General features: G+C 38.2%; 1 protein-coding gene across 7 annotated transcripts; it reads right to left on the bottom strand.

Annotated features, from left to right (window-relative positions):
• On the bottom strand, nt 11,448-50,862 carry SFSWAP (splicing factor SWAP homolog). Of its 7 annotated transcripts, none has more exons than XM_021412344.1 (19): nt 50,462-50,862; nt 47,897-48,066; nt 47,213-47,350; nt 43,905-43,990; nt 40,197-40,422; nt 39,627-39,742; nt 38,841-38,976; nt 37,612-37,849; nt 37,148-37,279; nt 36,726-36,819; nt 34,280-34,454; nt 33,143-33,376; nt 31,840-32,030; nt 21,842-22,116; nt 16,166-16,321; nt 14,741-14,866; nt 13,272-13,442; nt 12,431-12,503; nt 11,448-11,863 (listed from the first exon to the last, which is right to left on the bottom strand). In XM_021412344.1, the coding sequence occupies exons 1-19, from the start codon at nt 50,722-50,724 to the stop codon at nt 11,798-11,800; spliced, it is 3,066 nt and encodes a 1,021-aa protein (XP_021268019.1). In that variant the 5' UTR covers nt 50,725-50,862; the 3' UTR covers nt 11,448-11,797. The 7 variants fall into 7 exon arrangements, with proteins under 7 accessions (XP_021268019.1, XP_021268020.1, XP_021268018.1 ...); XM_021412345.1 differs by having other exon boundaries at nt 16,179-16,321; nt 37,609-37,849; XM_021412343.1 differs by having other exon boundaries at nt 37,609-37,849.

A 72,089-nucleotide genomic window follows, 5' to 3' on the forward strand; every position in this document is an offset into this window, starting at 1 on the left:
TGGGGGAGGAAAGAGGAAAAAAGTATATTTTATGATCTGAAACTCTCCACAGTGCTTCCCCAGCTCCCTTCCCCTCCTGTGCAGAACTTGTCGGTGTGCTGAGGTGAGAGGACATGCCCCAGCAGCACAAAGGTTATGTTTCACCTGTCCCCAAGGTCCTTGTCCTCAGCTACAGCCAGGTCCCCATCTCTACTGTTCTGCAAAGACAGAACAGAAAATGCTCCCATCTAAGTCACTTTAATGTAACGATTTTTCAGCAACCTTATGCAAATTAGGGTTTCCTCGGGTACACTTAGCTAATTATGTGGGATTTAAAACTGGAAACATGACACATTGTTCAGCAGCTAGCATCCTGCCCAGTTGGTAATTCCTCTTGAAAAGAAGGATTTAAATAATGAAGAACCATTTGATGTGTCTTTGTGGGTGTGGAAAGAAAGGAAAAACCCACTTCAGATCATGGAAACTTGCTTTGTAGAGAAGCTTCAAACATTAGTTCAGTGATGGCTGTGGCAACATCTAGCTGCTGGCCAGGGCCAACCCACCACGGTCCTTTGGAGCTGTGACCATGGGATAAGAGGCCCTATTACCTACGTGCCTATTTACAAAGAGGAACTGAGCCAAAAGGCTGCTTTGCTGCAAGTTAGTGAAGGAATTTGTTGGGGTTGAATCTAGGAACTAAATGCAGATTTCCTGTATCCTCCCTGGTTCTGCAGCAGCAAGACCACCACTAGGAGCACTTGGGTCTAACTGGCAGCTGATGAGCGCAGAGATGCCGGGAAGGCAGCACAATGGCACCCACCAGCTGTAAATTCAGCTCAGAAGCACTGGCTTCTGATACAACACACATGCAGTCATTTGTTAGAAACTATATTGACAGTAAGAGTTGCATGAATGCCAGTAAATCTGTCATTAGCAGTGTAAATTAGCATGATTTTTTTAAAAACCATCAGAAAAAAGTAATCTATATTTAGCAGAGGAAAGAATATAATTGTTTAAAGGAACCTCTTTGTTCTTCTGTGCTGTGTACAAAACAATAACAGAACGTGAAAAGGGCACGGGGAAAACAGCTGTAATGAAAATTTCTTTGAACGTAACACTCCTCCTGCAGTGGTGGAGGGTACTGGGCGTAAGACAGATGAGGGTTGGGTAGGGAATAAAGCACACTGCCAGTTTTCCACAAAAGGCACTGATTCCCAGGATCGATCCCAAGGGCTTGGGCTGCACTGCCCGCTTTGCAGCCTCATGGCACAGTCAGATGCGATGCCCTGTGGGGGCAAAGATGCCAAAGATTTCAGGGCTGGGTGCCCACCTTGGAAAGCTGCTCTCAGTGCGTTAGTATACAAATTCACCAGCAGCTCTAGAAATATTTGCACAGGGTAGCGGAAAGGAGTGGGTGGATTTCTCCATTAAGTCACTCGCCTGTAATTTCTTGTGGAAAATTGTGTATTGCTTCAATTCTACCAAGACACATTGAAAGAAAACGCGAAGGTCACCAAAGCAGTTATTAATATTGCACATGTGTGCAGATGACGGCGACAGCAGGTTGTCACTCACCGAGAGCTGCCAGGGTCCTGCGCACACACAGGCTGCTGCAAGCGTTGGCACTGGGCGTGAGGGTTTTGTCTGGGGGGAGAGAGAAAAACAAAGCTTTGCTTTGGATCTGATAAATGGGTCTCTCCAGAGTGCTCTGGGAAGATCTGCAAGGGAAAAAAAAAAAAGACAGTCCTGCACGTACATGAATTATGTATCAGCAGCATTTGTAGGGCTGGGGCTTTGTCGTGAGACAATAACTTTCAGAAGAATAGGAAGAGAGAGGCAGTATGTTTTTGAAGATTGTAACAATGGTAATAATTTATTATGAAGATGGTCATAAATGCCCGTGTTTCCTTGTTCATATCTGTTCACACTTCGACTGCTCAGTTTTCCCTGTTCTTCTGCCCAATCTCACTGCTCCCATAGTCTCTCCCCTGTCCCTACATCCCCATCCATGCTCCCCTAGCTGTCCTGTTGAAAATTCTTCCCTCCTCTCAGCCTCTTTCTGAGTTTACTCTGATGCTCCAAGGCATTTTGGTAAGTGTAGGATTTTCCCTTCAGGGAGGTGGCAGGACTGGCATATTGAACTGACATATTCCTTGCTCAACAGCTGTTTCAAGCACGGTGCTGTTTCCTGGTCTTACCCTCCAGATCTTAGGGCTAGTACTTCCCAAGTCTGGCTTTCTGGAAGCTAATGGGCTCCTACAACTTCAATGTCTGCAAAAGCAGACTGTCACTTCTCTCTCTGGTGCACTGCAGCTGAGGACTCTATGCCGACAGCAGTTAACAATGGAACAAAGTGCCAGGTTTCAGTGAGCTCCACTCATCAGGTTCCTACCAAGAAGGTGGAGACCCCGTCACACAATCCATCTGCTGCTGTTGCCACTCTGCCTTGCAGGAGAAACCACTGGAAAAGCTATTGTGATGCGTGATAATAGTCAATGAGTAGCTCAGAGTGGAAAGAAAACTGGATGCTAAAAACCCAGCACACTGATCATCAAATTCATTGCCGGTTTAGGAGAGCACAGATTGAATAGAATAAACGAATCGTGCCAGCTGCAAAACTTCTGGCAGATGGAGCAGGAAAAAAGCAGCCCGGGATGCTGAGAATGATCTTCACCTCTTCTGAGGGAGGTATTTCTACAGTGACTATATTTAAGTGATGAAAAAAATCTTGTGCAAAGATGATCTTGCTTCTTTCTCAGTGTTTCTTTGAAATAATTATTTCAAACACAGCAGCTCTTGAGAAGATCAATGGCTAGCATTATAAAAATATCTCAGCACAGACAGATCGCTGCAGAAGAAAGAATTATTACCAAGGTTCAACTTTACATTTCTGGTATTAAATAGAGAATATTTACAGCCCAGAAAACTACACGTTTCAAGATCTGAGATGTCATTTTTAGCTATGCATTAATCTTTCAGGTTCACATCAACCACCATCATCCGTTAAGTCAACAGTTATCTTTCCTACCTACCTCCGAGATGCCCTGAATGAATCCATCAGTCACATAAGTCTTCAGTTCTGCTGCTGCTGGAAAGAAGAAAAAGCGCACACAGCAGAAGCCAGGCAAGAGAAGTTTCTTCATAACCCACCACTGAGCCTGATTTTTAAAAATGGGTACAAAACATCCTTTACTTACATGAAGATATTAAAGATGTAAATCAAAGAAAATTACTATACCAGATTATGTGCATTTGCTATGAGATTCTAAGATGCAAGTATTTAATCTATTTAAAATTAATTCCAAAGTCAATTTCTAATGCTGTTGTGGAGCTGAAACTGCAGCTGGTGGAAGAGGACGCAGTTAAAGAAGTTAGAGGTCCCATAGAGCACCTCTGGTACTCAGAAACCTCAGTCCATCTCCACGCAATTGGAAATGAATTTCACATCGAGGATGGGCGCACCCAGGATGTCAGAGCATCACATCTATAGAACAAGAGTGCATGCATCTCCCTATAGTTACTGCCTGCACTACAGCGTGCTCTCCAGAAGATTTTAGCCTTGTTGCATGGTACGTACAACAAATATACAAGGCTCATAGTTTTGAGCAGCAGTTTCCAACCACGCGCTACAACAGCAGCATCACCTCTGCACTCCCTGCTGGGCTCAGCCTGAGCTTTTCCTTCTTGTCACCTCAGGGCTATGCTGAAAGGTCTCTGAATCTGCACAGCGCCCTTCAATCCAGGTTATGTGTTGCTGAGCAAAGCAAACAGTGCAGTGATCTTGACTCTTCTGATATTGAATTGAGCCCTGAAAGACTGATGCAATCAATGAGATCACATAAGTAGACAGTGGGACAGATGGGATCAGAGCACACTCCCACCGACCCGATGCTCTGCCCACACCCAGTCCTGCCTTACTTTTAGACAGTTCCAATTTTCAGCTTCATTTTCTCTCTCAGATCTCCTGCTTGGCATGTTATTAGGATGCTGTGAGGAATAATGCTCCAACCTCCCGTTTCGGGAACGCGTAAGCTGAGAGGACGGTGACAGGTGAGAGGCACAATTCACAAATAGCTATTAATTATCAAAGCCTTCTAATAATATTTATCATAATAAATTAACAGGTAGAAAGCTCAATGCAATTAACAGGAGAGCCCACAGCCTGATGCTGTGCAGTTGGCCCAATTTTAATTAGTCCAATGGCAACACGTTTGTAGGAATCTTGACAACTAAAGGCAGCAGGTAATAACATTCACAGTGCTCAGCTAAATTGCGTACACATAGAAATCGTAATAAACTAAAAATGAAGCTATAACGCAACCTCTCAAGAACACTTCCTGCAGATATCCTTAACCCTGTTATGCCCAAAGGCACAAGGCCTCATAAACAAATCTCACACAAATTGCTCTGGTTCCCATGCGACAGCAGAGGTTTTCCCCTCCCTTTGGTGAGGACGAACATTTTATCAGCACTACTCCAAAGGAACGAGCCGACTGCTTTCTGTGCTGGCAGCAGCTACCTCCCCACTTCCCACTCAGTGTAGCATTCCATCAGTTTCAGACGCACCAATAACAAAGAGCGTTTTGCAGTGAGGAATTAAGTCTGTTACGATTTACGTTGACAGGGAGAATGGGATGGGACTGGCACTGTGCTAGAAATTAGCCACTTTAATATATTTCTTCTCTCCCTTTTGAGTTTTCATGGATGCCTGTAAGCACTGTGAGGGCTCACCCTCCCGACACTCCAATTAAAAGAAAAGTTAGATTTGGAGAGTTGGTGTTTTAGTACAAGCACTTGTAAACAGCATTTTTCCTCGCAATTTCATTACATCAACAGTTGGCAGAATAAAATCCATTTTATCTGATTTGTTGTTCATTGGCCTGACTTCCTCTCCATTTGCAGACTGCTGACTTTTTGGAAAGGAACATTTTTACATTGCAGCAACAGTGTCTCATTTTCTTCATAAAGGCAGGTTTTCTGATAGCTGCAGTTACAGCCACACAGTTGAATCAGGCTCTTAGGTATTTCAAGATTTAACTCTTATCCCTTCCTCCCCTCTTAAACGTATTAAAGTCTCCCAAACCTTTTGGTTATCAGCAATGGTTTCTAAAATGCTCCTACAAGTTCTACTGGTCACGTAAGAGCTTAGTGCTGTGGGAGCCAGCAGGAGAGATCCCACACAGAGCAGCACAGCCATGCATGCTTCCCTTCCTCCCAGCACTGTGGCACCCAGAGGCCCAGCCACCACCAGCTATTTTTAAGTTATTTTCATACCACTTGGGCTGTTAAAAAGGGAATAATTCCCTCTTTTCATGCTGTTGTCTGAAGCCATGCCTAATAAACCCACACACGTGACTCAAATTACAGCTGCCCACCAGCAAGCAGCCACCTCTTTCCATAATGCGGCGTAAGTCGACGTGCTGCTCATCTGGAATGCTTTTCAGAGAGCTCAGCTATGCGCTGAGAGCTAAAATACCCCCCTAAGAATGTGGGGAAAAGCAAGAGATCAGCATGCCATTTTTATTTACTGGCAGACCATTTGCAGCTCAGGCCTGTGTGGTATGAACAATGGGAGGATTTGGAAGGCTTTTTACAAGCAGTCAGTTCTGCAAAGATTGTGCATTTCCAGGGAGGTTCTACAAAACCTCCACTGCTAATTTCTGTATGGGCAATGGAAATGATATTGAAAGCTTTTTCTAACAGAGCAAGGTTTCAGTTGAACTCAAACTATTTCATATGGATAGAAAAAGTAACTGTATAAGAACAGGTAATAGAAAGCTGTTTCTTAAGGTAATACTTCCTTTATAGAAGACGGTTGAGAAGCTGCTTTTGTGCTGCTGACAATGCTACAATGAAATCAGTGACTCTTCAGTGACTTAAAAGAAATTGCAGCTGGATTGTACTTTGTTGTATCTTTTATTAAGGTGTAAAACTCATTACTAGTGAGGGGATAAAAGAGGTAAAACTTTGGTCTTGAAAATTACAGTGTTAAGATGATGAGAGGCCTCAGAAAAATGGGGCTTGAACGGGCTGTGAAGTTCAGAGTTGGAATAGGATTAAGGTGTTTCTCAGAAACACAGAAATGTGGCATACCACTGCTGCTTTAGGGTCACCAACACATTTGGCCTGGTGTCCAGGGAAACGTTATTCCTTCTGGCACGAGACAGGCACTTTCAGGAAGCCCAGGATGGAGCTGATCCAAGTGAGTCACTAGGCAAATGGAAAACACGTTTATAAGCACGCGAGAACTGGATGCTTTCAACCAGGTTTGTAAAAAAGCGGAGACCAACTCCCAGTCATACTCCTAACTTTCTTAAATCATAACTTCTACTCTGGCCTTGGAGGACTGTCAAAAAGAAGCAGCAAGTTCAGTGATTATGAAGGCCAGTAGCTCAACCATTCTGTACAGCAAGCAGCTGACTGCACACTGCCTGCTACCTTACCCCTCAGGTTATTTGGCATTGGACTTAATATCCAAGAAATTGTCACTGTCACAACAGAACACCACGTTCTCAAAAATCTATCACAATGCCATCAAAATCATTAGGTTGTCAGAATCGAGCGAATGTCTCTTTGCCAGTTAAAAATCACCAGACAAATGCCATCAGATTTGCCAGCACTGCTCACTCTTTTTACAGTATTGTCTTAAATTCAACACAGAGTATCAATCCTTGTCCATTTTGCATCCTTATCTATGATGCCTGAAAATAGAAATAGCTTTAGGATAGGATAAAATATGTGTTTAATTTTTGTCAAGTGTGATACCACTGAAGTCATTAGCCAATATTGGTTCCAACAGGAGATTACGAACAGCAGGACTCGAACGTGCTCCTTTCGCAGGATTAATAGATATATGTCTCATGACGCCTTTGTGTGCAGTGACAGCTTGAGGCTGTCAATTTCTACCATTTCCTGATTAAAAGCCATCAGATAAGCTTACATCTATTCAAGAAGCATGAACAGAGGATGCAACTGAGGACAAATAGTTATATGATGAATGAAGGCTTAAAACATAGGAAGTTTCTGGCAATGAGGGTTCACAGAACATTTTAACTGGATCACATTCTAAGAAGCTGCCAATGTCCAGCTATTAGATCTCTCAGATTACTTTTTAAAAATGATAATATGCTACGTATCTGCTTTGAAGGGAAGGGAGTTCAATAAAAGCTACTTTAGTATACTGGCTTTTTTTCAGCCACTGAGACAATTTCTATTGCCTATTGTAGTAAGACAGGGATCACTCACCTTTGGAGTTAATATACCTCTGTAAAGCTATTACAGGGACACACAGGACAGCTTCCCTTGAAATACACAGGCTGGAGGGCAAGACAGTCATTTCAATCCTGATTAAGATAGCCAGTCTTTGACGGTTAGAAGAGAATCACAGAACAGCCGAGGTTGGAAGAGATATCTGGAAATCGTTTCACCTCAGCCCTCGGCTCAAAGCAGTGTGAGCTGGAGCAGAGTGCTCACAACCATGTGCAGTTGGGTTCTAACCATTTGCATGGATGAAGACAATGACAGCAGCCAGAGAATTAGGCTAGAGAAGAGAGCCAGGGCAACAGGGCCCACTGCCTTGCACAGGCATGGCTGGGAAGATGGATGTACTCACAGCCTGCGTTGCAGGAACTGAAGACACAGGGCTTAGCTGAAACGCAGCCTCTGCTCAGAGGATGTGGGTGAGTGGCCCAAGCTGAGCCATTAAGGTCTATTACTACATTCAGGGCCCTGACAGAGGGAACGCAAATGAGCTAGAAATATACTCCCACTGATAAACTGCAGCACTACTCACAGGGACAGTATGAACCCAAACAGATAAGGGACCTGCACAAAAGAATAATGATCATCTATTCTCTCTTTGCAATGGCAATTCTGAGGAAACCATTAACTTACAAACTTAAAGGCCTTCACTATTCATGATTCAACAGAGTAAACTGGTGGCTTCTTATTATGCAAATACATGAAATGTTTTGTCCTGGGAATATAAAACAAAACAGTAGATTAGAGCATCTATAAAGAACCTTTATTCCTCTGTATGTCATTATTAAATCAGACTTGCACGTCACATATCTTTGCTACCATAACAATCCAAGGGAATAAAGAGGCTTCCTTCCAGTGATTCTGCACCTCTTAGTAGCTGCCTGTTCACTGTGTTGATAACCCACTTGGAGAAGGTTTCTAGGTGAAGATAAGTTGCTACAGGTTTCTAACCCCTCTTGCAACACAGGCAGCTTGCTGAAAATGGACTGTAATGCCACTGTAGCAACAGGCTTCCCCCACTTCCCAACCTTTCATTAAATGCAACATCTTATGATTTTGATAAAAGCCAGTAAATCATTGTACTTGGTGATTTATAATCATTACACAATGCACAAGGTAGGGCACTCAAAGACCCGTGGACAATGCACTTCTGATTGTTTCAATAGCTTAATGCTGAAATATCTTTTATACTCACTCAACTCAGGCTAGAAAAATACTCATCTTTTCACCAGTCATCCTTGGAAAATGAATTAAACTATTAAAGCTTCAGAAAGGAGGAATAGCCATTACTTTCTCCCTCCTGGTAAAGCCAAACCCCCTGACCTGTTTCTTAATCGGAGTTAAAGGTTAGTTTTCTTCAAGCTTTGGCATGTATCTGTAAGAAGAAAAAAAAAAAAAGCTGTTATACAAATGAGGGCTTAAGAGACATTCCTACAGTCACCAAGGCTACCACATCCTAATAAATAAAGCTGCAAAGACATCCTTAGATTGCATTTTAACAAGAAAACCTGAAGCTGGCTTTTTAAGGATGAAATATGAGCATATACAAGACTTCTCTCTGGAAGAACATATTCTTAGAATATATTTTACAAAACGTTGGACAAGAAAAAGCTTGTCTCCTCAAATTGTGCCAGTTTCAGTAAAGAAATGTATCACACCTGCCACTCATTCTGTGTTGCCTGGGGAAGTCGGCATCTGTCCTTCTCCAGTCTTGCATACTGGGATGTTCCTTATCACGCAACAATATTTATAACACTGTCAAGTACCATCAAGAAATCATCACATTTTCTGTTCAGAGATCAATGGGTTTAGTAATCAGTCTAAAAATAAGACTGTCAGCATCCATCTACATGTGTGGCCATTTTGTCTGTACCAGGAAAAAAAAAAAAACAAGACACAGTATGTCTCCAGAGGAGAGCATGGCAGTGATCCAACAATGGCAGATTATCATCGCTTTTAAATTGGTCTGGCAGAGCTTTTTGTCATGTTTGTCATGCTAACTGATCAGGATTAATGGTTGCTATGAGATTATCATCTTCATTCAAATTAAAGGTGTTAAATTAATACCACAGAAGTTTCAAATTCACCGGGAAGTAAAAGTGGATTTGTTATAAACAGCCAGGAATTTGCTTTAAAATGACAGAAAATCCAGTAGGGTATTTCTCCACCTACCCTCACCTCCTGTGTAATCCAGAGCAGGGAATATTAAGGTGAAATCAAAGACATGCTTTACATCAAGAATTATCAGGAATCCTCTGATAGTACAAACAGAATAACAAATGAAATACCACACCAGCTGGCCATCAGAAAGACCAAAACCTATTTAGCAGGTAGGCAGTTTCCAACAAACTGCTCCAATAACGTCTTTCCCCTTACATGTAATACAACTACACTTCCAGTGCTGCGAGCACGTCCAAAACCAAAACGAGATATTCAAACCATGCTCACAGTGAAATCACAACAGAAAAAACAAATGCTGAAGTTATAACTTTTAAGAGCTGCACCTTCAGAGAATTTCCAATGAATTTTCATATAGTCAAATTCATGGAATGAAAACAAGGATGTTAGAATAGTGTAATGCTGCATTGAACGCTTTCAAAACATGAGGCAAAATTAAAATTAGTAAAGAAGATGATGCTTTACTAACCTCAATCCACAGGTCCACTTCTTTGCTTCTTGCAATTAACTTCTCCCATCCCTACGCAGTAGCTAAGTATATGGTAAACTCAATTTATTTAAGTAGAAATTTAATTAAAGGGGACCTTGCAATGCATTTGCTTCACAGAAGATAACAGATATTGCCTTAAATCCAGGAAAACTTGAATTCTAATGTTATAATTTGTTGTCTCATTAAAAACATTGGGAGTATGGTCTCAGTTGTCTGTAATGCATGAAGGTTAACAAGTGAGAAAGTACACATTCCAAAATTATTGGTGGTGTCAAACAAAATGTTACAATATGAAGAGTTACAAGTGACAATTGATGTGAAATCATGATCAATGCCAAGACACTGCAGGTATATCTCAACAGCTGTCAGCTTCTTGGTAGAGCCAAACAGTTCAAAGCCAGACCATTAACTCAATTTGATAGAAGCTGCACTTCAAGTGTAAGCAAGGTCTCTCTACTTGAAGGAAAATAAATTTAAAAAGTTATACCCTAAGATCCCCAAATAATTGACTTTCTTGTTTTATAATTAACAGGTTACCCAACAGCTGACCAAAGAGCCAATGAGAAAGCTGTTTAACTCATTCAAAATAGAGCATCTTTAGTAACAGGCATTACACATGTACCCTTAAACTATAAGGAACTAGTGAAAACTAGAACGGAAGTCACAGTAACTACAATCTGATTACAGATTAGAGAGCTTTTCAGGGGGTAATTAAACTCTGATTTCAGTCTCCACGGAACAAGGTAATTGCAAATAAGACCTCCTTTTAGATACACAAACTATTAGAGCACCTCACAGTGCAAACAGGCCTGGGGAAGGATTCACACATGCCTTTTGTGTTAACAAAACTCAGCACACTTGCAGCTGATCTATTCATACAAGCAAACAGAATGGTATGTCATCCAAATGTACACTGGAAGCATTTTTACCAAATGTCACTATATGCTTGTTAACCTGGACAGTATGTTTATCACAGACAATGATGAAGTTCTAGTACTTTTCCTGCCTCACTGAAAATACTAACCTAACCATGGTTCCCTTAGATTCATGGGACCTGACTTAGAACAAAACTAATCATTCTGCCTGCCTCAATGGAAACCCCAATCACAGCAATAACCATTTATGGTCAAAGCAGTTATCTTGTTTCTTAAACCGTTCTTCTCAATATCTATTACCATCATCAAAAGCAGATGGCTAGGAACTGAATGGACCTTTCAGTTTAAACAGCAGAGCCAACAGTATGTGTATAAAGACCCCTGGTGCCTTACAACTGATAAGAAATGGGCACCTCAAGTGAAGACTCATAGACCACTCTAAATAATAGATAGTAGATTATGTCCCCATGTTCAGAAACCATCCACTACTAACATCCAAAGAAACAAACATTCTTAGATTATCCTGTGCTTGAAGGCAGATGAAAATTATTTTTTATCCTAAGGAAGCTAGACAGTTATCTCAAAAAGCAGAAAGATTTAAAGAAAATAAATCTGTAACAGAAGTCAACCTCAAACAGTTAAGGACTCTACAAAAACTCTGGAGCTAATGAAAGATGTTTTGTTCTTTATTATTGTGTAATACTTTCATCACAGAAACGTAGTATTTACAAATATACACATACAGACTGCTGATCATAAAATGTTACTGAAGAATTAGTCAAAAAATCAATTTACAAAAACCAAAAACTTCCCAAAGATATTCTGCCTGAAAAAATTTAATGAAATTTCAAGGAGACAGTTCTGTACAGAAAGATAGGTTTTAGCTCCTCAAGTTCTGGTAATATTAGAGAAGAGAGTTGCGAACCAAGTGAGCTAAGCTCAGCTGTACATTTGAGATGAGGCAGTTTTAATGTTGTTCTTTTACATAATTTCTTGACGGTCAGTTCAACAGGTCTCAGGAGGCACTAGTTTGTATGTTTTTGGAAGCTGCAAGCATTGCTCTCACTTTGGCCATAAGATCCTGTTGAACACAAGAAAAGAAATGATCAGACTTGCTTGGGCTTTGAACAAAGCTAAAGCATGTGATCGAAAAAAACTGCAGGACAGAGCTCCGATCACATAAAATACTGAAATTCATGATCATCAGGTATTAACAGTCTCCAGGCTAAAGAACTGAAATAATTTCAAGAATGTTCCCATCACAGCAACTGTTTTCCTAAATTTGTTTTCACTACAATGCTACAAAGTGCTCTGCTTAAGTAATTCGAACAACAAAACACAGAAACCATCTCAACTGAAATGGAAAGAAACTTTATCTTCCTCAAAACTGTAATAAATAGATAAAGCTACTAACCAATCAAGGTGAAGAAAGAGCATGAGAGCTCATTAAGATGAAAGTGCTAACAATTCTTTAACAGAGAACTTTCTGTAAAGCTGAGCTAAAAATTTACATAGCAGCGTTATTTTCCTATCTGGCAGTGAAAGAAACATTAAGACTATTGTGAACCCAACAGCAATTCTCAAAGTATTACGACTTTCCTATGATGGACACACATAATTAAGCAACACGCTTTAAATTTATTTGTACCTGAGTGATTTTACTCTGCACTGAAGACACGATCGCTGAAGAGATTTGGCCATCTTTTTCCTGAGAAACTCCCCTGCGAAGTATAATCAGAATTAGAATTCTATAGCATATTTTTTCAAAATGCATTTCACTCACCATCACAATTAGGAGCATCACTGCACAAGTATCTCACGCATTAGTCAAAAATTCTGCCATTCAACCAGAAAGCAGGGTAAGTCATGGTCAGAAGAATAACTCCTGCACAACTGATTAAAAGAAATCTGAACAGGCTAGGGATTATCAACAGGACCACAGAGCACTCTAAAGAAATAACCTAACTGTGAAGCTCTCAGAAACACTGAAATTCAAACCGCTCTATTAAAATTTTCCTCTGAAGAGTTATCCTGTTTAGTGAGAATTATTAACTCAGAATTACACTGTGGAATATTCCACACAACTGTTATTGTAGGAGTATGTCAAGATGTATACTTGAACAAGAAGCAGAACCTTCTGTTTACCGCACTTAAATGATCCTATTTCATCTCGAATGTAACATGAAAACTTCTTTAACAGATTAAACAGAAAATCCCTGTACAAATTTAAAGTAGCAAGTGTAGCATAGAAAGCATTGCATGTTTTCCAGGTTTTGAAATCTGATCCTGGATTACATGAAAACTCCAGCAGACAATAGTGTCATCATTAGACTGATGTACACAGCGTTGCTCTCCCAGTGTCTTCTACTTTTAGTAAGCATTCACACATATTTGCACACAGAGCTTCTTCCCATCCAAGTTATGTCTAAAGACACATTCATAGTCAAGAGTCGTCAGCACAACAGTATTACTGTAAGAAAGCGTATTACCTGGAGCGTTCCTGGCTAGATTCCCTGCTCTCCACAGGAGAGACACTATTTGAATGCACAGAATTTTTGTGTGTGGATGGTTTGCCTGGTGACACAGCTGGTGAAGGAGACCTAGCTCTGGACTTAGTACGTGATCTAGATCGCCTCTTCTTCTTCTTTTCATGGGGACTTCTGTGAGGAGAAAACATTCCATTGAAGGGTATCTACAGCAGCATTAAACTAGCTCAGTGGAAGGCACTTTTCACACTTTAGAGGATTATGTCGTCCTCTTCCATGGAGTAGATGCACTGAGCAAGCATTACAGTTGTACCTCAGTACCATACTTCTAACTCCAATATTGCACTTCCCTGGCTGTATCAGCAGCTCTTTTTAACCAATTGTGATAAGCAATTGCTAGTACCTGAAGAGCCCATGTGGAACGCTACTTCTCAGGTACAGGGGAATTATGGACAGTATTTGATATCCTAAAGGATAACAATGAGAAGTCTTTAATTGAAAATCTGCAGAATAACTTTGCTAGAGGTAAGTTCCTTTCCAAACAACATCAGATACCTGGAATATAATGAGGAACAGAAGAATTTATATTTCCCTATATTTTCTTAGCCCATAGATGAACAAACCATGGAAATATAGATAAGAAAAAGATCTAAAACGCAAATCCACAGTTTGTTTGCTTGCTTTTTAAAATTATCTCAAGTTGATGAATATGAAAAACAGAATCAGTTCAATTACACCGATGAAGTTCTCATTCATACATACTACAAATCAATTAATTGAAGGCTGTCAAAAGATGGAAAACTATCTTATGAAACAATACAAATATTTTAAAAATCATACAGGGGAAAGTGATCAGTTTCCTACTCCACAAGAGACAGAAAAACAGCTCAAAGACTAAATCTTCATGGATGAGGAGAAAAATTCTGTATGCTCTGTTCAGTAAACTTAAGGTGCTGTGTTTTGTATACACATTAGCTGTACATATAAATGAATAAGAAAATTTCACTTGTTTGCATGTTGAATTTAGAGACAAAACATTTCAAGCCTTTTGTTGTACATTTGTTGAATGTAAAGCACACTGTCTTCTAAACTGGATTCTCCCCTTATTTGTGCAGATACGAGTGGCCACTCAACTCTCAAATACCAGTAGGAATAACATATTACATGACCTCTGTGTGGAGCCAAAGATGACTTGAAACTCCAAATAAATCTCAACTTTCACAGCCAGTAGACAGTGTATTAATGCTTGCTAATTTGGTTGTACATTTAGTGTTCAAACATAATCAAGATCAGGCAAAGAGGAACTAGTGTTTGGTTTTTGTTTTTCCTCCACAGATCTATTTGTCCATTAAAACAGAGCCCCATAGCAAAAACACTTGAGTTTTACGTAGGGACTCTACAATACTTCAGGCAACATTTAAAGTATCTTGTGATACCTGAACATAACTTTCACTTGGACTGGACGTACTTACTTGGATCGTGCACGTTTCCTACTATTTCCAGGACTATTACTAATGCGATAAGCTGTTGGAACACTCCTTTCCTCTCTCCGCCTTTCAGGTGTGTGAGCTCTCCTCCTAGGTGACCTTGATCGTGACCTAAGCAGGAAAAAAATATCCAAAAGTTTGCTTTTTGTTACTTATGTTTTTTGTACTGTTATTTTTATTTCAGTGGAATTGTGCTGTCACCAAAAGCAAAGGTATCACCATTCATATTTCTATTTTATACCAACATGGGGTATTTATTCTCCAAGACTTGTCAGCTGCCTAAGAATTTCTTACCCACCCCACACATTTAGGATGTAGTTATCCACTGCTTTTCAATCTCAACAGTGGGCAAAAAGAACAATTTTTTTTCCAGTATTGTGCGCTAACATCAATGTTTGTATTAGTAGGTGGGAATGTTTCTCTTCAGTGCAGACACCTATGGGGCAACAGAGTTTACTAATGCTGGTACACAGAAGTCCAATTTGGCTTGAAGCCTAGAACTGTCAGGCCTGACCTTGTCTCCTCAGATTAATGGTATGTTTTCAGAACTGCTGCATCATAGAGATAAATGCAAGTTTTTGTTTTCAGTGGATCTCCAACACTGACAAGTCCAGGAAATTTTATCCCCGCTGCTGCAGAATAAACCTAACATAGCCAATATTTTCACCTGTGCAAGTGGCCAACTACCCATGACTGGCATTGTTTGGCACTAGCACTTTAACTTAAAGTATTTTTCCTAGAAAAAGACCAAGATGAAAATAAAGAAAGCATGCCCAGTTAAGATCAGAGATCAACTTAACAGCGTAATTTTTTTTTCTATGATCTGTAATTAAGTGGATATGAAAAAAAGTGAGTTTTTGTTTTTATAACCAAATAAATTGAATGACTAAAGTCTAAAGGATGGAAGGGAGAAGGAGATAAGGTTGAGAAAGGGACAAGATAAGGTTCCAGCTTGAAAAAAAGAAAGAAAAAGCACCACATCCAAGATCTACCCCAAATTCTTTGTAGTTGCGGTTAATTTTGTTCCCACCTAACCTATATACTTCTAATAATTTGTTTGCTTTTGAGCTTTTCTTATCTATTTACTATAGGTACATCATTCCATGAATACCAAGCATTCATTTTCTTTCATTCTCTTGCGGTGACCAAAAGAGAAGCAATTTGTGAAATCACTGATCTTCTGAAGACTTAAGACTGTATATTTAGCATATATACACAGGTTCCCGAGCCATTTCTCTTATTCCTACAACAGAACCGATCAATTGAAAATGAATAAATAATCACAATGGCAGTTAAGTGTTGCAAATTAACTGCTTAGTCCCTTAGAAATCTGATCTTTACCAGGCCTTTCAGAAGGATTAAAAAAGGAAAAAAAACCAACAGATCATAAAGTTTGGGTCAGTCAGACACCTTGACATTTTACCAGGATTTCCCTCAAAAGAGCGCCAGCAGTCAAATCTTTTCGTTGTCGAAGCTGCCTGATAACTTTCCCGCTCTGTTGCTGCTGCCATTGATGAGCTGCTCAGACTCGGTTCCATGCTCAGTGTCCCTGTGGATGCTGTGAGTCTGTGATACGGAGGCACACACTTCACATTCAGAATAAAATGTGCTAGTTTTGGTATTACCTAGAATCCTGAAAAGGCTCAGTCCCTTAACCAAAAGCTGAACCTTAGTGAAACATGCCTATATGGACCAGCCTAAAAAAAGTCCAAACAATCAGAAAGAAAAATGCATTAGCTTCATTTTTATGAATTGGATGCGATGGTTTTGGTTTTACAACATTCTTCCAATCGCTAAACCTTAAGAACTTTGGCCATTAGTTTCAAGCAATTAAAAACAGCTTAACAGCGTTACTGTGATATAACAATTATTACTTTCATTACACTATTATTTCAAGACACTCCGTTCCTTTAAAGTCAATAGAACTTGTGTTAAGAAGCATCTCACAAGTTCAAAGGATTACAAAGCTTGGCATGTCTCATTACAACGTAAGAATTAAAACTAAGTGAACTGATACTGCCTCAACAGTAAGAGAATTGGTTTGGAACAAAGAGCAGTTACTCCCAAGTCGCACTTTTCTGCAACTGAGGCAAAAAGTCAGTCTCTCTCTCACACATACAGTATAAAGACAGTATAAAGAAATAGGATCAATATTTGACAGAGGTTTAGATTTCCATCTCTACTCTAGTTCAAAATAAACTTTAAATTTCAACTAACCAAATTACTACATCACTCAATATGTAAAGAACATTTATCTATCTCCTCCTTTCATATAAACCACACTCACACATAGAAATACATCATTAACTTAGACACATGCTATAGAGATCTACTGATAGAAAACAGATGTGGACAAACAGTCATTCCTTATGCTTACTGTCCAGTTGCGAAATCAAACTTTCCAGATAAAACAGCATACTTAAAACTTCAGCAACTGACAATTCACACTATCAGACAGAATTCACATTAACTTTTTATGGTGCCTTTCAATTTGATTAGAAGAAGGATACCACGGAGCATTTACTACAGATAACCAGAAGGTACCAAAAACTGTTTGCCAATAAAGATTTAATAGGTATGCCTCATTTTGGCTATTAATTACTTATTTGTAAAAACTATTTATCTATTTGGAACTAACATCTCCAAAGTAAGCCAACTAAAATACCTTACAGTCGTACATGGTTTACTCTTTCCATGACTTTTGTTTAATTAAAGCCGTACCATCCCAGGAGCTTTATGGGACTAACTTTGATATCAAATTTTGGTCTGGAAAATAACATACATTTATATAGACAAATTGCTGTAGTGTATCACATGACAATAAAAGCAATATATCTGGGTTTCTTACACAGCTACAATCTTTTCAACTCGTTTCTGTAAAACAGGTTTGGTTGTGCTACCCGGAAAAATGAATATCCAAGACATGCTTCCAATCAACTTGATGCTATTTGAACCCATTCTGACAACCTTAATACTACTGAAGATGCATTAGGAAACTTTTAAAAAACTAAAATCATACAAAAATTGTATCTTACCATCAAAGATTATTTTAAAATGAAGCACAGTCTTTAGGCCTCTAACAACGCCAAACCAAATGATAAGCAAGTGACATAGAATGTATAGAGCAGTAGATTGCAATGTTTATCTTCACAGTTTCCAAACACAAAACTAATTCTGACGAAAAATAAAAAAAATAAGATACACAACCCCAAACTGAAGTTTGAAAAGAATGCTGAACATCACTTGAACAAATACAGCAACAAAAGTTACTTTAAAGTTATGTTTAACTTCACTTCCTATATCTTATTCCATATTAACTTGTTACAATAACCTACTAAGTAATGTTGATTTTTAATCTTATTTTTTGAAAAAATGTATATGATTAAATAGTAACCACTCAAAGTGTTTTTTAAGAGAATCTTGTCTAATGTCTGCATGGAAACCTCGCAGAATCCAGGGCTTTTAAGACTGTTCCCAAACACTGAGCACACGTTCAGTGGACACTGTTACAATTTAGAGTTCACCATTCACTACTGTCTAAATAAGTTCTGTATATTTAGCATCAATATCCAGACAATGAAGACTATCCTTCAGGTGCCATACAATTAATAAAAGATGAACACAGTAACCTTTGTAAATAATCCCCAGCATTATCCCGGGGAATTACGACACTTTACAAAACTACTCTTTAATAGTAAGTCGTAACCTCCCGTGTTTCAGGAACTTGGAAAGAATACTGTTCTGTCTGCATCAAGCACTAGGAAAACTAACGATGGAAAAGACGTGAAAGGTACCATGTTTTGAATGAGACAAGGCATGGGGCGATAGCAGTACCTTCTACTGGGACATAAGCACTACAGAGCAGTAGATGACAAAAGTTAGCTGAACCCTTCCAGCAAGTGGCGATGGTTCAAGAGGAGTGCCATCTCTAAAGAGGTGCTGCTCCCTCAGCTGCTAACCTTAAATGAGTGAGGGGGGTGGACTCTCCTTCCAGTCATTCAGGTGCATTGTTTGCACCTGAGCCCCCTGGGTTAGCCACACTTTCTCACATGGTGCTCAACCATTGGTTCAGGCAGTAACTTGGCAACTAACGTGCACAAGGCAACAAATGGAAATAGTTTTCTACACTAAATATCTGAATATAAAAAGAAATAAAAATTGTATCTTCTAGCTAGGCACCAACATTTGCCTCTTCTGGGGAAATTACTACAACAAGGCATTATTTTTACCTAAACATTTGAGAGACAAAACACTTTAGTGTCTCGGTGGGTTATGAATCAGCCTCCTACTCTTGATTACTTGATTATTTTAACACCTTTCTACTTTCTGGAGCAAGAGCTTTAATTCTGGAAATATACTGTTTATGTTAAAGTTTAGTAAGCACTTTCAGCAAAGCTTGGCTAACTATCACAATCATTTCTTGTACAATGTCAGACTGTGTGGATAATTTTTCAAGGACCCAATTAGAAACACAGGGCTAGGAAAAACCTCAAGAAATGAGACTCTAATACTCTCCAAACCATCACTCTTAATGCAGAAATTTCCCATGATGAAGCTTTTACAAGCTGTATTAACCACTGAGAAACTATAAAAAGCTTTCCAGTCTCTCTTCTATCAATTTACATCCATTACTTACTGTCCAAACCCCAGAGACTGAAGAAGAATGTTCTACACCTCTCTTTTTGGTGTGCACAATGACTCAATTATCTTTCTCCAGTTTTTCCAGTCATCATTCTAACTCTCTCCCCCTCATCCTATCTTAGGCAAAACGAATCAACAACAAAAATATTTCCTATCTTAAACATATCTCTATACATCTTATTTGCAGTTCTGGAACTTGCCTACTAGCTGAGGATTCACTCTATCAATACATGTTATAATATAATACATTTCCATTAAAGTAAACCAATAGAGTCACCATACTAAGATCCAAGAAGAAGGTATTCTGTGTTAATTACAGGACCTCAAGCAGAAGTTAAGTTACATTCTTGCGATATGCTGCAGTTAGTAAGGTAAAATTTTGCTTTCTAACAGATCTCTTGGCTAAAAGTTTCTCATACGGCCTGCAGAAATCTCAAAGTGAACAGGTGACCAACACTGATGACACTGCCTTAAGTTCCCAGAAACGATAGGTTTCTGAATGGGAGACCCTCCAGAGGTCTTTGTTTGAACTGGCACACTCAGATCAGAAAATAGGATGAATGGGAGTCCTTTCCTGTTCAGCACTATCTTGACTGAAGTTTTATGATGTGCAAAATGTTCTCAGTGCAAGAATTGGTGCAGTTCTGAAAATTCAGCCAGCCAGCAAAACCACTGGACTTCTCAGGTGTATCATTCAACAGAGACATAGGAAAAATCCATCCGGATTTAATTAGGTGTTGTGTTGATTCATTATGTTAGGACTATTACGTATTTATTAATTAATTTGTGCCAGAAGGCATATTTAACATTGCACCCAAGGATTAGCTTCACTGAGCAGCATACGAAAGTACTGATAAGGACCTTCTCAGATTATTCTTTTTCAATGTAATAGAAAAGAATTTTATTTTTGTTTTAAATCATCACTATCACATTACTAATTCTATCCTTGTTGTTACCACTGATAAACAAAATCATGGATAAAAATACAAAACAGCTTGGATTAAGAGATGCTGGATCTCTGTGTGAAGATACAGCCTGACAGGGAGTCAAAAAAAAGTGTGATTCACCTGATGAGACTTCTCCTCTAGATAGCCTTAATTCTGAAAAGACTCGTATTCACTTCATAAACAAGGAAAGTTTAATTGAGCACCATTCCATTTACACATTGGTTATATACAAAAAAGGAATGGTACCAGATTATTTTAGAATGCAGCTAATAACACACAGAGTACTGTGACTTCCAGTTAGTCAAATAAGCAGTGCATCAGACTGATTGTTTAAGCCCAAGTTATGTTCATTTAATTTCTTTCATCTCTGAATAACAGAGATGTCTTCAGTGAAGTATCACATTCAACCTAAAAAAACCTAGTATAAAGTAACATGTTGTAAAGCATTAACACTTACTCATATTAGCATAGTTAGACACTTTGTTAAATAAACAACAGCAACAAAAGTACAGGGAAAATATATGACGAGAAGAGCTGTCACATCACCATCAAGGGCTAGAAAGGAACTGAGAAATAACTGGGCCATCTGTTTCTGAGGAAGAAGCATTTAAGCCACAGGCATGTCCACAAAGATAATAAATAATTCTGCATTAGACACATACACAGCTAAGGTAGTATTTATAGGCACAATTCATTTGAACTACAAGTTACTGAAATACTGTTTAGATATTCTGTTGCATGATCCAGAAACTACAACCCCAATAATATGCCTTTCTGACCGACCACAGTGACTGCTATGTGGCCTGGCTTTAAGACAAGACAAAGTTTACATACAGCAAACTTTAAAGGCTTTGAGACCCAAATGTCTTAGATGCAATTAACAACATTAATATAACATAATATGTATTAGCTTATAGCTAGATAATTAACATAACGTATTTACTCTCATTAATAATCAAATACATAGTTAACTGCACTGGGCTACGCTCACCTACGGTTTCCCTCATCAACTCTGTTTTCACCGTTCTTGGATGCCTGCTACATCTCTCCAGTCATTCATCCATCACACCTTTTTATATGCTACCCAATTGCTTGCTTTCCTTCTGAACTTTGCTGTTCAACTACCTGGTTCTCTTTCCTTATTTCTTACTTTAATATTGTGTCCTGGTTTCAGCTGGAACATATTGTTAGTGTACTCCAGCAACAGGCACAAATTCCACTTCCTGTTATAATCAGACTCCTACACGGTATCACCAAGTATTTCACAGACCAGAGTGAAATTTACTGATGAAAATTTTGCACTTAGTTAGAAATCACTGATTATTTCATTAAAAAAAATTTTTCAGAGATTTTCCACAGTTCATATTTACTCACTGTCTTCAGAGTGACCATATCTCGTCTAATGGGTACAAAAATGCTTATATAATTAAAGAAGTGCAAAAACATTTTCAATATTAGCCACACAACTCTAAAGAACATGGTTGATTTCCAAACCCACCTTGAATGCCTGACAGTCCTATAGGCAGTGGGAAGTGAGTGCTTTGCTTTTGAATGTGATCTAGATCTGGTCTTAGATGATGAATGATACTTGAAAGGTGATCGAGACCTCGATCGAGATCTTTTCTTGTGTTTTTTTCTCTTTTTTTCTTTCTCTTCATCCCGAGGAGGATCTCTACTTTTGCTTGAAGGCCTTTCTGCTGCAGAAGTTCTGCTAACTTCCAAGGTAGGTAAAGTTCTGACTGCAGTCGCAGGACATGGTATACTACTGACACTCTGAAATTAAAGGTAAACAAAGAACAACAGTGTTCAGATCTCAAAGCTGCATACAAATCTTAAAGTCATATACACATGTAGACAATGCATAAGCGTCTCCAATCCTTAATACTAATAGAGTGCTACATCTACTCCTGCACATGACACATAAATACACACTTCCAGCAAAGAAACTTAAGATACCCCACTTGGCAGCCTTGCTAATATATATTTATATAGTAGAAAAGCAGGATAACAAGAACAACAGCAAGGAAGACAGTAACTAACAATATTCTTACATTTTTTGACTCGCAAAAGTCTGAGAAATACAACCATCCTAAGAAAACAGTTGTTAAATCAATAACAATTTAACCTCCCACGACTGCTTTAAATCCGCAGTGCATTAGCATTAAGTAAAGTGTGTGTAAGTAAGGCTCACATCTTCAAGAACACAGATCTAACAGTATTTAATGGAGGGCTATACAATCCCTCACAGTTATATATGCAAGTAGTGATACACATGCTAAGGCTGTCACCTTCACTAGGACACGGTCCTGAAGTTTTCATCTTTAATTTTTAGAAGAAATGTATTCTAAAAAATGGGTACTATCAGATAGCTTTTCATCCATTTGTCTCTTTACTTATAAAGGGATACATTTGAGAATACAATCAGGATCTACTGATACTCAATATCAAATTTTAAAGTCAGTTTCTTCCCTGAGCTCTGCTATTTTGATTAGAACCTCAAGGAAAACAGCAAAATGAAATACTGCTGACACAAGTTATTTCTGTACTTTATGAAATAAGTTTTCCTGCATGTAAAGGGCTGGAATAAAGACAAAAGTTATTAATCCTAGTGATGGAGCAGGTCCTTGCTCAACTCATGTTTAGTCAGTCAGTAATTCTGACTACAATTAAGTCAATTAAGCAAAACCTACCACACTCCAAGAAGTTTTCAAATTATCTGCTCATACCCAAGAGAATTCTGCTCAACACCTTGTGTAGAACAATTCATGTCAGGCACTGTCGATACGCTCCTCATTTCAAAGTCTGTCATTCCCTCAGCTGCCATTTCAAGGCAACTGGAAAAAACAGTTTCCCCATCATAATTTCTGCTCCACCTGATCTGACACTTTCACTGTTTGATACAAGAACGCTTACCGTGATCAGAATGGAAACTAATACATTAAAAGCCAAAATAACCAAATTAGAAGCAGGTGATCTTTTCCTCTCTCTTTACCCCTCTCCTACTGTGAATATGTCAAGGCAATAATTGAGTACATTTGAATAATCAGAAATTCGGTTTTCCTTTACATTAGAGCAATGACTCTTTTCTGAGCTTTAACTGGTAACTGTTATCACAATATTTACAAAAACAGCAATAAAGCAGCTTTAAAGTGGTTTGCTTCAAGGACTGTAAATGTTTTCAGTCATGATCACTGGAGTGACTGGTTTACTGGTGGCCTATTTCCAATTTCACTAACTTCACAATCCACGTGCAATTCCAGACACCCTCATTTCCAAACTCAAGGGTTTCCTAAGAGACTACTGCAGCCTACTTTTGTTCCTTCACAATGTTATTCATGTCTTTATATCGCACCTCAGTCTTCTCTTTGAACATTGCTGAATATGTAATAGACCATTTTGCCTTGAAGTAGATAATTCTAATAGCCTGAAACAAAATAGCTGTAGGCAAAGTAGAGTTAAGAGGAAAACAAGAGAGGGAAGAAAAAACAACATTTTTCAGTGCCCAAGTTTATTTGGCTGCATGAAACATTAGCTATTATACCACTACCAAAAAGGAAGTTAATAACTGAACAACACAGGTACTTTTAGCTTACACTCAGAGATTTTCTCAGCAATCAGAATGAAGAACCCCCAAGTACTAAGCATCCCTACATAGTCAACAAAAGCACTGGATGCCAAAACTGAGGTCTCTCCTTGTCTTTCAGGACACTCACCACTCCTCTCAGCCGGATCACATACAACTGTTCCAAGTTACTAATGAACCCTGTTTGGAAAGCTCCAGCAGAAACCATACTGAAATAACTGAAAGAACCCCTAAGCGAACATGTAGGTCCAAAGTGCAAGACTACAGCTAACACAGAGAGAGAAACCACGTATCAGCCAAACTGAGGCAGCACTGCTGGGACCAGGTGCTCAGAAGTCAGTCGTCAGGTCCCAGGAGCAAGATCAGCTGCCAACAAACGAGCTGAGTCCCTCAGCTGCAGCTCTGTTTGCCTTCAAGACAAAAATCATCAACAAAGGGGCTTGAAACAGACCTGGAGGCAGAGCTCTGTGAAATAACTTAGTGCCAGCAAGTTGCCAGGACACACACAAAAATTTCCATGTGTATAAATACTGCTTCAGAATAAATCTTCGAAAGAAAACAGAACTGCCTTGTGTCTGGCAAATGGAATATGCCGTCAGTGACTTGTGCTTTTACAAGGGAAAGCTGATTTGTGCAAACTAAGGTAACAGATGCAAGAAATTGGAAGTAAGAGTGAAGCAAATAAACAAATCAGACCCAAAGCCAGTGCAGATATTGGGAGATTACTAAGCATTTTCAAAAGGCAAAAATCCCGTTACTGATCAGACTGTGCAAACCTGCAGGTCAGCAGAGCACAATTTCAGGAAGTGAGGCAACAAGCTGGTTACCTGACAAGTTTTATGATGCATCTCAAGGGAAAAGAGATTTAAATTTGAGAGCTCTGCTAGGAAATGAGATTACAAATTTTCAGGAAGCATTCACTGAACCACACTTCTTTGTCCATCTAGGATAACAGCCCATTTTTCCAGCCCTAATTAAATACTACAGCATTAGACTATTAGAGTTCCTCTTTAGTATTGTATTTGGATCACTGAGGGACATTCTTCTAAAAGAAAGCTTCCTAAAATAAACACTCCCTGTTAGAAACATTTCAAACATACTTCTTTGGAAAACAAAGACGAGTGAACAACTCATCTTTAGCAGCAATGGGTTAGGAAAGAGCTTTCTGTCAGGAAGGCTTTACAGCTATGCGAGAACAAAACCAGAACACCAGGTCATTACAAGACACTTACTTATTTGCAGTATTCATAAGACCAGGACACACAGTTTTTCAGGGGTTACATTACCTAATCAATACTCAAAGCCAACATTTGAAGTGAACCAAAAAGGTGCTTATCACAGCAGAACAAAACATTGGCACTGTTCCTGGTGCAATTAAATTAACTGGTAAAGAGCACTACTTATAACTTAACTAACACTTCTACAGTTGGATAATATTTTTTCTATTCTGAGCAGCTGAATTTTGCATTAATTTGAATCTGTATTAGATCGAAGTTGGAAAGAGTGAAGCGTGTTACAACCGCAAAGAGTTCATCAGCAATTCTTTTGTTTTATTGCAATGTGACATCGCTTCACACACTTCTCTACCACTGAACCTTTTTTACTGCAGGTTCCCCAAAGCCTACACTGAAATATTTCCTGACAGAGAACTAATAAGTAACTGTCTACCAGCAATGAAAATGTACTATTGCTGTGCACCAAAGAGAGTAGAGTTATTACCTTAAGAAGATTTCATTAGTCCTATCCTAAATAAAACAAATTACCCCAAAGCAATTAAAAGAGTGATAAAAACACTTGTTCCTATAGAACAAATTAAATACTAGATACTCAAAGACCCAACTGTTTCATCTCTGTTCAGCTGCTGCATGGATGTACAGCAATTAACACTGCACTGACCATGAGAATTTCTTTGAAAACAGAACTTTGCATTTTCAGTTCTGAAAGACCACTGCAAAAAAAAAATCGTGGCTGAGAATCTGTGCTAGTTACATGGAGCAGTATGCCTTTTTACCCTGAGTAATATGAAGGATAAAATTCAAGGCATGGAACATTCTCAACTCCCCCACATATCTAAATTCTTTAGATCACAGTTCCTGATATTCAACTTTTTCCATAAAATATTTGTTAAAGTAATTACAGTGTAAAGAATTACAACTCTCATGTAGATTTTTTTTAATGGTAGGGTTCTTGCAATAAAAAAAACAAAGTTCAAAATGCCAGCATGATATCCACCACTTACGCTCCAAATGCCACATCAGTATGCAGCCTTCTGAAAAAGTAAGACAAAGAAAATTTCCAAACAAACTAGCTAACAACCTCCCCAATCATTCAATGCTAAACAGAAGACAACGACACAAATATTCTGAACAGAACATAAAGTAAGAAATGGATGACCCTAAAACATTTGAAAGCTTTTTTGTTCCTTTGAATACTTAGCACATGGTACTCATTATGCAGTTACATTTTGGTCACAAACTAGTTTTTTTTAAAAAAAAAAATTACATGCAAACAATATTATGTTACAAATTATTATTCTAGGGAAGCATACAGCAATACCTACTGTCTATTGCTAGTAAAGCAGGATCAACTACAGCAGAAAATGTGAAGGATGTACATGAGCTACAGTTCTTAAGAACCCTGTTAAGCTTGGAAAAACTTGAACAGCACCTTGTTTTTAAACCTGTACTACAAACTTCTGTGTCACTCGTAAACAGACCAGCCTCCACACATGCAAAAAAAAGAACACTGTTATATACAGGACAAAAGTAAGGACAATCCATCCGAGAAAGACGCAAAAACCAGGTCTTCAAAAGAGAAAAGATGAAAGATCCAAAACAAGTTAAGTACTGCTTTGTTCTACAGAATCTTCATATTCAGAGACACAATAGCAGATGACATTAGGGACAAGCCAATCAAATTACGTGCTTGCTTGTTTTTGCAGCACTATGATAGCTGATTTTTTCCCCTTGTTTAGACTGGATGTTAGGGTTTATACAGGTAACAGTTTGAATACAGCCAACTGTCTTTTACGTACAGATGAAAGTACTTATCACCCATAAAGCATTTCTGACAAGATAAAACACCAGAGATGTGCAGAATACTCACTGGTCGATAACCATCATACGTGTTATTAGGTAGATCATGCCTTGTATACAAAAATTACACTGTCCTACACACGCAGAACACCTGTCAGGGCACCTCGTAGCTGCTCTGAAGACATCAAACACACTGTGCTGCAGGGAGCACACAAAGCCCTGCCCAGCCAGCCACCAGCACTGTCCCCTTCTATTTTTGCCACCTCTGTCCTGCTTTGCCTGTTGCACCAGTAGATTCTGGGAGATGCCTTCTCTCTTAACTGACTCTAATGGTTGCTTACGACCTTCTTCTTTGACGAAGAATGTACCTCTGCATTTGTGTCTGACTGACTGCAATTTCTCTTTACTGACAAACCCCCCAGATGTCTCAGCACGATTTTCTTGCTACGAAAGCACGTACTGATCACATACACAAACACAGAAAGGGAGAGGCTATCCAGTTACTGCTACTCATGTCTACAAAAAAAAGGCAGACTTCACTTGCTGCAGTGTTACTGGAAGCTGATCAGCTTGGGAAACCGAGTTAGTGCCACGTTTTACAAGCACTGTTCCGAGGAAGGACTAGGCTATACCCTGACTGTTCTGTTGTAATGCTGCCAAGAGCAGTGAGGATTCGTTTCTGAAAAGCTGTGCTGCTTCGCTGCTCAAGCTCAATTATTAGCTTTCTGCTCCTCTTGCTTGATTTCACTTTAAGGGAAAGCAGGAAACGATACAAAACAAAGAATTCAGCTAGGGGAAAAAGTGGATCTGTTTCGTGATCCATCTGAAGCCAAAAAGCTTCCAAGCACTATATTCTATGGCATCGACTACTCTTTACATGCAGTTAGTGCAATCAATTGTTTTCAAAGATGCAACATATACCCAGTATCAGCAAATCTTTTAAGAAAAGTTAGGTATCAGGAAAATCTGACAGAGGTCAAAAAAAGCTTTGCTCGTTTAATGCATTTCTACAGTGTGATAAACAGGTTTTCAGCATCACTCTATGCTGAGTATACACATAAATAGCATAACTAGTTTTCATGCAGTATTTTGGCAAGGGCAATCTCATGGGAATTATGCATCTCCCATGAAAATTCTCAACCCATTTTCATGCCTTATTGTATTTCTCAGCCACTTATTCAATTCCTTGAGACAGATTTTAAGCCACAAAAATCATTGTACCACATTAACCCTACGATCACTGCATATCAACCTTTGTTTCCCAGATCCACGTTGGTTGCTCCTACCCAAGAAAGGGAGATGAAATACGTGGCATTTTTGGTAGACTAAAATACTTACATTTTCATCTTATTACATCTCTTTTAGTTTGACCGACCAAACTGCAAAACTAATTTTACATCTCCCTTTCTACTGATTGCATGTATTTATTTCCTTGATTACAACTACTGTAGTTACTTTTTGTTATTGGAGAATACCTTTACCATCAGTGTTCTTAAATGCATCTTTCTGAAACGTGAATGAAAAAGCATTAAAAAAACCCACACAAAAAACTGTTCTACATGTTCATTTATGAATTGATGTGGACATCATGATGCAGCTTACCGGATTCTGAGAACTGAGTATAGCAGATGACTGCTCAGTGAGATGGTACTGGCATTCCCAATACAGCAGTCAATTTTATTTCAAAAAGGAAGGTTACATCAGTAACAGTTAAATACATATTTGAAATTCTAAATAAGCCCATTTACAGACAAATAATTTCCCAACCTTTTCTACTGGTAAGAAGCAGTGAAACTGGTTGCTTTAAAATGCTGAGATATACTGGACTTCATCTCCAAGAAAAAGAAATGCCTTCTCTGAAACTGTACACACGCGGCAGAAGAAAAACAGACATTTTTAGCAAGTAAGCTTGCTGAGAAGTGGAATTAGAGTGAGGTTTTTGTTGGAAAATTGACCTGTTTTCTAATAAGTTCAACTTAGAACTTGAGAAATTTCAGATGCGAGTGGGGACACTCATCTGCTCTTCTGAAAAAGACACAAATGTTACTGAAAAATTATTGATTTTTTTCAAGCATTCTCTTAAAGAAAAATGACAAAAGAATCTTAGCTTAGAAACGTCTACGTCCTTGAAAAATTCTCTTAAGAAGAACAGACTGAAAGCCTCAAGAATTTTGCACTGGCGTAGTCTCTTTGCGTTCACACTTCGACAAGTAACTGGAAAAATGCACTGAATGTGTGCCAGACACAGGGAAAATTCATTAGCATTAGCAATGAGAACCCCAAACAGGATTTCTTTCAGCATGTGACCACATTCAATTCACAAATCTGCCACTTCGTGCTGATATGGTTCACCGAAAATACATGTATTTCTCTTTTATATATCTCTTCTCCTCAAAGTTTTTTGAAGGGTAATTCATGATTTATTTGGAAAAAAAATCAAGAACTGGCCAATGAATTATTTGTTAGGTACTGGAATTCTTTCTGCGGGAAAGGAAATGATTGAAAGCCACATCATTCATTCATGTTCCAGTCTGTCACAATTATTATCTGAAATTTTCAATCGGTATCCAAAGATAAAGTTTTTCTTGATCAGTGCAATCAAGAATTCCTCGCTGGCCGTTTTAGGAGTGACACAGTTCCAAAACCAGAAAACGGAGGCTCCAGTTCCCAACAATATTTGTGTTTGCAATGTGCACGGTAGGTCTAACTGCAGCACATACAGATAAACACAGAAGTCTCTTTCTGGCTAGCGTAGGATCCCATAACAATACCCTGAAACTGCATAAACTTCAGACCCAATTTATGTTGAGTTACAGGTAACTACACAGTCTACACCACATCTCATTCCTACTTCTTTCCACACAGGCGTTGACAGCTGCTGCAGTAAAGCCCTAAGTCTAAGCTTACTTCACTGAAAATTGGTTTTGACGTGATTTTTTTTTTCCATTAAGAAAAGAGGTTGTCTGGACTTGCTGGACGTGATCATGCAGGTTCAGAAAATGCACTGCCACATCTTTTGGGAGGCTTGCATGAGATCACAATGGATTGGAACGTGTTATGGTAAAACAGCGCTCAGGCTGAAAGAAAAAGAAGGGTGACACTCCTGGAAGTACAGTTATCACTCTGTAAACTAGGACAAGCAATGGCAGAAAGAAAGAGTGGCTCACTGTAATAGCTGGAATAAGTGGGAAAGAAAAAAGAAAGAACAAAAAAGAAGGAAACTAGCTTCTTCTCCTTCATGGAAAGGATGAAGTTAAGCAATGAAGAACTTAAATGGAAAATATACAATGCACGTGGGAACGAGATGCTTGGATTGAAAATACAGCTCTGCTGCCAAAACCTGCAGATGGAGAGAAAAGCTTCAGGACAGAGCTATGATGTATGAACAATCAATAATAGAAGGATTTCCCTACATAATAAATGTAAATCCCCTATTTAGGCTTTTAAAAATGTAGTTATTTTACTGAAATCAGAAAGGGTTTATGTGAAATATATTAATTCTTAGTTATCGTGAATGGCAATTTCCATTCATTAACAGGAAAAAAGCAGATCAGTGGCTTTGATCTATCCAAGTTTTTAGACTTTGGTTTTATATTTCAAGAATAAAACTTGCAGAAAAGTATTCCTAGAAACCAGTATCTACAACCAAAGGAAGGAAATGAAGAATACAGTATTTGTACGCTTCTTATCCCTTCCAGATTTCAACAAGCTGGAAATGATTAATTCTGGAAACATCATCTCCCTTGATTTCTTTATATTGATCTTGAAGATGCAAATCAAAATTATGAATATATTGTTAAAGTTAACAGTCCACTGGAGTAAGACGACAACATATATTTCACTGTTATTAGAGAGTTGAACATGACTGAAGTACAATAAACAAAAATTACCACAGAAAAAGCTGAAACCTTAATTCCAGCTTTGTCTTTGTTATTACAGAACACAAATTTGTAATCTGAATTTTTCAGTAGCTTGTACTTCGAGATTTTTTCTTGCAGATTATCACTTTTTAAAACAATATGAAAATAACCATTCGAACCAATGTTGAGCTAACTTTGTGAGCTCAATCACTTCAATCTGAATTTCTTGTTTTGACTCTTTATTGACAATCTGCCCAGAGAGTAATGTATAAAAACATATTTGAATTTTGCACCATTATTCATAAATTGTTTTATTTTTTAAACCTAATAACAATAATAATAATAGTAAATCTCTTAAGTCTTTCACTAAAATTTAGCCTCAGAGGAAAACATCTTAGCATTCTAACCTTTTAAAGCACTTACGTGAAACACTCAACTAACATAATGAGTGGCAATCATTATATAGTCTATATTTTTCCCATCTACATATTTATTGTCTCAAGACAGAAGCCTTAAATTGTATGAATCAATTCCCTACCTTTTAATCTCAGTTTTATATCAGCTAAATTAAAAAAACAATCGACAAACCCAACAGAATAAGAGAAAAGTAAGCTCAACTGCTTGAGAACTATTTTAAAGTCTTGAATATGTCTACTCACAACAAAATACACATTAAATAAGCAAATATTAAAATACATACCATAACAAATTTGAAAGGGAAATATTCAAATTCACGGGCCACTACTGCAGAGTTAATTTTGCAAGCTTATTTTGCTTTCTCTAACTGGCAAACCGAACTCTGAATTTTGCATCATATTTCTCTACCAGTACTTAACTGACACATAAGAAACATCTAAGATAACTGAAAAAGATTAACAGTATTTAAAATACAACTTTCTCTCCTTTTGGAAAAATCTTCCATCTCTTCAGTCAACCTGATAAAATACTGTCAGATTAACATCCTACAAGTAAGTCTTCTGCTAGCTTTATGGTAAAGAGAAATTTATCTCCTTCTTACCTCGACACTGAAGGAATTCTCTTCAACCTTCTCCGTTTCTGCCTCTGCCAGAGGATTTTTCAGGGTCTGCAAGAAAAGTGCAGCTTTCCTTTTGCGTTCTGCTTGTAGCTGCTTTTCCTTTGATTCCTTGGAGGCCTGTGCAAGCTTCTCTCTTGCTGCAGCTGCTAGTCTATCCTCAAGTTTCTGCTTTGCTAAGAGAGACAAACATTAAGTTTAGAGTAAACCACATGTGCAACTAAAGTTTCCATCAAAGAAACACAGAAACAAAAACAAACAGACTAACTAAACAGCCCCCCCAGCTGTATACTCTAATCTTTCTAGTACATCCATTCAAAGGACTAGTAAGGACACAGCTTGAAGTTATGAAATTCTAACCATTATAATTTATAGATAATGTCAATTCCCTAACAAGAAACATTACCAGCTAAGTAAAAATCTTTAAGCTTAAAGAGACTGACATGAAAATCTGATCCTGAAAATGCAGGATGCTTGTGCTTTACTCAGTATTTATGAAAGCTGTCTAGAACAGTAGCAGCGTAAATATTACCACAGAAAATATTTCCTGTTTTCTTTAGACATGTACCACTACAGCATACTCTGTATAGAAAGAAACTACTACTTAGGAGTGAAAAAAAGTACATTTTGAAAAAGAAAAAATTAAATTCCTTTGGCATACTTATAGTTCTAAGAGCAATATTAAGTTTTTAAGCTGATAAACACCGACGGCATCTCTACTTTATTAAACAATCTCTACTGTGCAATTGCCTGGGGGATGATTCCTTTAAAAGACCATTTCATTCAAATTCACACAGCCTACCTTTGTGCCCTTACATACACAAATACAGTAACAGAAAAACCCATGCAAAGACTTAATGGCACTTCATTGTAACAGTAACAAAACATCAGCAAGGTGATATTAATGTATATGGCCATGCTACATTATTGAAAAATAGCTGGAAGCATTTCATTGTTCTGCGAAGAAAATGAGAAATAGACATGTCTTTTCCTGGGCTGTGTTAATACAAACTGGAAACTAGAAGTTTAGTGTTTTATTCCAAGGTTGTGAATAAAATAAATAGCAGAAAGATCACACGTTAGGTCGAAGCATTCAGTGACAATATATTACACTGTCAGTTTTAGCTGAGCAACCAATGAAAATTCCATATTAAAAAATAAACAAGGAACTGCGGGAAAAGAACCCGATCCCTACTAACATGACACAGCAATGACTGAAAACACCCAAAATGCTATGCTTTACGAAGGACTCAATCTGTCATTTTGTTTTCAATGTAACATGAGATACCTTGTTTAGCTTCCAGCTCCTCTTGTGTAAGTTGAGGTTTTTTCTCTTCAGCAGCAACACAAGGAGTGGTAACAGCTGGAGTATTGTTTGAAGCACTATTAGCATTCTCCTGGCCTTCCTTGCCCTCTTCTTCCTCCTCATCACTGTCATCATCTAATTTGACACGGTTTTTCTCCAAAGGAAGAAGGTCGTTTTCTTTGGCCTTGATTGCAAAGCTTATTGGAGCAAATGATGCTGTGAATGAATGGGTTAGATTTTACACATCTTTAGACTACAGTGGAAAGCTGGTTGAATTTCTTGACTTACCCATCCATAACACCTGTAGCCTACACCATGAAAGAAACCAAAACAAAAAAATCCCCAAGCTTGGTTAATCCTTACACTGTGATTTTATTCTGGAGGATCGGACAACAGAACCAATTTTTTTCTTTGAAGAAATTTTGGAAACTTCATTTGCCCTGTAATGTTTAGTCTCAAGTTAAAAATCTTCGTATTTCAGATACAAACCATTTTCTAGACACAACCATATTAGATGGTTGTTAAAATGTTTCTGCATTTATTCAAAATCAGTTAAGGGTCTCCCACACAAAATTATTTGTGTCTTCTCACACAATAATAACAGTGTGTTAGCTGACTGTCTGTCAAGAGATCCTTCCACGTTATCCCTCTGCTGCTATGAATGCAAGAGGAACAGTCCACTTGGACCGAAAAGGATCTTTTTTCCAGTATGACTAACATCCAACGTGCTGATTAACAAAGTAATAAGCCGAGTGCACTTCCTCCACACACGGTTTCATAAGACCATTGCTTTTATTCAGAAGGAATAACTTCTTTTTCACACAGAGCTTATAACTGTCAAGTCTTAAATTACAAAAATAAGATTCTATTGCGAACGCTGATGAAAGCTTTCAACTTTGAACAAAATTGAAACAAAACAATTTATTCTGTCAGACACTAAATACCTCACAGTCTGATAAAAAAATATGAAAACAAGCAAATTGATTGTTTCTTTCTGATGCTTTTAATGAAAATACTTTCTGCATGCTGAAATTCTTCCCCATACTCTCCACCACTCCTTTTTTTTCTTCAGTAGGTGCTGACAAATATTTTTATGGTCAACAAACTGAGCCAACATACCTTTTACCAATTTACCATCACTGACAGTTTTAGGAGGAACATCCTTTTTAGTTTCTGGAGCTCCCTTAGCACTTGGCTCAGATGCATCTTCAGGCGTGTGCTCATCTGCAAATTGAGTCTCACTTGGCGCATCAGCGGTAGTATCTGCTGGAACATCTTCAGATGAAGATACTCCCTTTTCAAAAGAAATACGCAAGCTTACCAACTGAGTAGCTTATGACAGACTTAATACAGTGCCTGGGGAGCTGCAATTCTGCCAGCCTTTTCAAAAACCACTATCAACAGCTAATTGTACCTCAATAAGCAGTCAAGACTGAAAGCCTGCTTCTTATAACACACTGCTTCATGTAAACCCACATGCTGCACAAACTAAAGATCTGCAGTAAGATGTTATTTTACAGGTAAAGAAATGTTCTTCAGCCGGTACACTTCTGCCAAACAACTGTTTTAAAAATGGTGCTTTTTAAAACTAGACCCTAAAAGCATACACTTTCTTTCCAAAGTATATTCTTTTAGGTCTTGATCTACAAGGTCCAGGACAAAATCCATTAAAGTTGACTGACAGTGACAGAATGAAGGCTCCTGATATCTTTGCTAATATACAATTGCATTATACTTTCTTTACTAATTCAAGTTATTATAGAAATAAACACAGGTTAATGTTTAACTTCTTCTAACCTTTTGCTGAAGAACATCAGATCAATCGATGGCTTTTGTGGCATTAAACAGATATAGTACAGATCTTCTAAGACTTTCAAAAGAGTAAACAATTACTGGTTCTACCGTTATGTGACTGAATCGTTCAAGACAACTTCTACACTCATACTATAAAAATACTAAGACAGATATTGTAGAATATTAAACATATTTACACAGCAATTTGGGAGATCACATTAAATAATTTAACATTTAAATTAGTCTCTCTCAACGTACAGTTTGGCTGCTTCCCAATGGCTGCCGTTAAATATATTTAATGTTAAAATATAATGTATTGAAGAGATCCTTTCATTGCTCCCTGAAGCCCTTCCCTTACCAACAGAACTAATTACTGAAAATCCTTGGAGAAGAAATGGACTTCATGTATTTACTGAAGCCAATAGTACAATTCTCTATTAACTTTAATGGCCAAACGGAGAATAAACACTTGCATTTGTAGCCTATACTTATGTTATTAAAGCATAAAAATAATACTGAAATCTTTACTCTAAAAAAAAATAAAATAAAGAGAATGGCATTATCTACAAAATCTTGCAGTAGGATGATATGCACTGCTACACACAACCTCAGGGAACTTGAACCAGTTTCTGCTTGCTTCTTAGCAAGCACCTAAAAGGAAAAGGTTCCTAAACGGAACACCTAAAAGGAAACCTCTATTATTGCATTTTTGGTTAGGGTGCAGTTTCCCCAGAAAGTAAATATTAAGTCTCGATTAATTAATTATGTAACTCTTATGAATTCAACACACTAGTTTGCAAATAAGAATTTCCACAATAAAAGCTATCATTGTGGTACAGGAGGATTTTGCAGGTAACTTATCAATTGAGTAAGATTACATTTACTACAGCTTATCTTTAAAAACAGTGTTCTCAAAGCATTTTTCACAGTTAAACTATGAGACAAGTGTTTCAAACATTGAATATTACTGAATTTCTTCATTTTCCAGAAAGTTATTTTGAGGAGTTTACCCACAGGCCTACCTTCTTTCAGTTTAAGTAATTAATTGTTGAGCACTCCAATATAAGCCTTGAGATGACAAATGACATAGGGCCTAAAAAGAAAATAGCTCTTTCCCATGAAAAGTTAACATCAGATAAAATATTTCTGATAATATTTGCAATTTTCTTTTCAGTAAGAGAACAAACAATCTAATGGCATTAACTAACATAAGAATGGCTAGAAATAAGGATGCCAAGTCTGGATACTATCTTCTAATTACATGAGTAGAGTAAGCAAAAGAAGTAATAAGCTGTCATGAGATTTTGAAGGTCCAGTATTATTTCAGCCAGTCGTGCCAGTATTCTTCTCTTATAAAATCTCCCTCAGAAAAAAACATGCCAGAAATGTAGTTTAGCTACTACTTTACAAAGAACCAGGAAGCTGTTAAAAATTTAGATCTCACTTTTCTGACAAAAGAACACTAATCCTAATTCGACAAGTCTCTAGACCTCCACAAGGCATATATTCAAAAGATTCATGGCTTGCCATTTTAGAATACAACCACAGAGAGTGGCTGATCATACTAAAAAGCAAGAACTAAATATCATACCACCTCACATATCCCAAATTAAATGCTATACAAAATTAAAAAGCAACAAAAAAAGCATTCACATCCTTTGTTGAACAAGTTCTCCACTATTCAGAGAGTTCAATTTTTAACAAGTCTCACAGTAATACACTAGATAAGCAAGTCCTTTTCTCACCTACACTGCAGTTTTAACACACATACCTGACGGTTGTCGCTGCTCTCTTTCTGAAGGAAGAACTGTTTTTTAAATTCATAATAAGGATTATACTGGTGCCACGGTTGCAGGAACTCAAATCTGTTAAAAGAAAACTGAATTTGTAAGAATGTACATGAACACAGTAAATACCAACAACCCGTTGCTGTGTAAATCCCTCTTGCAGATAGAATCCTGTTTGGTCTCTGGAAGGAGTGCAACGTATGCGTAAACTTCCAGTTCTTATGTGTTAAGAGCATGGTTTCCACTGAAGCTTTCCAGTTGCTTGGTTGCTTTGATGATTTGAGTAATAACACTTTGGCATTACCTTTCAGTAGGTCCCTGAATTTCATTCAAAAAAAAAAGTAATTCCCTTGTAAATGAAAACCTCAACTTTTAAAATAAAGAGTGAAATAATATTTTTTCTTACCTGAGATCATTCTTAGCACGAACACTTGTTTCAAATTTTATCCCATTTCTAGCAACGTACTCAGCTAGCTTGTCAATAACAGGTTGGATATCTGGGGGTGGAGGTATAATGGCAACCACTGGAGTAATTGTGCTGAAAACATCAAAAATACATTGTTTTTATAAATAGAATATAAGTACCTTTCAGTCTCCTTCACAAAAAACATGAAATAGACACTTGTTCCCTGGTCTCATTATGCAGTTAAAGTAACTGCTGATTTTCCAACTAGCAAAAACTTCATAGAAGTTAAATAAACCACATATAATATCAAAGACCAAGGTGAAACCAGGTAACCAAAGTTGTATAGATACTGGCAATGTGACCAAGACATCACCAATAACAAAGCTGTTACTAAATATTTTGTACTGCAGTGTAGGAAGGAGATCCCTCCACCAAACAAGTGTATGTATAAAATTACGTGCTACCTTGTAGAAGTTGTGGTAGAGGTCAACCCACTGCTGCTATCAGTTGCGTCAGGGGGAGGTGGAGGTGTAGTACCAGGGGGTGGAGGTACAGTTGCTACCCCTGTAGTACTTGATACAGTCACCCCTGCAGGCAAGGCGTTGTAGTAGGTGGTGACATCTATTCCTGGAGGTGGAGGTGCGAGGCAGTAGGTTCCATCAGGTAGCATATAGTAACTGTAATACATGGCTGCCACAGTTGCTATAAAGAAAACATATTTAAGAATAATTTTTATTAAAAAATAGTAACTATTGCATCAGCACAAAACCACGAGAATTTAGATTCATACAACACACTAAGATACAGTATCTAATTCATCGTGTAAAAAAGTGAAAGAGCAAGAAATGCACAGATTAAAAGACAGAATCAGAATATACTGAGAGACAGCTGGAAGCCAAATAGGTAGAGATAATAAAAAAAAGTGAGCCAGAGGAAGTCTACAAAAAAAAACCTAATATGAAATAATTCTTCCTTAACTAACTCACCTCAGGCAGTTTAGCTTAGTTAAGATTGTGTATGCATTAAGAAAAATGTGCATGTATTCGAAACTGACACTGAGGAATTAGATGACTATTATCACTGACCAATTAATTAAATTACAGCATTGCTTTAAGAGCAAAATGTATTTTCAATACAGAAAATAACAGAATTTTAAAATTAGTTTTAAGTTCAACTTTATTAACAGCCTTTCCAAACACTATTGGTCAAAATAAAAGTACTGCAGCTACGTAAAGCTGGTAAAAGTCAGTTTAGCGTGTTTGAATAGTTCTTCTTCTTATTTGGCAAATACATCTGCATTACAAGCTTTGGTATCAGTTTTATTACAACTGTACATCAACTTACATAAATGAAAAAATTATATTTCGAGAAATCAGAGTTTTTTAGAATTAAGGACTTCGAAAAAAATTAGAGGCATATAAATACAATTAAGTTTGACTTCACCTTTTTGGTTATGAGAATTTACAAAAGTTGCATGAGCTTTAAATACCGTCTCCTCCCCCCCCTCACTCCATTTAAGTTTTTTGTAAGGTGCTAGCAATTTGACAGCTACACAGTGGAAGAATGAACCTTCAAAGACTGGGAAGATTGGAAAAGAATAAATATCAGTTATGAATGATCAAATATGTATTTAACATATTTTCTTCCCACCAGCCTCTGCACATCACCAGCTGCCTAATCACAATGCACTTACAATCTGAGGAATATTCCACTTGTGATGTTTGTACAGCTGCCCCATCTGTTGATTGTGGAGTTGATGAATTATTATCTGATTGTGCTTTGCGGACCAGTGCTGCAAGTGGATGATCAGGATCTACTACCTTCAAAGGCTGAAAAAATTTTAAGAATAAGAATAGATTAAAATTTGAAGTACATATTTAAAAAACATGCTATGATCAACCTAATTTGGATTACATTCATTATCAGTAATATTGTCCAAATACTGAAATTACTGTTTCTGAAGCTCCTGTATCAGAATAGGTTTATTTCTCAAAAATTTGTGAAAAAAAAAAAGGAAAAAAACCCCAAACTTTAATTTGATAAAAACACAAATCCACACAATGAATAAATAAGTAATAAATCATTTTATTGTTTACATGCAATGCTGGAATAAGACACAGAATCTGACCTGTCTTGTCTAAATATCAGACAGGATTGCTGCCATTTCTCTGAGAGCCTCAGATGTGTACAACCATCTGTCATTTCCTTTATTCCATCACTGATTAAGGCCAGAAAGTAACATCTTTAACACTTCCAGTAAAATTTACTCTTTATGAGTAGCACTAATTCTGCTGAAAAGTTATTCACTAAAATTACATTATGTCAAGATTTTACTTACTAAAATCTGGAAACATTTCATCTCAGCTTTTAGCAAAATCTATGTTTCAAGGACAGCCATCTTTGTTACCAGATTAACACATGCATATTGTAACCTTTAAGCAGATGTTTTAGAAACAGTTCCTTTAATATAATGAAGTACCTTCATGAGCTCTTCAAGCCTACTGGATTTTTTTGATGCAAAGAGACTTGGATGCAGATAGTTTCCATCATCATCGTCGTCGTCATCATCCTCTTCCTCAGATTTGACTTTCGTGTCTGAATAAAAGCAATGTCTGAATTTAACTTGAGTTTACTACAGATTTTTATTGGGAGAGGAAGAGGACACAGAACAAGCATATATTCTTCTAAGTAACAACATTTTTCATAAATCTACTTATTTACCAAAAACACGGGTAGATGACAACACCGCCAGTCATCAGTAAAACCAAAACTGGATGGACCAACTTTCTGTTGGACTAGTGCTAGAGAAGTGTTTACAAAAGCTCCATGATTGCAGCAGTTTTTGTATGAGCAAGTTTCGCCAAACAACTTTTTCTTCTAGAAAAACTTATCCAACTTTAGGAAAATCCTGAATCACCGCATCAGTCTCAGCTACACTGTAACAGTACTGCTACTACAATGCCCAAAAAGACATGGCTATCCTACCGTATCAGCAGATGCCTCATTGATTCACACCCCAAAGCCATCTATTTAACAAGCAACTACTTACGTTTTTTCTCGTCTGCTTTATTTTCAGAAGGAGCAGCGTATCGTCCCTCCTTCATAGCTTTCTGAATGAATTTGTAGTAGGGATTGAGGTAGTGATCAAATCTCAAGAAGTCAAACTGAGAGTTGCGTGCTTGCTTGGCTTTCAGCATAATCTCAAACTGTGCTCCCTGCTTGCAGACAAAATTTGCAGTTCGTTCTATAATCGCATGCATTTTTGCTGTTGGTGGCTGTGGGAGTAAAATAACATGTATTTATATTTTCATAAGCACCTTGTCAAGTCTGCCAAACTGCAGAAGGAATTAGAAAGAGCAGCAGTTCCCTGCCTGGCTTCTCAGCTTTCTCTACCAACAGCATCATCATCACTTTCAACTGGTGGAAGCATACCAACAAGGAAAAAAAAAAAAACTGGTCTCCACCTTCTCCAGCGGCTCATTCATTTTCTTTTGCAAGATGCTCTGCATCTGTCACACTGAATTGAACAGGGGAACAAACTGCAGTTGAGCTTGATGCAGCAAAAACATTCTTTTAAGCCAGGCACGCTCCAGAGCCATACAGACACCACCACCAGCACAAGAGAGGAGACAGACATGCCTGCTGACACAGCAATGCCAATGTACAGTGGATCCACCTTTAAATCTCAAGATGCTCTGGAGATCCACTGTGCCTGGTCTTATCACTAAACATGCAAGTATTGTTCCCTAACTATAAAAACCTCTTACAGTGTTGCCCTTGCAAGGCCCCATTTGGAGCACTGCATTCAGGCCCAGATGATCTTTAAGGTACTTTCCAACCCAAGCTATTCTGTGATTCTATGTCCTTTCTTGGAAGGAACACATCGCATCTTAAGACAAACATACTGCAATTTTATGTGCTGTCATGTCCCATAAAGAGTCATTAGATACTTTAACAATAAAAGAAAATGAAGAAATATAAGTAGCATCTATGCATTTCCACTCCTGAAATCCCATGCCATGTCAAGGAGTGAGAAGAACAAGAATATCATTAAAGAATGAATAAATTCACAACTGTCCTTAATTTCATACTTAGGTCTCTTTTTTTCTTGTGCTCAACAAACTGTGCGTTCCTATAATAAATGAAATGTCACACTAATGATTCATTTCAGCTTTGAATTTTTATTGGTCCAAAGGCAGATGTATGCCACAGACCTCAGAAAATCTTTTTCAGATCAGAAGCACAAGAGACAGCGGTGCTCTATTCAGGGAGAAAGCCTGAATGAGACCGAACAGCACATTTTTAGAAATAATTTTCAGCCAGTTGGATTCTATATTAGAACAACATGTTCAATCAGGAAAAATAATTAGTTGTTTCAAATTTCACTTGTCCCTCTAGAACACTACTGAAGATTATTTTAATTAGAGATAATGAGGTTCTCAACAAACGGACAGTTTTGTTCATAGTCAGTTTCACAATTTAGTCGTATATGAAATTTTTCCTCTTCTGAGGTTCTTACGCTGAAATATAACATGTACTTCAAGGCCCAGAGACTTATGAACAAAGCAACAAATCAGCAAGGAAGCTCAAGAAACACTGTGCCAGAAATTACTAGCTGGCATTGAATTTGAAACTGACATTGTTTTATAAGCTCTGAAAAACCAGCAGCACCAGTGAGGTGCAAAACTTTAGAAACTTTACAAAGCAAAAAACATTACATCACCATCAAGTAAATGCAGATGTCATAGATATATTTTTACTTTTCTACAGCATTTAATAAAAAAGACTAAATTAAACTGATAAGAACTATTTGTTGTAAGCAAAAGTACCTGCCAACACAAAAATTCTGTGAAAAATAGTGAAATTATGGAAGTGCTATCATCTAGTCTGATATTGTTCCAATCTTTAATTACTATGATAATTACAAATTTTCCTCGAGCGAGTATCCCTTACTGCAAGTTAAGCAACAATCCTTCATTCTTGACTGAGCATGGAAAACTTATGTTGCCTCTCGAATATGTTCTTTTTGAGAAAACAGCTATTTTCAAATTTTCTTCATAAAACTAACTGATAATATCCTCTCATTGCACACTTCCATGGCATCCACAGACTTCTTAAAACGCAGTGGACAAAACCAGTCACCCTTGCCCACAATCTAAGCAGTAGAAGACATGCATGCTTGACGTAACTCTTGCATTTTACATTCCAGAATGACATCACTGCTGCAGTTGGAGTTGCCATACACTCAACATTCAACAGCACAGCCTCTGGATCTTCTTTTAAACAGCAGTGTTAACAAAATGTAATGCATCTGTACGTGTTTGCCAATGTACAGATCAATGTAATGGCAAATTATTTTTTTTTTTCCAAGGGAGCAGCGTAGAGTGAGAAATAATTACCAGGCTTCTATTCTTCACAGCAATTGAATTAACACAAATATATATATATATATATACACTTTCAATGTTAAAACTGAATTTGTTGGAATATCATCATCATCAAGGCTCACAAAAACATTCCCACAATTTCCAGCCCGGGGTCAAGCATACGTTGTTTTCAGAGTTGCTGTCTAGACCTTTCTGGATTTGTTTGTTTGTTTTAAAACCCAAACTAAACAGCCCCATTCCCTTCTGTTCACCTGAATACACTGGATTTCAATAGCTGACTTACATGAGAAATTACTCCAGTAAGCCCCACACTGCACTCTGGAACTATACAGTTTATAAGAAGTTTCAGAACAAAAGTCAGCAAAGCAGATTTCTAAACAAGCAAACTTTCTTTCACTTGCACACACTTTTTGGAAACTGCATACAAATGCCAAATAAGCAGTTTCTGACCAAGAACTCAACATTCCTAAGACTAAAGGGTAACTGCTAATATAAAGGCAATAATGTACAAAAATCTGAACTCAGCAGTGGGTTTGTAAGCACTTTACTACTGAAATATACTGTAAGATTGCACAATAGAAAAAGCTGCATGATAGAGATGTTAAACAGCTCTTAGTCATATATTAGAAACAAAACAAAACGGGAATTTTCAATTAATGGCTAATGAAACAGATGAACAGCCTTAAACAAATACCCTGTGTTCATGATCAGTTATTCTAACAAATTGCTTTTAGTCTTGACTATCCAAGATTATCAGGCTGGGAAGGCAAGCCAAAGGCAAGCATAGTATAGAAGAATATTATATGACTTTCCAATATCTCTTCAGAAACTTGAAATATATTTAAAGCCTTCATGCTTACAATTGTACCCAAACACCAATATGACTTCAGTGAAGGATCTTGGAAGGAAAAGAACTGTTCAGCTTCCCTCAAGGAAAATATGCAAGTTGCCAGTAAGCTTACAGTTTGCAACGTAGCAAATTCTGGTACAATATTACCAGAAGTTATTTCAGAATCTTCTAGAAATAAATTGTTGCTTTCCTCTTTGAATAGGTTAGTCTTAAATGCAGCCTCTATATCCAGTCACTTCCTATACCCTTCAGATGGGGACTGCACGCCCATCTTTCCACATAATCTATAGCATCTCAAGGGATAATAAATACACTTTGCGTAAACAGTAATAATTTCAGCATGAATAAGAAGATTCAAGAGACTTAAAGAGAACTTCAAAAATTAAACAAGTATAATTGAAATGAAGCTACAATTTGAGAAAAATTTCAAGTCTACCAAAATGAAATTAATGGAGAAAAAGCACCATAAACTCCTTGAAAATCCACAAAAATGTAGGATGTATTAGAAGTACACACGTACCAGTTCCACATCAGAAGGTACATTCAGTCCCGCAGGGGCAACAAAAGGTTCTTCATTTTCTTCCACATTTTCTGTCTGAGCAGTTTCTACAACAAATGACAGAGCAAAATATCATAGCACATAACATGACAACGTATCCAAATGTTAACAAAAAATTATTACAACAAAGTTTATCTAAAAGGATGTGCAGCCCAGAAATTTCTCAAACGAAAATATAAACATTAACACTGAAGACATTTAGATACGATTCCTCTTCCTGATGTTAGATGTAGTTTTGTTTATACTAAATATGAGTAAGATTGCATAGATTAGGTATTATCAGAGGTATTAGGAAGAATAGGAACCTATAGACGTCGGACCTGACTGCAACACTGGAGACAAATTAGTCTCATATCAAACTGAAAACATGCATTCTCATTAACATTACTCCTCAATTTTACAAGAAAATCTACAAAAAATTAACGCACTGAGTGAACCTTTCCACAACATTAATTAAAATACAGACACCCAAATCTCTAAAGCTATTAAGATCCACGCATGTGGTCTGACTTTAGTTCCTCATTATCTATAAATTCAGCCTATGCAAACAAGCCAAAGTACTTTCACCACCTCCCTTGCCCTAATGAAAACTGTAGAAGAATACAACAGAGAAACTAAAATGCACTTTCATAATCTAGAGACAAACCAAAAGTTGCCTTAATAATTGATTAAATAAATGTTACCATTCATCTTTGAGTTAGTGTCAAGTTGGTATGGTTGCTTTCGTGTCAAGTTTAGCATAGCCAAATATTTAACAGATTTATTACACAAATTACTCACCTAAAATAGCTATTTCCTTACAAAGGTCAATTACATCCTATCGCTTCCTATATCAGAAATATTACTCAAACAATATTTTGCTTTACAAAATCTTATACTTATTCAAGCAGAGAGTTTACATTTTTAATGCAACTTTCAATACTGTCTCTTCTAACTATGGTTTAAATATTTTAAGGAAAAATGAACTTCAGTTATATTCTAGCAATTTGGAGAGTACAAACAAAAAGAAAACTTAATGGGGGGGAATGTAACTTGGACACTGAGGTCTGTGCCTGTATTTTAAGGTAATGTGGTATCATTCTGATGTTTTATTACTGATCAGCTTCAAGAAGTTACAAAAAGTTAAATGCAAATTCACTGTGCAGGGATGAACAGTGTAAAAAAAGCAATGACATTTCTACAATAATACACACATTAAAATTCAAGTCAGTATCTTCTGCCCTTTAGAAATCCAAAATACATGTGTAGACTAGATACTTTTACACACTGTAAACTACTAGTAACCCCACATGGGTCAGAAGAACTACGGACACAGGCAAACAGAACAGCCTAGTTGTGCATCAGGAGTCATAGTGACTACTTGCATGCAAACTGTTACCCATGCAAGAAAGAGAGTCCCACTTTCTATTGCTATATGCACTTTTTTTTTTAATGTATTCAACCGTTTTAAGTCCACAAAGGTACAAAGAAATTTTGACATTAGGGAAAGGAAGAAGCAACAAAGAACAGGTCTGTTTCACTGTGGCCTTCCAATACTTGAAGGGAGCATATAAACAGGAGGAGGAACCATTGTTCACGAGGGTGGACAGCGATAAGACAAGGGGGAATGGTTTTAAACTGAGACAGAGCAGATGTAGGTTAGATATTAGGAGAAAGTTTTTCACTCAGAGGGTGGTGACGCACTGGAACAGGTTGCCCAGGGGGGTTGTGAGTGCCCCGTCCCTGGAGGTATTCAAGGCTAGGCTGGATGTGGCTCCAGGCAGCCTGGTCTAGTGGATGGCAACCCTGTACTCAGCAGAGGGGCTGAAACTCAATGATCTTTGAGGTCCTTTTCAACCCAGGCCATTCTATGATTCTACGTTTCTTTTGGCAGCAGCTCGAGCTAATACTTGAAGTGTCCACAGAATTACAGTCTGTAATTCATGTTACTGTTATATGCATCTTCCAATACTGAATTTTACTCTATTACAATTTACAAAAATGAATTTAAGGATTTATAGTCCTATATTATTGGAAATGTCTACCATACAGCAATCTATTGAAAGCTGTACAGTTTAAAGTACAGCAAAACATAATACTGATATTTCTCACTTTTTTTTCCTAACTACTCTCAACTACTACTAGAAAGTGTCCCTTTGTCATCCATCATTACTGCAAGTTTTCAATACATAGTTTCATAGGAAAATTAACAACTAAGATAACGTTCCAGTGAGCTACTATGAGAATCTCAGCTTCTCGTCAGTAGCACTTAGAACTCTCAAATTACAATGAAAGATTTTGTAATAGTCTCTTATGACGCTTCCATGCAGTATCAAATATTGATTAAATAAATATTAACTTGAAGATTTGAATAATTCTCTCTTCCAATGACTCAGTCACATATTTTTTAACATGCAAGTTGTACCTTACTATTGCAAAAATGATTCCATTAAAACTGAAATACATTATTCGAGGTATCTCACCATTCCAGGAAAGAAAAACATGTACAGCAACCCACATAAAACTTGAACTCGCAACTCTTACCAAATGAAGATGGAATTTTCAAAGCTGGATTCTGTAACATTATGGCATGTTTTCACAGTTTTGCAAATGCTTCCTCCAATTAAGACATGCTATAACGTTCAACAGATTCCGTTTTTAGCAACCAACAGAGAGGGGAACATCCACTTTTCCAATCTCTGTGCAGTAGAGAAAAATGTGGCAGCCAAACTAAAAACATGTTCTTAATCTTCCCCAATTTTTCTGCAGGTGCACGCTGTACACAAATCTACACAATGTGTGAAATACTCATTTTACAAGAAACACTGAAGAACTGTATGCAAAGAAGACAGAAAGTATTTGGTTACATAAGGCAGACATAAGGGAATAAAACAAAAGAGAACACAGAAAAAGACAACACAAATTCAGCATCAGTACTGAAAGTACAGGAGAACCCCTTGGTGGAATGCAAGTACCACTGACACTGCCCTGACACAGCCAACCTTCCCCACACAACAGCAAGAACAACCAAACAATATTTAATAGCTAAATTGATCCTGCATTATATCTCATACCTATCCTGTATCATAGTAACCCAGCAATATCTAGTTAAACAAGCCCAATCACTAATTAAAAAAACCTAACTTTATTAAGTCATAGTTCACACACACTTGAAACGTTCCTTACGATTTCACATTAAAAACGCAACTGACTTCAATTGAAGATTAACACAGGGGACAGAAATGCTATGTTCTTCCTCTTAACTAACCCTCACTATTTTTATCCCTTACCTCTTTGTTTTGCAGGCTGATGCTCCTCCTCCTCAGTGGGTTCTGAAGGGTCATAATAATCACTGCCATAACGGAATCCCACTGCATTATAGGTACCATCTTCCGCTAAAGCTTCGCTCAATCTTTTATATTCCTCCTCTTGAACAAAAACACAATTATCAATTAATACAACATATTTAAAAGCTTATGTCATAAAAAAATAAAATAAAATAAAAGGTAATGATTCTTACTTAAGTTTTCAGATGAGACGTTTTCACCTAATCAATTTAACTTTCATTAAAAATTAAATAGAAAAAGGCAGCATGTACGTATGCTGACTACTAATATCTCCCTGAAGAGATAAAGGCTGATGGTTAAGACATTCTAACACAATTATGCAGACAAGAATAATGGCTTTCAGTTATATGACACTGGAAAAGAAGCAGGATGTGTTTATTTTATTCTTTTTTTGGGGAGGGGTTGAAATCCCAGTGCCCTCAGAATCAGGGCAATTTCTGTGTGGATCTATATTTAAACTATCCTGTGGTCCTCTCACATACGCAAAGACTCCCGTTTTTCGAATCCACTGGATACTGTCAAGATAACATCAGAAAAAAAGAGAGTATAAAATAAGTAGGAGTTAATTTAATTTCATAATTATTTATTTAAACATGTGCTAACTCAGGAAGTTTCCTTGAGCAATACCTTGCCTCGCCTCCTCCTCAAGCAAGTCCGTATGCAAGGCTAAATACCTCTCTTCATCACAGAGGGCCTCTATTCTAGCTTCCTCTTCAGACAACTGATAATCTCTGTTCCATGTAGAATATTCAGCATCATATTCAGAAAGGTCATGCAGGTGACCGCGCCCATCATACCTGCAGGACGAAAAAGCTGGTCAATGCAAAAAACTTAGGGCTTGAGTTCATGTGACTACTTAAATACTTACCCATTAAAAATGAAAAAAACAAACAAAAAAACACTTATATGTTAAAGCATATTTCCTTCTAGAATTTACATTTAATTTTGCTTATCATTTGTCACCAACTATTGAAAAATTGTTTAATAGTCTAAATTCCTCTCAAAGAAACTAAAAAATTATTACAATTAAAGGCAAAGGTATCCTTTAATAGTTTAAGTGGGATCCATTTCCTTAACAGCTCTTACCGTACGTGGTTCAACCAACCAATCAACGTCACTTGCAAAATATCGTTTTCTGGAAAGTCAAATAGCTTACATTCACACAAACCCGAATACATAAATACCTATCCGTAAGAACCAAACGGTCGAAATTTCCTCGCTTCTTTCTGCTAGTCCCGAACTCTCAGGAGATATCTTCACCATAGAAACTTGCGTCCATTGGAGGTAAAATCATGGCTAGGCTCGGCCCCTAGCCATTTGGCTGAGGAAATAAGTTCTGGGTTATGTGATAGAGAGACACACATACATAGGAACAGTAACATATACATGCAATTTAAGGAGGTTCACCGTAGAAACGGCAAAGATCAATGATGTACACTTCCTTTCTACTACGCAGAAATAATTTTATTTGCAGGAAAAGCATTGCATTGGGATAATGTGTATGCATCATAAAAGAAACTGATTGAAAAGTGTCAGTAAAGTCCACTCCGCTGAGGTGTCTTCCCACACACAACTCTTGACTTGTGCCAACTTGCTAGACCAAAAACAAAGAAAGTAAATATTCTAATAGCAAAAAGTTAATGAGACATGTAGGTCTGGTTAATCAAGCTCTGTTACAGGCAACCTTCAACTTATGTCTTCTCACGGCAACGTGCTTTTCTCAAAATGGTGAAAATGAAGACTTCCTGCTGCTGGAGATAGAAAGAATCTAAGCTTCTAAAGGAGTCTACAGGATTAGTAAATGCAAGCTTCCTTAACTTACGCATGTATGTTATTTGAATTTTTGGGGTATTACATGTATGTACATACATGCACATACTTATTTTTGCTCCCAACAATTTCTATAACTACCACAAACTGGGATACTGTTGTATACAACCACAAAAATGGCCTCTACCTATTAACAAAATCCATCATAGAAGTGAGCTGCCATGAGAAGCATGTATTATAACACTTCTCATGTAAGTAATAAAACATAAATTTTTCATGTACTCATATTCACTCAAACTTAACAAATGTCAATCATAAGAATCCAACATTGCGCAAGGCTATTTCTTTTTTCTCCACTCTTGGGGATTTTTTTTTCAAGCCAATTAGAGTTGTGTTAAATTGAAACAAGAAAAATCACGTTTAGCATCAAATCAGCAATGAAACTGAGGGAACAAATACGTATAGTATGTCATGTGATCTTTTTCAAGCCAAAATCCTGCCGTCCTGCCATCTTTTCCAGTGAGATGTACAGGGTCAGCCACAACTCTTCTTAAATTGTACTAAACTGTACTTTCAGAGCTCCACTCATTTATGCCCAACATGACTTCTAATTTTCTTTCTCCAGATAAATATTCAGAAAATTCATTCTGAATAAACTGTTTCTAAATCTCAAGCTGCACTGCTGAAATTGCTAAGAGACCAGAATAAACCTCACACCATCAGATTCTGATATACTCTCTGGCCATGGTACTCTCTGGTACCTCGTCCTCAACAACCTAAAAAGCCATCATTAACTTAAAATTTGAAAAGCAAGCACCCAAAACCAGAACGATTCTGGCTGATACAGTGATTCACACATGGCACAAGGAAAAAGCAATCAGATGAAGAATTGCTCTTGGGGTATCCCATCAACAGCTTGTAGTCAAGATCACACAAAAGTAAACCCATAAGGTGGGTAAACATCTTTCACTTCTCACGTTGCACTCTACTTGCTAAGAGAACGCATAAAGCTGCTAATAAAAACTCCCATGCTCACTTGGTTTCCAAGTGAGAAAAGATGTCCGTGGTTTGCACAGAAATCAGACTGTTCCCCCTTTCCACTCTGCAAACTCAGCCCGTGCAAGTGGAGGAGGAAGACCCAGCGCATTGGTGTCAAAAAGATGGGAACCTCCCAACACTGCCAGAGAGGGGAACCCCAAGTTCCCACTGCCGGGAAACAGCAGCGTTCCACACGCAGCACTGGAAGCAGCCCAGCAAAAGGCGCGGCCCTCCAATGCTGCCAGAGAAGAAGATCCCCACACATCTGGCAGCGAGCCCTCCGCTCATCCCCCGCCCTCGCTTGCCCACAGCACAAGGGGAGGCACAGAAAGAGGCTATAACAGGAGATCTCGTAGCACAGTCTAGGGGTTGTGTTACACCGACCTATCGATCATGATCTTGGGGTCTCCCATCCAAGGAATAAGGTGTCGCCCCTGCTCCTGGTACTGAGCCTTCTCATCATCTCGAAACAGCTTGCAGGCATAGCCGAACACCAGCAGCTCCACACGGCTATTCCCACCTCCACCTCCTCCTCCTCCACCTCCTCCGGGGGGCCCGGGAGCCGCTCCCCCGCCTGACAACAACATGAGGGGCGGCGGGCCTGCCTCTTCTGCGATCCGTCGAGAGCCCCCGACCCCTCCGTACATCAGCGGGGGGCGCGACGAGGAGGAGGAAACTCGCAGTAACAACGACTGTCCGAGCTGCGAGTCCCCCAGGAGGCCGGGCCCGCGCTAAACTCCACAGCTCCAAGGCACCACAGTCGCCATCACCCGAAACAAAATGGCGAACCTTCCGCTTCCGCTGCCCTGGCAGAGAGCTGCCTGCTTTCCGGCACTCGATAGATTCGCCTCAAATTTCTGGGACTCAAGCGAGAAATCTAACGAACGTGCAGCGCGGAAGGGCTCTCCGCTACCGGTGGCCACGGTGCGGGTTGTGCGGGGCGGTGTGTGGCAGAACGGTCCCTTGTCTGGAGAAGATTCTGACGTCAAGGGCGTGGCGAAAGTGCGGAGATGGGGGGGGGCTCGGGCCTGCTGGGAGCGCGGCGCTGAGGCGCCTTTCGTGTGTGTGTCATGCAAAGCGCTGAGACGGCCGCGGGGGGCGGCGCGCGGTGCTGAGAGCAGGCGCGGATCCGCGGGCGGGAGATGAGCAGGATGAACACCGCGGCGGGGCCGGCGGCCTCAAGGCGCGCGGCTGTGGGGGATTGCAAGCGGTCGGGTTCGCTCACAGTCGGGCCACAGGCGGCCCCTGAACAGGAGTGGGAGGTGGATCGCTGCACTGAAGAAAATTCTTTCCAACAATTGATAAACTACGCTTTTGCTAAAAATGTGTAGCCCAGGCCATAATTTTCAGTAGTGTTTACCTCAGCGTGATGACTTGCTTCACCTCAGTAAAACAGAGCTCTTCAGGAATTCACTGTGAAGAAACAAGTTGGTTTGTCTGGGTTGTAGTAAACACTAATTAAGCGCATCGTGTTTCCCAGTCAGAAATGGGAGTTAGACCATAGCCTTTATTAAGAACAATTCCGGACAGAGATTTTTTTTTCTTTCTTCCTTCCTTTTTTTTTTTTTTTTTTTTTTTTATAATGGTCCTGTATGAAGAGACTACTGACATCACTGCGCAGAAGGGAAAACAGAGCAGGCTGAGAAAAGTGGTGTGTGGATGCTGGGAAGCAAATATGCAGCTTGTGTCAGCATCTAGAAATACCCGCTACCATATACATGTGTTTAAGAAATACATAACCTTCTTTGGATGGATATTTAGCCATGAAATTGAAAACAATCCATTGGGTTTCCACCATTTCCGTGACAGTGAGCTGCAACACCAAAGTAAACCTCATAACACTTCCTTTAGGTAACGGTGATGTAATGCCGGTGCACCTGCAATTCCACATCCAATAAAAGATGGTTAAAAAGTGAAATTCCTGAAGTTAACAAATTTGTACCCCAGGAACAAACAGTGATGAATATTGGAAGTTTTCGTATCTATCTGGTGTCTTCAGAGCCCTCGGTGAGGAAGTCTATTAAAGTCTGATGTTCCAGATGTATCTTGCCATCTCATAAAAATTATGACTCAGTCATTTTAATGAAGAGAGTAGTTATTACTGCATTCCTCTTCGAAAATATGGATCTGAATACCAAGGAGATGCATGGGAACGGGCTTGAACATCACCCCACAATGTTGTGCCATCTGGAAAACTGGGCGTAAAAAAAAAAAAAAAAAAGTGGGAAAAAAAAACAATAGAAATTAAAGGACAAACAATAGACAGTTTATGAGAGGGGTGTAAGAAAGTAATTAAATATTGATATGTGGCGAAGTTTTTGTGACTTCCTTAAGTCTGATAATGCAAATGTCTCAGCATAAAGATAATATGGCACCAAAATGGCTCTGAGCAGTTGAAGTGATCAGAATATTTTACCAGGATATCAGGATTTGAGATGAGAGTGTGAGCTGTGCATGAGTCAGATGAAGGACAAACATGGAAATTTTAGTTACAAAGAATGCAATTACAGAAAGATGGAGGGAGTATTCTAATGAGCTCTTTAATGGTGAAATGGATAAAGGTGAACAAACAGCAAATTTCCAGCCAGCTGAGCTATTTGTAGAAGAATCAAGAGGCAATCAGAACACCCAGGAACAATACGGCACCAGGTGTTGATAATGTTTCCACTGAATTATTAAGAACAGGAGGGGATATGCTAACTCCAAGACTATGAAAGCTAATTTGTGTTAATTTGGTGATGTGAAAATAATGTAGAGAAATGGGAAAGGGTATGCATGCGTCTGTTTTTGAGAAAGGACAAAGTGAAACCTGAGGGCTCTAGCATCATCTCACTGTTTATTACAGCATGTGATGTTCTATGCTATTTGTTCACATGTAGTTTGCCTTCTCAAGAACAGGACTACAGCACAATGATTATTTTCAAGTTGTAAAGTACTCAAGGAAAAATGTAGGAACATGAGCAGACTATGTACAGAGATCTTACTTTAGGAGAGCAAATGATGGTACATTTGCATTGTAATAAAAATATCTATGACAGATTTTTTTTTTCAGTGTGTGTAAGTAAACTATCCCATTTTTATTTTTTGTTCTAGTATATGTCATCATCATAGTCAGAAAGGAAACTTGGTGCTAGTTGTAGGGTATGTTGTGTTTTCTTATTTACTGTATTTAAAGACATTCGACTTTAATACCAGCTAATAAGAAAATACAATCGGAAATGATGGTAGGCTTCTGTTTTAAGGCCTTTATATGGTAGAATGCCCATGTTATTTCATGCAGACACTCAGTCCTAGCTGAACTTTCTGGGAGGAAGAGTAGCTAGCTGTAACAGAAGTAGAAAACCATAGTATATATCAGTCCTGAAGTAGGTTTGAAAGAAAAGTGTGTTGGACTGATTCTAATGAAAAATATCATTTGCCTCGCTTTTTGTCCTTCAGCGATATAAAAGAAATTGCAAGCATACCAAAAGAATGCATCCAGTGTTATTCCAGTCAATTAGGAGAAAAGAAATCACAAGTGCTGGAGTTAAGAGACCCTACTGAAAACTAAGCAAAGACAGGGTAAGCAGTTCTGAATAGAAATGTGCTGTTTTTCTGTAATGAAGAAGCTGTAATTTGGGGGTGGGAATTCATATACATTCAAATAAAGGGTTAAATTCCTTTATATTGGTTATAGGGAGACAAGACTGTATATGAGAGTGCTACCATAAAAGAATATTGTTGATCAACACGTGCATTGTGTTCTTTGTAGTAAAAATGGAAAGCTTGCATATCATTGTATCAGTCCTGAGTCTGGGACTCAAAGTAGGTTTGTTATTTTTGTAGAAAATGCTCCACTTAGGTGGGAGCCAAGATCTAAGGTTTCTTGTTGTCATCATTTGTTTATTACAGAACTTGGTGTGAACTCACTGCTGTCAGACATCTTTATCTCAGTGGTATCTTGCAATGAAAGAGCTGCTGTGTTCTTTAGGGAAGTATGCGCAGAACCAGTGAGCTTTACTTGAACATTAAAATTGTATATAATTAATCTCTTAAAGAAGATATTTTCTAAATTATGATGACTTTTTAAGCAGATTTTACTGTTACTTCGGCCATTAGTGTAGCATCCCGATATAAAATATACAGTAATTCCAGTCCAAATGAACTGGAATCACATTTTAAACACAGAATTGCTATAAAACAGTAGCTAGGTAAACAATTTATGGGTATGTTAATGACTGTAGTATGTAACTGGACACATTAATGACTGGGTGCAGAATAACAGACTAATGGTTGAGGATTTCTGGCTCTTTCTATTATGAGCTTTCTGTAATTCATAGTTTAGTTACTTTATTTCCAGAGAGTTACTTACTACTTACATGAAGATTATATTTGCCTATCTAAAAATATAAGGTTAAATGCTCTCATCTTTTTGATGCAGTTTTCTTTCATCTATTGAGGACCTTTCGTATGTATTCTCTGGTGTGTTCTTTCTTCTGTGTACGTATATTTCACAGCCTGCAAAATTTTTTTTTTTAGACTAATTTATATCGTTGCTGTCTTCTGGCCATAGGACTGCTTTCTTGAGGGTGATTTTAAGAAGCAAAGATGCACATAAATGTAAACAGAAAACTTTATATTGAAGTGGGGAAAAAAGTAGTTAAAGTGGGGAGTATCCAGGAAAATATGTAACTTTTTTCCCCAAGACGTGTGCCTTGAAAATGCCTGGCAGGTTCTCTCAGACAGTCCTCATCACAGGTCTGAACAACATAGCTCAGCTACTAGGTGCTGTCACTTGGTTGAAAAAAATTCAGTTACTTTCATTTTGATGGAGTAGAATTTAATGCACAGCTGATGAAAAAACACAACAAAATTAAATAACCTTGTCCTTTTTTTTTCTTCCATTTCTTTATTCAAAAACGTCTTCACTGTTGTATTATCAAAGGCATTTTACTACTGTGTGCCTGGAAAGAGTAAATTAAATTTTATGAGTAACACTAACAATCAATGTTGAATTTGTTCCTGAATTCTCTTGTAGCAGTAGCTTTGTTTTCATGCTGTTTCTTCCCAAAAATGGTGATTTGTGTATGAGACGTTGCAGTTAAAATGTATAACAAACCTTTTCTGTTACTATACAAAAGATTTGAAGAGCAAGTTAAATAGTTTTAAAATATATTCAGCTTATAATTAATGAGATTCTTTTCATTCAGCTTTCATCATAGATTTGCTTTTGTTGTTACTGTGGAAGCCAATGACATAAGTTGTTTGCAAAACATAATATCACTGGATAATATCTTACATTCTGTTTTACTGATCTTGTGTTTGTGTTATTTTTTAAAGTAATGTTCCATCTTGCAGATAAAGTAATCAAAACGGACTGCTACTTTCTCGATAGCACAGTTGTGTTTAAGAGCAACCTTCAAACTTGATAGCATATCTGTCTTACTGCAAGGAGGTTTTATGCTAAATTCTTCTTGCGACAAAGCTGCCAACCCCGTGTTACAGTTTGTCCAACTGTATTTAATCTCCTCTTAGCCATTAAGAGGAATCCTCTCTTCTTTTGCAGAAGGTCATAGCTGAATAAGTTTACTGCATGTGGAAAATAGACTTACTTTTCCTCTGAGGAGTACCATTTGTGGTGGTGCAATAGCATTCCTAACCAAACGTTGGCAATTGCTGATCTGCTTCTTGAAGAGAACCACGCTTCATAAATGAGGAAATAAATGCTGTTTTTTTTTTTTTTAACTTTACACTGTTGGAGTATACAGATGTCAAAAGATTCAAGTCTGCCTTGTGTAACCCTGTGTTAAAACCACTACTGTTTATTTATAATAACGTACTTGAAGAACTGAAGACATTCATTAGCTTTAATGGATTGAGAGGCCACATTTATTACTAGTAACAACAAGGGAATATGGATTATAAATAGCTGTCATTTCATATTATAAAATGAACGTAGAATCTAGTTACTTGCAAAGTTTATGGTTCTGGAAATTCTTTTTGCAAATAAAATCAGTGTTACTCTTAAGCTGCCACTGCTTTTTGAACCTTCTCTCTTAAATGATGCTGAAGCACTTCTGGCCCTCTGTGTGCTTTGGAAAAATCAATGCTGCACTCCTATGTGGACATAATTACTAAAGATTTGGGCCTGGTAGATTACTATTCATTCCTAGAGGAAAAAGACAGGGAAGCAGCAGTTTGTATTGCTCATTAGCTGTAATGGACTTTTATCTTCTGTTCTGTGGATTTTTTTTCATTTTATTTGCACCTAATTTAAAAATATTTTCCCAAAGACTTATCATTGACTATAACCTGATTAAAAGTTTCATAGGTGGGAGTGTGAAAGCAGTCACTGATAGATGCATTAATCAGTGACAGATGGCACAGTTGGACAACGTGCTGCATACTGTTGTTCTGTGCATCCTGAAGTTGCCTATTGTGCAAAGAAGACCTCCGGCAGCACTGTCTTCTGCAAAGCTGTATGATTCAGAGATATCAAATGAGAAGGCTGAAGGGCCTTCATATTGGTGCTGCCAGTTCCAGTAATCAAACCCATTCTTCTCTCTAATGCTTCAGATTTTCTTGGATGAAAACTCCCTAGATTTTTCTTTCAGTGTTAAATATTTTGCTTCCAAGTGTCTCAGCAGTGACACAAGTTTTGTGCTCAACAGGTGCTGGTGGCTTCAGATCAATCTGTGTGAAACCATATGTAATTTGCTACTTTATTCGTGTGGTTTTTTTTCTCTAGTGCAATTTGTCATCATCCATAGCAGCAACTTTTGCCTTTCTCATTCACACTTCAGCTGGGATCAAGTGATGAACATGGGAGGCCATTGGAGCTGTCAGACCTTGATGCTGGATTTCCTGCATAAACATTGTCAGTTTCCATGGTGCAGTAACAAAAAAGCTCAGTGCGACTGTTCATTGAAGTGTGCTTAAATGCTTTATCCTCTGCTGTTTGATTGAGGTAATGTCTATTTCTGAAAATGGATGAAGATGGAGAAGATACCTGTACTTACAGGGATGTACTTGTATCCAGTGATCTGTAGGGGGTGTGGAACTAGATGATCTTTAAAGTGCCCTCCAACCTAAGCTATTCTATGATTTATTTCAAATAATTCAATTTGCAAAAAATGTTAATAAATCTTAGAGTAATAAATTCTTATATAGAATGCCTCTTTCATCATCTAATCATCGTTTTCTACTCAGAAGTATCTCAGCACAGACTAGTTCAAAGTGGTGCCTGTCCTGCTGTATGCCTCTACTGGTGTTGCTTTCCACAGCTTCTTTCTCCCATTTTAAATTACTGCTTTTCATAATATATAATTCTGTGTGTAAGGCTCAGAGCATCATTGCTCTGAGGGGAAAAAAACTGAGCTACCGCATCTGGAAGGAAACCAGTCCAGGTTCTCTTGATGCTTCTTAAAGATGCTTCTCTGCCCCATGGAATAGTTATGCTTTTCTTAACTTGAAAGTCTGAACTGCTGAAGACATTGCAGTCAATATGCTTTACCTGTACAGGAAGAGCAAAAACAAATGCTTCATCATGCTGAGTAAGTTATTAGAATCTGCTGTGGTTACTACAGGCACACAGACAAGATGCATTTACCATCTTCATACCATGTGTAATTTTAGCATCTAGGGAATGCATGCATAAGAAGTCAGTACTGATCAGTGTGATAAGCTGAAGTCTCAGCATACAAGCAATCCAAGTTTTAAGACATTTTTCTTATTTTGGTAGGCATCATAATGTAGGAAATCTTCAGAGGAAGATTGCAGCCTTGCATCTGCATCTGTGCAGCCCAAGCAATCTGTGTTTCAGTACTGCTGCCCAGGCACACTGTGCCTGTGCTTGTCCAGCTGTAAGATGAGACTTTCAGTAAAGTTTTCTTCATGGCTTTTTAGTGTTTGCAATCCTAAATCTTTATTTATTCACATTTTGAATGTGAATATGTACATACTGAAGGCATTCAATCTCAGAATTATTCAGTTGCACTGTGATTCTGGTTCTTTAATAACCTGATGTGTCAAAGAAAAACTTTAAAAGAAATAGGTGTGTTGGAGGTCACTCAGTGTTAACTTCTTCAGTAAGCCCAAGGGTCTCTGCTGCTATAGACCTAAGGCAGAAGGACTCGATAATTAGCTCTGTATTGCTTCGTTTCTGATCTGCATAAACTTGTTCATATCTTACCTTGTTAAATAGGTGTCAGAGTGAAGGAGAACACACCTAAATGTTGTTAACACAGAAAGGAAATAATGCTGCTCAACAGTCGCTCATTCCAGAAGTTCCTTCCAGTAAAAGTAATTTACATTCAGTACCTTGGTGGCTTCTGGTTAAGAACTTAAGGGTTTGAAATATTGGATCAGACAGCTGGTTCATGTTTCAAAGGGAAATAAAGCAATAACATAATGTAGGTGTTTGATGTGTCTTGGGAAATAAAATTAATGTCTTAGAGATCTAATTTATGGCATATGCGGCAGTATTTTGGTAATGGCCACTCAAGTTAGGGTGGACAACAATAACAAGCAAACTGAAATGAGAATGTTTATGCATGTTACACTATATTGTAAAGCTGCTTTAACTCTTTGTCCTAATGATAAAACCAAGTAAATAAATAGAATCAGCCACACAGATCCCTTAAGTCTGGAGTAATGAAACTCTTCTTCATGCCCTGTGTTACTATTTCACAGAAAACCTGTGATTTTCCAGGAGGCTTTAATGTTGATTTCTGGAAGCTTCATGCAGTTTCTGTATAATCAGTTTCTGGAAGGAGAGGGATCCTCCGAAAATTGTAACAGATAAACAGTTCTGAAAGACATAGAATATCCAGCCCAAGGATTTGGCTTAAGCCTTGAGTAACTTTGTCAGACCTCATAGTCACCTTTTCAGACAGGAGGTTGAACTGATGACCTCTTGAGGTCTCTTCTAATCTGAATTATCCCGTGAATCCGCACATCTCTTCCACTGACACATACTTGGTGTGAGGAATAAAGGATCCCATTAATTTCAAGTATGTCTCCTGGGCACACAGGTAGCAAGGAGCAGGGAGTGGAGACTATGCTACTGTAAAACCAAAATGAGCCTTGGGGATTTTATTTATTTTTTATGTTTTCCTTTGTGGCTGAAGTGTTCCACTTGTTCACCAGCATTTTGACTGAGGTTGCATTTATCTTTATTATCAAGGCTTAAAGAAAAAACATGTAATGCAGGAAGCTAGCACTGCTGAAGAGTCTGCATTTTTTTTCCATCTTTTCAGAGCAGTTACTCTTTCCCTGTTGCATTTCCTGAGAACTCACTGTTGCCAGCAGATGAAATGACAAGCTTCAAGATTAGCGTTTCACTGAGCAACACGGACAGTAGTACAGCTACATGAATCACTTCTGCCAAGATGCCAATCCATGAAAAGCTCTTAATGTTAAATAGCATATATGGGTGTGTAACCTGCATGAATGAGAGCGTGATTGTCTTGCTAGCAACAGGGGAATGAAGAGCACTTACTTCCTTAAATTTCTGCTCTTGTTTCGAGACCGGAGTGTGGATTTAAAGGGCCTTGACAAGGAGTACCAGAGGAAGGCGAACAAGGATTACACTCTATTAATAATTGGTTGTGTTTTACTTATGAATATTCATCACTGGACTTCTGTGTGAATGCGGAGACTAGGGAAGGGATGGAGTTTGAGCTGTGAAGCTAAATGAACATCAGCCAGCTTTGATCACTGAGATAAGTGGCTGAGGTGCAAACCAGGCACTGAACTATACCAGGTGAAAACTTCATGCAGAATGCAGACATTAAGATGAAGATGTAGAGCATATTTTCTTCTAAAACACGGAGGCTGAATTTGAAAGCCTTTGTGGGAGATCTTTGACAGCAAAACAGATGTCACAAACATAGGTAAATATCAATTTGTGTAGACAGGACATCAGGATTAGAAAAATCCTTGAACTCTTCGAAAGGGAAATCTGCATTGTGATTTTAGACGCCACCCTAAACTGGAAGGCTTTCCTGCACATTGGAGGAAGACCTTAAGAAAAAGCTGCTGTCAGACCTTGCAACTTCTGAGCAAATCCAGGGGAACCTAAATTTACTGTGCTCAAAATGTTACATCATTTAACAGAGACAGAATGGGATCATCTTTATACTGTGACAGAGCAAAGACACTTTGCTTTTTTGGTTGTTTAGTATCTGGGTGATTCCTGACAACCTGCTGTCTTGATAATATTTGTTTCTGGGTCATTCTATGTTAATTAATTATTGACTTAATTGTATTCTGAGAAGGTCAGTATGGTTTGGAAATATGTTCTAGCAATGGAGTAGTTTGTGGTGTTAGTCTTCAGAGCTTCAGTCACAAAGCAGTCTTTGACTTTATTCTTCTATCAGTAGCATTGAACATAAGCAACAAAACACATAAAGGACAAACAGAAATGGGAAGTGAACAATTTTGGAGTAGAAAAATCTCTTGGTATGCTGCTCAGTGGAGACACTGGAGACCAAGTCTTAGCTTCGCCTGGCTCTGAGCAGGAGGTGAAATGCTCTCAGAAAGTGCTGTACCCCTTGGGCAGTTGCTAGCCTGGTGCGATGTGCCTGCATTTCACTGTTTTTTTTTTTTCAGCGTAAACAGGGAAACTATTACAGTGAAACTTGCATGTAAAGTGATATTTCAAAACCCACATTTCACAGAACTAATATTTTTCAACAAAGAATCTGAAATTTTAGGCTGTGTGCAATTAACACTATCTAGAGATCTTCACATTATGCCAGTTGTCCATGCCACACTTTCTGACCTTCAAAAGCAAGAGCTGGCTTGCAATCTGTCCTGCAAACGTTTGCAAAAAACTTAATGCTTAGAGAAAATTCTTCACTTCTCCACTTCTCTCTGGTTCGGGAACTTGGAGCAACTTACAAAGGAGGATTTTTGCTGATCATTCATCTTTGGGGGGAAGAAATCCATAAGTGAATCATTTGTTCCTGCCTAATTAGTGCTGGGTGTTTGGGAAAAAAAATCAAACAAACAGTGCTTTTAAAAAACTCATACTTCCAACCTCATCAAACTACTTGGAGCACATCCATGTTTTTTCCTTGTTTTACATGGGCACAGTTACTGCAATACATTTGAAGAGGAAAAACCATTTCATAAATGCAAGAAGCAAATACCATTTTGTTCTCAAATGGATGGTTGTCTGCAGAAATACTTCATCTGAGAAACCACTTCATGCAGTTCTGCCAATAGAGATGACACAATCTGACCACACAAACCTTCCCCAAACATGTGCTCTGTTGGATTATTTAAAGTTGACTTTCTCCTGGGGAGCTTTTGTATTGGCAGGCTCATGAAGAAACGCTTTCCTGTCTCTCCACGACAACCTGTTCTCAATGCAACTTTACCAAAGTTCACTTTTTTTCTTGTTTTTATTGCTAATATTATTGTTTTTCAAAGGCTTATGCTGAGCAATAAAAATACATTTAGTTATTCCAATGAAATACTTTTTTTTAATATAATGAGTCTTAAAATTTGGGCTGCCAGAGCTGTATTGCCAGAAATGACTCTGTTCTCTGTGGTAGTCTGCTCTAACCACTCCTGAAGTCTAGTAAGGTTCATCTGAGGCTTGGTCTTCTCACAAGATGAGGGAATGACGATCTTTTCATCCTCTCCAACATCAGTTCCACATTGCATCTGATCTCAGGTTTTCTTTAAAACAAACAGAAGTCTTACAAGATCTGCAGTACATCTTTCCTTTGCTGGTCTTTGTATTTGTACTATAAATCCAGTACAACCCACTTATTCCCCTGAGAGTGTATCTTCATCAGATATCATGAAACTCGCAATAAATAAAAATACAATTCCCAAATGATGTTGTGTATTCAGCCAGCGAAGTGTGACTTCTTAGTGTGAAGCTGCAGCATGGTGTTTAATTATTTCATGTGCAATTATTCTGGCATTTTTACCTGGTTCCTTCCTTAGGCAACCATCTCTGATGTTATTGAGGTATTGCTGAGAGAAGGCTGAGTGCAATATGAGTATAAATAACTTCAGAGCTGGCCAACCAAAACATAAAAAACCAGAAGTGTTAAATTAGCCTTGCAGCTCTTCTAAGGCTGCCTGAATATGTATCCTGAAAAATAATTTTCAGCTTCCAAAACCACCACACTACTGCACTTCAGTGTTGAGCGTGGTTCTTTCTGCTCCTGCATAATATTTCACCCTGAATCTTCTTTTTCTATTTTTTTCTATATTTTTTTCCTCCCAGAAAAGTGTTTTAGAAGTTAAAACTGCTAGGGACATGTGACATGTTTTGGCAACATTGTGTATATAAAGATGTGTTCTTTTGCTTTTAACTTTACAGTACCAAGCCAAAAAAGGCCACATCTGTTTACTAAGTGCTACAGTTAAAGACATATTCAACCTATTGTCTTCTTTGTTAATTACCACACGTTACACCTGACTGCATAAGCCCCTCAGTTGCCTTTGCCTAATGCCAGGGTCGGGAAGGTATTCTGTCCACTTCAGTAGTGGAAGACTCCAGCTTTCATTTTTCTCGAATGGTGCCAACCACAATTTTGCACTTCACTTAAAGGACTTCCTCTGACCAGATCTGTTAGATATTTTGCTAGGTCTCAAACAAACATGTGGTCCTTTATAAGTTACTTCATTCTTTGATATTTTTTCCATTAACTGTAAATTTAAGGACAAAATCAACTGCAATTTCAAATAAATTAAAATTTGCATAGGAAATATTTTCATGATTATGATTTAATGTATGCATATTGTACGGTCAATTTTCTGCTTAAAAAGTCTTCAAACACCAAGTAAAAGTTTACTCTTGAACTAATTACTTACACTACGCAACGAGGAATAAGAAGTAGCTTATTAGCCAGTTGTGACCTCTTCTGATTTCAGATGAATAAAACTGAATTTCATCTAAGTTTCTCCTTAACATGCTATTTTAGAACTGCAAAATGTAAATCTGTAAATAAATGCTTGTGTTTGAGCGATATGAAAGCCTTAATTAAAAAGACAGAACCTCTCTTTGACAATGTGTTGTAAAAAGAATGTCTTCTTGAGGAATACTCCCTTTTATATGCAATATGTGAAAATTAATCTTCCTTGTGCTTCTAAAAGCCTCCTTTTAAGAGTTAGCTAGCTATGAAAGCAGTGGCCATTGCTCTACCTTAGCCAGAGATTCAGCCAAGCTTTGGGAAAGAAATGGGCATTCCTGCCCCACTGGTGCCTGCTGCTGCCCTCAGCCTGAGACCTAACTCACCAGGCTGCTCAGCACCTGCCAGTGCCAATGAGTGCTCTGCTGTGCTCTGCTCATTTCTCCAAGTGGGAATTTGTGGGACAAAGCACATTTATTCTGCTCTTACCCACCCCTGATGTTTGTCAATGAAAAAGCGTGGACTTTAAACGTACAAAAGTATGTAAAGTAGTGCCTCCTATTTTATTATGTTGGTGCATGATGTCAGAGGCAGATGTTGGTGGCAAGGCAGCAGAGGCTGAACCTTCGCAACAAAATTCCCTCCCATTCCGTTGCCATGTGACAGATGGCAGTATATGGGCAGTCTGTCTGAACGGTGTCTGACATGGAAGTGTTTAGGAAGCAAAGGTGTGCCACTGAATTCCTCCATGTGGAGAAAATAGTGTCCACTGACATTCATCAATGCTTGCTGAATGTCTATGGAGACCAAACAGTGGATGTGAGCCCAGCAAGGCGGTGGGTGGTGAGTTTTGGCAGTAGTGACAGCGGGTCACCTCCGCTGCTGCAGATTTTCGTGAGTTCTGCATGCAGGCTCTTGCTCATTGGTGGAAAAATTGCACAGCTAATGGTGGTGACTGTGTTGAAAAATAGTGTTTTGTAGCTAAGAATTTGCTCTATCAAATTGTGCTCTTTGTACCTGTTGTAGTTTCCATGAAAATAAATAAGAGGCGTTACTTTTGGAGAAACCAGCATGCAAGAAGGTGGCTTTAAACAGACAAAAGAATTGATGGTTTTCTTGAAATTTCTGCCAGCATCTGCCCGAGCAGTAATTGCTGCGAAGTGGTACCATCCCTATCTTATTTTCCTGCAAGCATAGTTAATTAAAATTTTAGAATCATAATCTGTGAAGATAACTATCATCTCTAAGCAGGATCTCGTCAATCAAACTCTCCCCAGTGAGTGCCTTTTATCTCCAGTCAGAAGAGGATCTGTTAGGAGGTTGCAGTGGATGCTTCTCAGCACCAGTTGAAACCTTGTTGTTTGGGGAAATTAAAATTAATTTGTATAATCCCAGTTTGGGAAGGGAGAGTGGTTTGGAAATGCATATAGCCAAGATTGCAAGTATAACTGAAGTGAGCTGAGCTTTTCAATTTTTTATTGAATGTATTGTTTTAAGAGATTGAAATGTTTCAATTACAATGAAGAAGTATTTTCATGGGGAAAATCTGTTAAGTCCTAAACAGTGTTTTTATAGAAATTGGAAAATGGAAACTGAAGGCAAACATATGCCAATTAAAAAGATTAGAGATACATTACAACTGCTGAGATAAATCCTTAGTTCTCTGCCCTGGAATGTCTTTGAACTAAGGTTAAATATCTTTCTGGAAGATTAACTTTAGCAAAATATGAGTTAAGCTTTAGTCAGATGTAAGTAATTGCTCTTGGTCTAAGTACGATACTCTTGCAGAAAGCTGTGTTGTTTGACCTCCTGGGCAGCTGGCTCAGGATGGAGCACGGCTGCCTCCAGCGGGGCTTGGAGCGGAGCTGTGGAGCTGCAGTGTTCATGTTTGGTGTTAGATCCTGGGAAAATGTGAATGGAAACTGTGGGGGGCCTCAGGAGGATATTTTGTTTGTGGAAACAGCCAACCAAAGGGCATTCCTGGGAGACTGAGCAACCTCCACGACACACCATGCAGTAACAGCATTAGTACAGCTACCAGGCTAATAGCCTACTGTGAAAACATCTTGAACATCATGGGAGATAGGAACATTGCAGCTTCACACTTGTGTAAGCTAATGCACTCTCCCAAACGGGATGCTTCCCCATCAGCTGTTAATGATGACGAAGTAACATACTGTTCTGGAGACTCCGTTTCCATTTATGAGCAATGATAATTGAATAGCAGGCATTTGGAAAACACAGAAAGAATTTTTACAAATTAATCTGTGAACCAGAGCATTTGCTCAGCTCTTAATGTCTGCTGTTGTGTTCAGTCTGGATGCATGACTCACCTCTGCAGCAGGGTGTAACCTCTGCTGCACTTCACAGCCTTTGATTTGACTTTCTACCCGTAGATCCAACTGTGTCAAATGTATTGCTGAGCACTGCTCACTGATGATTTACGGATCTTCATTCTCAAAGCAGTGCTCAGGAAATCAGCAGCATAAGTGTAATAAAGGATCTTAGGGCGTCCACTGGGGCAAATCAAATGTTTCTGTACTCACATGGAGGAGATAAGCTGCTGTGCCAACACCCATTGTTTCGCTTTTATAAAAATGTATTCTTGTGCTCTAAACTACTTGTTATCGTCTTCAGTTCTGATAGCACAGAGAAAGTGGCACACTACTATAAATCAGCGCATGGTACTGCCTTTGTGTTGAGAGAAATATTGTTTATTAGAACAGCAGTTGGCAGCACTTGCTGGCAACTTTTCTCATCTATTTCAGTGATAGATAGTAGCCGTCGTGCTGCATGCCTAGATGCATCTTTGGTCGCGTGCTGTTTTGTTCTTCATGCAGGATTAATGTATGGCTTGAGACACTTTATGAATGTGTTGTAGTTTGTTATACAAACCTAATTTCACAGAAGCATATCATTTCTTTTAGGGTTTGTTTCCTTGATTCTGTACTGCTTGTGGGGATTAAGCCCTTGTAGAAAATGTACAAATGTTTTGTACAGACAAATCTGATCATACCCTGAAAATATGAAAATGCAAATAGATTATCTCGAGTAGCTTCCACCTACTTACTGTTAGTGACCTACCAACTGAAAGGAGTCAGTTCCATGCAGGATCAAGGCAGGTCTAACCTGAGCAAAGGAGACCTTTGTTGTCTTCTTGTTGAGAAGATGTTCAGCAGTGCACAAAGAGTGTAGCAATACTGATGACTAGCTCCAGATTTTCAGTTCTATTCCAGTAACTTGAGCAGAGGCTCAATTTTTTTTGACTTTTTAAAACTTGCTGTCCCTCAGAGTGAAGTCAACATAAAGGATTTGTCTTAGGATTTTTTTTATCTTTTCCTAAACTTTAACATATAATAAATGCATTACACTGAATTGTATTCTGGAGCTCATGAAACATTATTGCTTTCTTTCACGTTGAGCAGGGAAAGAAACTGAATTACATGGTTGACACCAAGTGCAAGAATCACAGATTTCTGCAGAAAGCCCGCAGAAATTGTTATCCAGCTGTGAGCTGAAGCTGAGCAATGAAACTTGGATCCTGCTCAAAGCTAATTTTTACAGAAAAGTGTTTTGCAATCAAGGTTGGTCTGATCCTTGAGTGCAGTGGAAGACTTGTCACAAGCTTGACCACAGAGCTGAACCTGCTTGACTTCTTTCATTAAAGCCTTGGGCTTAGTTATTATTCCTATTTCAAATCAGCGTGGTGTCTCGGTGTGTGCCAGTCACATTTCTCATTGGGAAAACCTATGAGTCCAGGGCACCGAAATACAGGTTACTTAGAGCTGCTTTACCGAGTAAGTGTCAGTTAGTTACAAACAGCAGACTGCCACATTCCCCTGAGTCTTGCCGCAGTAGTTATTAATTGTTCCAGTCATTATTTTCCTTAGTCAGTAAGTCAGGAGTAGGTCTGATGGGACAGTTGTCTGCCTGCTCTTCAGGCAGTGTATATTGCAGTGCTGTGAAAAGGCATCTCTACAGGGCTTCAGGTCAAAAGCAGTAGATGCTGTACAACTTCCAGCCTAATGGCAGTGAGGTGCCATAAGGCCTATCCTTAGGCATGACAGCAGTAACTATTAAGTGCAGGACAGACATATCCAATTATCTCCTATTTATTATATTGTCTTAGAGTACTTAACTAAAATAATAAAACCAAACCAACTCTTGATAGCAGGAGGTAGTAATATCTTAAGGGGAGAAAAAAACCCACAAAAATATACACCAAATAAGCCAAGGATTTTACTTATATTAGTTAAAAAAAAAAAAAAAAAAGCTTGTTATTCTTCTACCAGGCAGCTGCTGTGCTTGGTAATTAGGGAAAGAAATGAAAAGCCTTCAGTTCATCTGTGCACTTCATTTTTAATGCAGCAGCAGAGGAGCAGACACACCAGAGCCCGTGAGAGATTTCTACTTGATCTTTGAAGGGCAAGGGAGTACTGAGCAAGGTGAAGCTACTGCTAATAACAGGTATGAACTTTGCACATCTATGGGAAGCTTGCTTGCTTTCTCTTGAAATTACTCAGTTTTAGGGTGCTCCCATAGCAAATAAATCTGAAAGTTAATCTGCTCACCTTGCTCTCCTTCTTCATTCTGCAATGTACACATATGTGTACTAGGCATACTTGATGTTACTGTGAATTTACTTAAAATGAGGCATACATTTAATTTGAGAATTTTCAGGACTGAATTTCTTAGGCTCTTTTGAGGGGAAAAACAATACATAATCTCTCTAACTGCAGACATGTGTACCCCCTCCTTTGGTCTGTCCTACTAAGGAGCTATGTAGTCACTTGCATGTCTCAGTGAAAAGGGCAGGATAATCAGTAGTAGAAGTCAACAGTCTGGTGGCCTCGCCTAGTTGGGCCACTGCTTTGCTACTTGTCATGTCTTGTTTTACATCTACAGCTCAGTGCACCACGGTGGCTTCGGGACACTTCTATAAAGAACTTTTCACAGTGACACACTTAAGTTTTCGGAGAACTGAGTCCAGTCCCATTTACAAACATGATATACATGCATGGGAATTACTGCACATGGTCTGCAGTACGCTTTTCTGATAAGGTCAATAGCATCTATTATATTTGCTTGCATAACGGTTGTTAGGGACCTGTGATGACTGCCTGTTTTGTCAGTGTTCCATGCCTGTGAAAGCATAAGTTGATGCAAAAGAGTTAGCAAATTGAAATGCTTGAGTAACATGAAACAATTAACTGAGAAAGTTTGAGTCTGCATCAAGCAGAAACCGACCTCCCTGGAAACAGGTGTGAGATCCCCTCCGGCTGGTGGGAGTCCCCTGGGAGGAGCAGCTGTTAATGAATACTATATTACTTACTAGCCATGGATTTTGTTTGGCACAATCCTTTGTGCCTCTTTTCTAGTCACCCAGCCAGCCAAATTATGATCATGTTGCACTCTTGGTCATAAGCCTTACAGAAACAGAGGACTAACAGAAATTACCATGATTGCTTTATGCAGTGGATCAGGAAAATATTTTGTTATTTCAAGAATCAGTTGAGTTTCAGAATTTATTAAAGAAGTCTTCAAGATAGGTATAATCTGTTGCTTTGTATATATTATACATTCATATATCTGTGACATTTATATGTAGAACACTGTGTACAGCCTGAAAAGATGCTGATTGTAGCAGCATGTTTAACTGCAGCAAAATATTATTCTGTGCCTGTGGATTATATATTAAATGACTTAAATTGGACGAGATGGTTTAATCAGAAAACTTATGCAGATTAACACCGTAACATGGATGATACTGTACTTACATGGTGCAGTTTTTACTGTAACCCTCTGTCACAATTGTAGTCTCTCCTTGTGTTGCTACTGTAACACATCCAACCTTATTACTGTATTAGAAATTCTCCAGCAGAGGCAGAAGTCAGTGATAATTCATGCCAGAATTTCATAGTTTGAAGCTATCTGAGATATATATAGTAAGAATCAAATCCTGATTTCATTAAAGCTTGATGGCAATATTCCCATTGACTTAAGTGGGACCTGAATTTGGATTCCAAAGAGGAAATTGTCCTAAGTGCATGTACTATAAATATGCAAAGTGCATAAGGAAGACTCAAATGGCATAGGATTACCAATAAAATACCTCTTTAGTATGTCACAAAAATTACTTGAGTAATATTCTTTCTCAACATCAGTTGACGGTCTACCTTTCAGAAGTGTTTTTTTCTTTCTACCGTATGTCAGGTTAAATAACCTTGGTGAGATGACAACCCACTCACAATTCTTTCCAAATATGTAGTTTGAAAATACAAAGTATATTTAATCTCATTAGGGGCGACCACATGAAAATAAAATTAGTGTCCATGAATGAAGCTGTCAGTGATGTCATATGGAGGATGAACACCATGAATCAATACAAGTTGTTCTGCTTGTCAGCATTCAGTGAATGAGAGGAAAGAAAAAGAAAGCCAAAGGCAGGAAGCTAGCTGAAGGATTCCAAAAAGGATGAGACTTGGAAATTGGCATGAACAGGCTCATATTCTCATATTCAGCAATGCTTCTAAAGAGATGGGACAATTTTCAAGTAGTAAATTAACTTTAGGCTTTAGGATGTAGCTGGTAGATAGGTCTGGGCTTGAAGGCCACCCTAACTTGCTGCTAGAACCACAGCTAAGGCTGTACTTGCATGCTACAATGCAGCATAGGTGGAATCACTAAAGTAACCCTAGACAGCCTGGTGCAATGCTAGCTCAGGTTCCAGAAGCAGTAGAAGCAAATGTACTGTGTGTGGCCCAGGAGAAGTAACTCTGCAAAAGGTGATTCAGAAGCTGCAGCTCCAAAGCTTGTTTATCCAGCAAGGCTGAGAGATTGCATTGCGCTGGGACTCTGTGTGCTGACACCTACAAATGCTTTCAAACGGAGAAGAGAACAGGCTCATAAATACACCCTCCTGTGCTACTTGTTGAGAGAGTTAATCATTCACAGATTTTGCTCTCAATGTGGTCTATGTTAGTCTACTTTCTTAGGGATTCTCAGCTTTCTGCACTTTAAGAATATAGAGGTGATGACTTTGCTACCAAACTGCTGTCACTTTTCAAGCAAAGCTTGACAGCTACTCAGCTGCTATAAGCAATGCTATAAAAGTGCTGTACAGCAGCTAGCACAGCTGCTTATGTACAAAAGAAAAGTGGATAGGTAAGTAGCAGGTAAATCTCCTTAATTAAAAATTTAAGATCATGCTAAAAGGAGGTTGTGCATGATGATGAACTTAAATGTCACTCCATGAGCAGTTGCATACATCTGTACGAATCTCTTTGTGGGGTACTTAGCTTGATGGATCTGCTATTGGTAAAAGTAATTTGAAATCCTTAATGAGCATCACAAGTATCCCGTTCAGTGGGGAATAGCTTCATTAGCACAACATACAGAATAACCAGACTTGCATGCCTAGTAATTGTGCTGGCTATCATGAATTATCAGTTCCAGAAAGTGCTTTAGGAGTATTGTAGGAATCTTCTATCTATCTCGTGATTGTTTAAATCTGCTTAATGGAGAGGTCTGAATGATTTGTTGCCCTCAGTACTAAGCTGTATGGTTTAGACAAATGGCCTCTGATATTTTAGAGGGGAGTAATTTTTTTGTTCTCTCTGGTTGTCAGTTTATATGCCTTTTTTAATGGGCGCACTTGTAGTCAGGCAATTATAATTTTGTTATTGTGATTAAATTGAAAGGATTGCTGTATAAAAATGACAGGTCTATGCATGTTTCAATATTGCTGAACCTGAACAGTATGCTCTTCATCTCATAACCGTATCCATCTGTAATCTCCCCATCCTTCCCTCCTCGTCACTAAGGGAACAGCAGCAGAGCAGCTGCCTGATCACATGTGGAGAGCGTATTGTAAAGCTTCTAGCTTGTATTCAAGTCATGGGATGACTTAACTCTTATAAAGCAAAGGATTCCTTGGACTTGAATGCATGCTGCAGTCTCTTGTGTAACTGTGAGACAACACAGCTTTAATAGTTAAAGGACTTTCATCGAGTGGGATAACTTAAGGACCAAGTTAGAAATACTCGGTCACTATCTTGATGTGAATTACCACAGCTCTGACCTCACAGAGTACTGCAGCAACACACGCAGCATGCCTGGGCTAAGTATAGTTTGGGCACTATAAAACAAAAAGCATTGCTGGAGAATCAAAATACAGAGTTAACCTGAATTGACTAGAAATCTTGTACAGGACCAGACTGTCTAAACAGTCTGGGTGGGTCTCAGAGGAAGTGAGCTTTCTTCTAAACCTGAGTGACAAATGATGTTTAAATTTAGTGGAACAATGATCACTTGACTTCATTTTTAGGAGTAAGATGAGTGGTACGAACAGTGAGGTGATAGCCTTCCTTTAATCATTCTGGCTTTCGTCACATTCTGTTGGGAACTAACAACTACCAGGAGGCAGAATTTCATAGAGTCAGTAACAGTTGTAAGTCAGTTTCCAAAGTTGCGAGGTATGTGCAAGTTCCCTGCTGTGTGTATCTCTTTCCTAATTCTTCTGAGTCAGAGAAATGCAGGAACTCTGAGGAACTGTATATATTTTAATGGTCATCGAGAAGGTTAGAAAAGTTATTTCCCTTCCTGTGATGAGTAATCTCCTCAAATGCAGTATGGAACAAAGATTGGAAACAAGCTGTTTTGAAGATGTGAAAAAAAATGGGCTAAGGGGTTTCTGAGAGAGCCCATATGAAATGAGAGCCAGAACTCTGAACTGCACACTTGTCTGCATGGAGAGTGCACAGCTTGCCATGTAGTGTTCTTTCTATTCAAACATTCCATGGATAGATATAATATAATGCAAAAAGAAAAAAGGATGCTGGAGATGTCATGTTGTTTAGACTTCTTGTTCATTAATTGGTAATGGAAGTCTGCCTTAAAAATGAGTATAACAGCTCAATATGGAATAGCCTGTGTCAAGAAGCACACATCTCATCATCCTATATCAGTTATAATTTGCTTTTTTTTTTTCAATCTGTTGAGGCATACAAACTAATTCTTCTTCCAAAATTCCTTTGAGGAGGAGGTAGATTTAATTTGATTATCTGTTTTGTAATGCTTGATACTGTCTGAGTAAGTATTTAGTTACAAGAATATCCACAACAGCATTTTACGATTAAAATCGTAAGCTCTTCCTGCAT

The sequence above is a fragment of the Numida meleagris genome, chromosome 14, assembly GCF_002078875.1.
Source record: "Numida meleagris isolate 19003 breed g44 Domestic line chromosome 14, NumMel1.0, whole genome shotgun sequence".
Classification (NCBI taxonomy): Eukaryota; Metazoa; Chordata; class Aves; order Galliformes; family Numididae; genus Numida; species Numida meleagris.

Bases quoted from the DNA above. Each gene is read 5' to 3' on its own strand.
- SFSWAP (XM_021412343.1), bottom strand. From the start codon at position 50,724: ATGTACGGAGGGGTCGGGGGCTCTCGACGGATCGCAGAAGAGGCAGGC. The intron at 34,455-36,725 runs GTATGTGTGTTA...TCTTTTGAAAAG, and splicing joins AGAGCAGCGACAACCGTCAG to GGAGTATCTTCATCTGAAGA. The intron at 13,443-14,740 runs GTAAGTACGTCC...TTCTCCTCACAG, and splicing joins AGGAAACGTGCACGATCCAA to AAGTCCCCATGAAAAGAAGA.